The sequence below is a fragment of the Bombina bombina genome, chromosome 8 (genome assembly GCF_027579735.1).
Source record: "Bombina bombina isolate aBomBom1 chromosome 8, aBomBom1.pri, whole genome shotgun sequence".
Classification (NCBI taxonomy): Eukaryota; Metazoa; Chordata; class Amphibia; order Anura; family Bombinatoridae; genus Bombina; species Bombina bombina.
Window position 1 is genome coordinate 57221264 of NC_069506.1, and position 72089 is coordinate 57293352.

The 72089-nt window shown below is 37.1% G+C and overlaps 3 protein-coding genes and 1 long non-coding RNA gene across 4 annotated transcripts in view; 2 read left to right on the forward strand and 2 right to left on the reverse strand.

The window, feature by feature from the left end:
• The first annotated feature begins 12807 nt into the window (after window positions 1-12807).
• Window positions 12808-14017, forward strand: LOC128637985 (transcription factor HES-5-like). The gene is made up of 3 exons (XM_053689869.1): window positions 12808-12922; window positions 13179-13353; window positions 13464-14017. The coding sequence occupies exons 1-3, from the start codon at window positions 12860-12862 to the stop codon at window positions 13697-13699; spliced, it is 474 nt and encodes a 157-aa protein (XP_053545844.1). The 5' UTR covers window positions 12808-12859; the 3' UTR covers window positions 13700-14017.
• A 6321-nt stretch (window positions 14018-20338) lies between these two features.
• LOC128637986 (uncharacterized) lies at window positions 20339-25853 on the forward strand. Its single transcript, XR_008399024.1, has 3 exons — window positions 20339-20407; window positions 20499-20648; window positions 25725-25853. It is a non-coding gene; the product is annotated as an uncharacterized LOC128637986 (long non-coding RNA).
• Window positions 25854-38609: 12756 nt separating this feature from the next.
• LOC128638806 (transcription factor HES-5-like) lies at window positions 38610-39384 on the reverse strand. The gene is made up of 3 exons (XM_053690946.1): window positions 39292-39384; window positions 38942-39116; window positions 38610-38842 (listed from the first exon to the last, which is right to left on the reverse strand). Exons 1-3 carry the CDS (start codon window positions 39355-39357, stop codon window positions 38610-38612), a joined length of 474 nt encoding a protein of 157 aa, XP_053546921.1. The 5' UTR covers window positions 39358-39384.
• Window positions 39385-52335: 12951 nt separating this feature from the next.
• Window positions 52336-72089, reverse strand: part of LOC128638807 (transcription factor HES-5-like) — a 20350-nt gene continuing 596 nt past the window's right edge. Inside the window, exons 2-3 of the mRNA XM_053690947.1 lie at window positions 52614-52788; window positions 52336-52502 (exon numbers count right to left, since the gene is read on the reverse strand). Coding sequence (XP_053546922.1) covers window positions 52336-52502; window positions 52614-52788 — 342 coding nt within the window. The remainder of the gene's footprint in view (window positions 52503-52613; window positions 52789-72089) is intronic.

Consider the following 72089-nt stretch of genomic DNA (forward strand, 5'->3'; position numbering starts at 1 on the left):
CAAAGGAAATCTCCCACTGATCCGATACATCCTGTCGCTTTTTATTCAAGACTGATGACTCCTCCTGAACGTAACTATCCCATTGGGGAGAAAGAGCTTCTCGTTATAAAGGCATCTTTAGAACACTGGAGACACCTACTTGAGGGAGCTTCGTTTCCAATTCTCATATATACGGATCACCGTAATCTCGAATATCTCCAATCAAGCAAAGCCCTCTCGGCACGTCAAGTCCGTTGGAGTCTGTTCTTCACAAGATTCCAATTTCATATCACATACAGACCGGGTGCAAAAAACGGTAAGGCAGACTCATTGTCCAGACAGTTCCCTCGTCCAACCCAATCTTCACCGGTACAACCCATACTCTCGCCCCAACAATTCATTGGTGTAGTTGAGGATTCCACCCAAACCTTGAAGACACATCAAAGGAATGATACAACTCTCCCAAAGCATAACCAACAAGTGGATTCCAGGGGTATAGCTCATGTACAAGGAAGGATTTACATACCCCCGGCATTAAGGGATGACATACTCCACGATCATCATGATTCTCCTCTGGCGGGACATCCTGGGATCAATAAAACAACTGAACTAGTCAAGAGGAACTATTGGTGGCCTAACATTCAACAATCTGTTGACCAATTCATCAAGAGTTGTCATGTATGTGCTGTGTCAAAATCCGAAAAGGCTAAACCTTATGGTATGTTAAAACCTCTTCCTATCCCAGACAGACCCTGGCATACTGTAGGGATGGACTTCATAGTTGATTTACCTTCATCCAATCAATCAACTACGATCATGGTGGTTGTGGACATCTTAACCAAAATGGCACACTTTCTACCCTACAAGAAACTACCCACCGCTGCAGAAACCTCCAATTTGTTCCTCTCACACATAGTCCGCATACATGGCTTGCCGTCCATTATTGTATCCGATAGGGGTTCACAGTTTACCTCAAGGTTCTGGAGGCAATTCTGTAAAGTTCTCAAAATTGACCATCGCTACAGTACGGCATTCCATCCCCAAACAAATGGTCAGACGGAACGCGTCAACCAGTGGATTGAACAATACATTAGATGTTATTGTTCCCACCAACAGGATCAGTGGCTGTATAACTTACCTATGGCAGAGTTTGCCTACAATAACACACTCAACAGCTCTACTAAGAATACTCCGTTCTTCGCCAACTATGGGTATCATCCAACCTTTCATCTCCACCCTCATCTCAACACTACATCACCTGTAATAGATGACACGACTAACACGCTTCTTGAAGTGTTCACCTTCCTAAAGGAGAATGTTAGGGCAGCCCAGCAGAGACAAAAACATTACTTTGATATGAAGAGACGTCCTCCACCCAGATATCAAGAAGGTGATATGGTTTGGCTGTCAACTCGACATATGAAGCTGAGAACTCCTAGTCGGAAGTTTTCTCATCTTTTTATTGGACCTTACAAAATCATCAAGGTCGTTAATGTAAACGCTGTGACCCTCGAACTACCACCTGAAATTCCTGTTCATCCCACATTCCACGTTTCCTTGCTGAAACCTTATGTACCTACTCGTCAACAGGTTGCTTCTTCCAGCTCCCCACCTGTGATACAGGAGGAAACAGTTTACGAAGTGTCTGACATTCTCGACTCAAGACTTTCCCGTGGGGTGTTACAGTACCTCATTCGTTGGAAAGGATACTCCCAAGATGAGGACTCTTGGGAGCCCTCCTCCAACATCAATGCCTCTCGTTTGGTTAGGCGTTTCCACATGCTTCATCCAGATAAACCTGCTCTCTCTGCTGCGGTGCAGCACCTTTGACGGGGGGACCTGTCAGGGTTGGCTCCTGTACCTTTAAGTCAAACTTATTTATTCCTACTCCTCCCCCTTCCACCTGCCGATTAATGTTTAGTCTACCTGAATCTCATGTGAGAGGAAGCATACTCTGAACGTCCTGGCTATTTCTACAAAGATATCTAAAGTACTGACTTATTTTCCTTCTACTAAGGACCTAAGGATTTATCCTTTCAAGATCTGTTTACAGTTTAAAGCAAAGTCGACTCGTCTCTAAAACCAAAAGTTCTCCGCACTCTAACTGCAAACTGAAACCATTTCCACCTGTGGGTTAGTTTCCATACAAAAGACTCACCGCTACCATATTCCCACTATAGTAGGATTACAACTCCTGTTCACGGGTGATACCCGCTCACGATAAACTCCGTGCTTGCTTTAGCACCGTTCTGCCTGCCAGCAATTCCTGAACTGTGATTGGAGTTCAGCAACACACCTCCCGGTCTGTACACGCATGCTTCCACATAGACCCGGTCGAGGCAACTTCCACGCTGACTGCTTGCCAGCTAATCCTGCACTGTGATTGGAGGAAGAACACACAGGTACAAGACTCGCGCTGCAGCTGCAGCACGGACACCTCTCCCATTTACAAGGCATACAAGGTACGCTCACACTACGAAGTTGAACTGTTTGCTTGTCACTACTGGTGGATATAACTTATATATATATAACAAGGTTAAGCATTGATAAGAACTCCTAAAGACTGTACCACTTACTAAGGATTATTTGTCAACCCTGACATATGGGTATTAAACAGATATTTATTCTGTAATACAGGAAGTTTCCAGATTACTCCTGTAACAAAGAAATACGTATCACTTCTAAAGTCTGACACTAACACTTTATAGAGCTAGTCTGCAGTTGAGATCCTTCAACGTTGTATTAGGGGTTACTGCACCCTGACAGTATGTGTATGTGAGTGTGTGTGTATGTGTGTGTGTGTGTCTGTGTGTGTGTGTTTGTGTGTCTGTGTGTGTATGTGTCTGTGTGTGTGTATGTGTCTTTGTGTGTTTCTGTCTGTCTGTGTGTGTCTGTGTCTGTGTATGGTTGTATGTGTCTGTGTGTGTGTGTCTGTGTGTGTATGTGTGTATGTATGTGTCTATGTATGTGTCTGTGTGTGTGTATGTATGTGTATGTATGTGTCTGTGTGTGTGTGTGTGTGTGTGTGTGTGTGTCTGTGTGTGTATGTGTGTCTGTGTGTCTGTGTGTTTGTCTGTGTATGTGTGTGTGTGTCTCTGTGTGTGTGTTGTAGGGGGGGTTAAAAAATAAAAATTTTCTCTGTAAAAACATTGTTTGTTTGGTTAAACTCAGCCATGTCTAGTTGGCTATAGGTCCAGCTATTCACATACATTTTAACCATTCAAACTTGAAATGCTCTTTAAAATGGGCTATATTTACCTGACTTCTAATTGAATTTTAAATATTTGATATCAAATTACCTTTAATTTATAATTGAATATAAATAAATTGTAAATGTAATATTATTATTGTATTTTTGAATAAACTAGTATTGTGTACTGAGGCCCTTCCAATCTAATGAAATGACACAGAGAACTGTACTGAACAAGATGGCTGCCTGTGGATTGATTTATGGCACCCCAGGAAAGTAATACAGGAGGAACTAGCTCACTGAAGACTGAACAACCCATGGAGAAGTGATTGACAGCTCATAATCATTCCAGTGTTCTGCCCATGGGAAGTCTATTGGTGTTGTAAACTGTAGGAACTGGTGGTGACATAGAACATCTCCATAGACTTTAAAAGAACATAAAGTCAACTTTCATGATTCAGACAGAGAATGGGATTTTTAACAGCTTTCTAATTTACTTATATTATTTAATTTAATCCATTCACTTTGTATCCATTGTTGAAATGCATACCTAAATAAGATCAGGAGCAGCAATGCATTACTGGGAGCTAGCTGCTTTGGCTTACTTGATGTGTTCAGCTAGCTCCCAGTAATGCATTGCTGCTCCTTCAACTAAGGAAAACAAAGCAAATTTTATAACAGAAGTAAATTGGAAATTATTTAAAATTGTATGCTCCATTTGAATTATGAAAGAAAAAAAAATTGTGTTTCATGTCCCTTTAACAGAGACACTTACCACTGTTTTACACAGTTTAGAGCAATAATGGAAACCAGACCTTTGAGAAAGTTAAAGGGATATTACACACTAGATGTTTCTTTGCATAAATGTTTTCTAAATGATCCATTTATATTGCCCATCTGGGGGTGTTTTTATAACAATGTAAAGTTTTTCTTATTTTTAATTAACATTGTGCTGCTTTCAGACTCCTAACCAAGCCCCAAAGAGTCAGATGTATACATGCGTTTACAGACTCCTGGGGCTCCATTACATATGCGGCGTCGCCCGCAAAAGCCGGCGACACCGGTTTTTACTCGGTTTTGGTATCCAATATACAGCGCCGCATATAAATGCGGCACATATATTTCACCCGTTGCCCCCAATTTTTACTCCCATAAGCTACCGCGTCTCAAATCGGTATCACATATCCAGCGCAAGGACTTACCTGGCGAAAATGGAGAAATTTTACTCCATTTTCACCTCACCACACAAAGGCAGCCGCAGCAAGCCTTGTGCTGAGTATGTGAGCACCGTAACTCCCGTAACTGCCTGAAAATATAAACTAACACCTAACGCATGCGCAATATCTATCTACCTGTCAACCACAATACCCCACCGCAATCACTAATAAAGTTTATTAACCCCTATATCCGCCATCAAACCCACATCACAACTAATAATTAAAGTATCAACCCCTAAATCTGCCCACCCAAACATTGCAAACTACCTAATAAAACTATTAACCCCTAATCCGCCATTAACCCACAACTCAATACACCTATTAAAGTATTAACCCCTAACCCGCCAAACCCACACAACGCAATGCTAATAAATCTATTAACCTCCTAAACCACCAAAGCCCACAACGCAATGCTAATAATTATATTAACCCCTAAACCGCCAAAGCCCACAACGTAAATAAATAATTAAATTACTAAGCCCCCTAATCTAACACCCCCTAAATTAACCCAAGTTACTATTAAAATAAAAAACCTAACATTACTTTAAAAATAAAAATACTACGTTTAAATTAAGATACAATTACAGAAAATAAAAAAATCTAATATTACAGAAAATAATAAACAAATTATAAAAAGTAAAAAATTAAACTTAATCCCTATGAAAATACCCACCCCCCATATAAACACCCCCTTATCTAATGCTAAACTACCAATAGCCCTTAAAAGAGCTTTTTGCAGGGCATTGCCCCAAGTTAAACAGCTCTTTTACATTAAAAATAAGTCTCCCCCTAACAGTAAAACCCCCCACTCACCAAACCCTCCAAAATAAAAAACCTAACACTAAAAACCTAACCTACCCATTGCCCTGAAAAGGTCATTTGTATGGGCATTGCCCTTAAAAAGGCATTTAGCTCTTTTGCTGCCCTTAAAAGGGTATTTAGCTCTTTTAAGACGTGCTCATCCCTAATTTAAATATAACAACCCCCCCAAAAAGTAAAAATAAATCTAAGTCTAACCACCAGGTTGGTACTCACGGCTGCTGAAGTCCGGTAGAAAAGGTCCTGTTCCAGGTGGTGAAGTCTTCTTCCAAGCAGAGACCTCTTCTTTCTTCTTCCAGGAACAAGCTGGTGTGGAGCGGAGCTGAAGACCGATGACCGATGACCGCGGAGCTGAAGGCCGGCGACCCTGAAAATGAAGACCGGCGGTCCTAGAACTGAAGACCGGCGACCCTGGAACTGAACGCCGGCTACCGGGGAGCCATGGAGCGTGGAGGATCCTCTTCGTACGATCTCCGCCGTACACTGAATAGTGAATTCAAGGTGCGCGATTAAAGATGGCGTCCCTATTGGCTGATTTGATTCTTCAAATTCAAATCAGCCAATAGGATGAGAGCTACTGAAATCCTATTGACTGTTCAAATCAGTGTTTATTTTTAATGTAAAAGAGCTGTTTAACTTAGGGCAATGCCCTGCAAAAGGACCTTTTAAGGGATATTGGTAGTTTAACATTAGATTAGGGGTGTTTTTATTTTCATTGGGATTAGGTTTAATTTTTTAATTTTTGATAATTTATTATTTTCTGTAATATTATATTTTTTATTTTCTGTAATTGTAGCTTAATTTAAACTTAGTTTTTTATTTTTAAAGTAATGTTAGGTTTTTTATTTTAATAGTTAGTAACTTTAGTATTTTTTATTTTAGGTAATTTGGGTTAATTTAGGGGGTGTTAGGTTAGGGGGTGTTATCTTAGGAGGCTTAGTAATTTAATTATGTATTTGCATTGTGGGGGATGGCGGTTTAGGGGTTAATAGTTTTAATAGGGACTTTGCGATGTGGGTTAATGGCGGATTAGGGATTAATACATTAGGTAGTTTGTGATGTTGGGGTTGGCGGATTTAGGGGTTAATACTTTTGTTAGGTAGATCGCGATGTGGGTGAATTGTGGATTAGGGGTTAATAGTTTAATCAGGCTTATTGCGTTGTGGGGTTGTCGGTTTAGGGGTTAATATATTTATTATTAGTTCCGATGTGGTTTTGATGGTGGATATAGGGGTTTTCATGTGTCGGGTTGATTTTTGGAAGGCAGGTTAGACTTTTACAGGAGATTTTTTTTATTATTATTTTCTTAGACGCTGGCAGTTTCTAAAGTGCCGTAAGTCACTAGCGACTACAGAAATTTGTATTTACTCTCACTTTGGGACATCGCTAGTTTATCCGATTTACGGCACTTTATGAACTGCTGGCACGGTATATGTAATACCCCAATGTGCGAGGGGAAATTACGTGTGGCGCGGGCTTCAGCTCTTGCGCTGAAACCTGCGCCGTATATGTAATCTCGCCCCTGATGTGTTCTGTTTAGGTTATCTGTCTTTTCATGTGCAGGGAAAGGGGAGCTAAGATAAGCTCAAAATCTCATTTTCATCAGATCCTATTATCATATAAAAAAAAGAGATAATAATCGTTTAGGGGCTTAAATAAAATCTTCACATATTATTATAGATGCTTTGGTGGTGTATTTAGGTTGGTGCTGTGTTGGGCCTCACCCACACTTAACAATTTTAGATAGTAGAATATCACATACACACTGCATTTAAATTTAGAATGAATTGAAAATAAATGTAAGCTTATTCCTCATACCACTCATCACAGCTTTATTGTAGTTGCATGAAAAAATCTCCCCCCCCTATACAAGTGAAAGCAAGGATGGCTTTCAATCACTCATTAGAAGCGTTATATGGATTGGAGTGTACAATATATATAATTATCACTCATAATCAGACAAGCCTCTGATACACTGTAGCAGGTGTCACAAACAGAACCCTCATTTTACTAACATTCTGCACATAGTGATAACATAGTGATGTAGCTGTCAGTGTCACTGATATCCCATGTGATATACAGCCTGTGCTTATCTCACACTGCAGGATGCTGGTACCATAATAAATAACAGAAATCTCAGTGATGGTGAATGACAATAATTTGTGATCATTCAATGCTTTCTGAACAGGGTCAACTACATATCAAGTAAATGAGCTCAGGTGCAATCATTGCTTAGATAGGGTCAAATCTTGCATACAATTAACAAACAAACAAAACCTTCTAATCCTGGGAATAAAAAGCTTCTAATGACACTTATATCCCCCATGTATTTACCTGGGAATAAAAAGCTTCTAATGACACTTATATCCCCCATGTATTTACCTGGGAATAAAAAGCTTCTACTGACACTTATATCCCCCATGTATTTACCTGGGAATAAAAAGCTTCTAATGACACTTATATCCACCATGTATTTACCTGGGAATAAAAAGCTTCTAATGACACTTATATCCCCCATGTATTTACCTGGGAATAAAAAGCTTCTAATGACACTTATATCCCCCATGTATTTACCTGGGAATAAAAAGCTTCTAATGACACTTATATCCACCATGTATTTACCTGGGAATAAAAAGCTTCTACTGACACTTATATCCCCCATGTATTTACCTGGGAATAAAAAGCTTCTAATGACACTTATATCCCCCATGTATTTACCTGGGAATAAAAAGCTTCTAATGACACTTATATCCCCCATGTATTTACCTGGGAATAAAAAGCTTCTAATGACACTTATATCCCCCATGTATTTACCTGGGAATAAAAAGCTTCTACTGACACTTATATCCCCCATGTATTTACCTGGGAATAAAAAGCTTCTAATGACACTTATATCCCCCATGTATTTACCTGGGAATAAAAAGCTTCTAATGACACTTATATCCCCCATGTATTTACCTGGGAATAAAAAGCTTCTACTGACACTTATATCCCCCATGTATTTACCTGGGAATAAAAAGCTTCTAATGACACTTATATCCACCATGTATTTACCTGGGAATAAAAAGCTTCTAATGACACTTATATCCCCCATGTATTTACCTGGGAATAAAAAGCTTCTAATGACACTTATATCCCCCATGTATTTACCTGGGAATAAAAAGCTTCTAATGACACTTATATCCACCATGTATTTACCTGGGAATAAAAAGCTTCTACTGACACTTATATCCCCCATGTATTTACCTGGGAATAAAAAGCTTCTAATGACACTTATATCCCCCATGTATTTACCTGGGAATAAAAAGCTTCTAATGACACTTATATCCCCCATGTATTTACCTGGGAATAAAAAGCTTCTAATGACACTTATATCCCCCATGTATTTACCTGGGAATAAAAAGCTTCTACTGACACTTATATCCCCCATGTATTTACCTGGGAATAAAAAGCTTCTAATGACACTTATATCCCCCATGTATTTACCTGGGAATAAAAAGCTTCTAATGACACTTATATCCCCCATGTATTTACCTGGGAATAAAAAGCTTCTACTGACACTTATATCCCCCATGTATTTACCTGGGAATAAAAAGCTTCTAATGACACTTATATCCCCCATGTATTTACCTGGGAATAAAAAGCTTCTACTGACACTTATATCCCCCATGTATTTACCTGGGAATAAAAAGCTTCTAATGACACTTATATCCCCCATGTATTTACAGCATCGTCCTAGCAGCATGTGGTAATATCTACTTAACTTGCTGTTTAATATTTGTTACATATAATGTCAGGTCTGTCTGTCTTTCTCTGTCACTTTCTTTCTCTTGTCTATAATCACATTATATAATGTTTATCCAAAAGTATTCAAGGGCTCGTTATTTAAAGGTAAATAAGAGGTAGTTTGTACCCAGAACCGAAATGAGAGCCCTTTCTTATACGTGACAGTAAAAAACAATATATAATACATCTATAATATGATACAGACTGAATCCAAAAGTAATTGTAACGTCGGACACAACACACAGTATACTAAAGTATTTGTATCTATCTATCTATCTATCTATCTATCATCTATCTATCATCTATCTATCTATCTATCTATCTATCTATCTAATCTATCTATCTATCTATCTATCTATCTATCTATCATCTATCTATCTATCTATCATCTATCTATCTATCTATCCTGTCTGTCTAGCCATTTATGTATCTCTCTGCCTTTCTGCCTGCCTCTCTGTCTATCATCTATCTATATATTCTATATGTCTACCTGTTTGTGAATCTATCTATCTATCTATCTATTTATCTATCTCTATATATATATCCATATATCTATGTACCTATCAATTATATATCTGTCTGTTTTGCTTTCCTCTGTGTGTCATCTGTCTATATCTCCCCTCTAGCTGTCTGCTTGTCTATCTATCTATCTATCTATCTATCTATCTATCTATCTGTCTGTCTGTCTAGCCATTTATGTATCTATCTGCCTTTCTGCCTGTCTCTCTGTCTATCATATATCTATATATTCTATCTGTCTACCTGTTTGTGTATCTATCTATCTATCTATCTATCTATCTATCTATGTACCTATCAATTATATATCTGTCTGTCTGTTTTGCTTTCCTCTCTCTGTCATCTATCTATATCTCCCCTCTAGCTGTCTGCTTGCCTGCTTGTCTATCTATCTATCTATCTATCTATCTATCTATCTATCGATTGATCTATCTATAATCTATCTATCTATCTATCTATCTATCTATCATCTATCTATCTCTATCTATCTATCTATCTCTATCTATCTATCTATCTATCGATTGATCTATCTATCTATCATCTATCTATCATCAATCTAAGTATCTATCTATCATCTATCTAGTATTTATCTATCTATCTCTATCTATCTATCTATCTATCATCTATCTATCTATCTATCATCTATCTATCTATCTATCTATCTATCTATGTATCTATCTACCATCTATCTATTTATCTATCTATCTATCAATCATCTATCTATTTATCTATCTATCTCTATCTATCTATCTATCGATTGATCTATCATCTATCTATCTATCTATCTATATCTATCTATCATCTATCTATCATCTATCTATCTATCACCTATCTATCTATCATCTATTTATCTATCTATCTCTATCTATATATCATCTATCTATCATCTATCTATCATCTATTTATCTATCTATCTCTATCTATATATATCATCTATCTATCATCTATCTATCTATCTATCTATCTATCTATCTATATATCTATCTATCATCTATCATCTATCATCTATCATCTATCTATCTATCTATCTATCTATCTATCTATCTATCTATCTATCTATATCTATCAATCCATCTACCTATCTATATTCTATATATCTGTAACTCTGCAAATCTATAATCTGTCTGTCATATAGTTGTCTGTCTGTACATCTATAAATATATATAAATGGGATTCTGTTCTTTCAGGCATGTTTACTCTGGTGGCAGCTATGGATTGAGTGGTTTCTGTGTGTAGTGGATATAAAGGTGTAAGTATTATCAGCTTGTGTTTCCCCTCTTTAGGTCTTGTATAACATCTCACAGCCTTGTGTGGGACACACTTCCAGTAACAGGTAGAAGTGTCTACAGAGCAATAAAGATAATTGCTGGGTTGTCTTCTGCAAGGCTGTGATCAAAAGGAAAGCAAAACCCCAGTGCAGTAGGTGTGAAAGTGTGCTCCTCAATTAGGCGTCTGCTTATCAAAGACAGGAGACCAAAACAGGCCCTCTTTGTTTGACAACCTATAATAAAGCTCTTAGCTACAGGCTTACTGCGGCATGTTTGATCACCATCTACTGATATTATTTGTCATATACAGAGAGCCATTTGAAATTCTGCTGTACTATATATAAGGAATGTGTCCTCTGCCAATCCACAAATTGGTCTGCAATAAACATGATGAGATATAACTTACAAATGTAAGATCTCTAATAATTTAGGTTTGTTACAAAAAAAGTTACAAACTTGTGCTCACTGGGTTATTTTAAACACATTATTATGTGGTGGTTTCTTGAATAATTATCTGAACTGATGACTTAGATACCCTATCTGGGTATTCTTTACATAGTGTATGTAATTATATGCAAGTTGCCCCCTGATTAAATGTTATATTTAGATTCTGTTTTGTATTTATATATGAGTGGAGTAGATATTACCAAACACAGGAATCAACAGGAGAAAAGAAATATGAAAAACAATTTTTTTCCCCTTAAAAAATAACTGTAATGACTTTAAGCAATTTGCAGTCTTCCATCATCCATGTTCCTTCTTATATCAAAGAAACATTAGTATCTGTTCATTTTTGTAGGTATTATGTATATATTGCTTTATTCATGGGTTTCTGATTTCATTAAAGGGACACAACCCATTTTTTTCTTTCGAGATTCAGATAGAGCATGCAATTTTAAACAACTTTCTAATTTACTCCTATTATCAATTTTTATTAATTCTTTTTGTATCTTTATTTGAAAAGCAAGAATGTAAGTTTAGAAGCCTGCCCATTTGTGGTGAGCAGCCTGGATTGTTTTTGCTGATTGGTGGCTAAATTCACCCATCAATAAACAAGTGCTTTCCAGTTCTGAACCAAAAATTGGCTCCTTAGCTTAGATGCCTTCTTTTTCAAATAAAGATAGCAAGAGAACGAAGAAAAAATGATAATAGAAGTAAATTAGAAAGTTGCTTAACATTGCATGAGCTATCTGAAGCATGAAAGAAAAAAAATTGTGTTCAGTATCCCTCTAAATCTGGAGCACACAAGACAAGAATTGAGCAAAATATTTCAATAATGATTGTATAAAATCTCTAAAATGTATTTGAGGTAAGTAGATAAAAGCATATATATTAGAGAACATATATATTAGACTATATTATTATATATTAGAGATTGTGGGTTCGCAGATAAATCATTTACTAAGCTTTTTCCAAAGGTTTCTAATCGACTCATTTGTGCTAGATACACGAATAACAAAGATGAATTCACTAAAAAGTAACTTTTGTATAGGTAACTTTTAAAAATGTGCAATAATCTCTAGTATTACACATATACATATCATTTTATATTTTATATTGCAATATATGTCCAATAAAAATGAATATAAATTTCAATTAACATGTGTAGTTCTATCTAATTATTTGTTATATTGCATTTTAATAATTTTGTTTTTCATTCTTAAATGTCAAATAAAATATGTCTCTTTTCTATATTAATGTGTTTTAGGATATTGTTGTGCCTTTCCAGATTTACTGACAGATAAAGTTTTGATAGGGACTCCTGCCATGGGATGTTGCAACCAGCAGATGCACTAAGCCCTTTTTTATGGTGTATATCTTTCCCACACTTTCAAGTCTTTTATCACAATACCAGCTCCAGATGCTAGGCTGGTCTGTCACAGCTCAATGTGACACACGTTATTGGTCCCTGGCCCTCTGTGATTGGCTGCTGAGTGTGGGAAACTGTCCTGAGCTAGGGACTCACACATTATTATGCACAAGGAGGAGTATAAAGCTTTGAGACTGCTGGTTGTGAGTCAGACAGCAATCTGACCTCCACTGGAGTAATACTATCTCTCAAATACTGACTGCAAGATACAGAAATGGCACCTTGCAATACTCAAATTCAAATTGGAGAAGAAAATTCTTGCAAGCAAACCAGAAAGGTAAATTTCTCTTCATATAATGCACTTCACTTTTTCCAGATCATCTCTTACACCTCAACCTAAGTATATTTTTCTGCATCACTCTTTATTTCTTTTTCCATAACTAAAATAATTCTCTTAAATCACAATTCTCTACTCTGTTTTTCTTTTTTTCCATCATTCATGATCTAAAATACTTTATGTTTCTCATATATATTTATCAATTTTGAATTAAATTGCAATAAACTAATAATTATTTATATTTTTGTTTTTCCAGCTAAGGAAGCCAGTGATTGAGAAGATGAGGAGAGATCGTATTAACAGCAGCATTGAGCAACTCAGGATATTGCTGGAGAAAGAGTTTCAGAAACAGCAACTTCCATCCAAACCAGAGAAGGCTGATATCCTGGAGATGACAGTGAGCTTCCTGCAACAGCATCTGGCTGCTAAATGTAAGTATCTAAATCTATATAAAATGATTCAGTTAACTGTTTGCTGAAAAAACAGACGATAATTTTGAGCAAAATATCAGCAACTTATTTCTAATGTGTTTTATTTACAGATATGTCAACAGCCAACCAAACCCATAAAGAAGGATTCTCAAAATGCCTGAAAGAGTCTGAAAATTTCTTAGCAGCCCATGAAGACACTAAGAACCACCAGTGGAATCTTCTGAGACATTTCCACACCCAGCACATTACATCAAATGAAGTTATCCACACAGCAGTGACCAATCCACAGATAATAACTGGTCTTCCAACAAGGGACACCAGCAAATCCCTTTGGAGACCTTGGTAAATGCCAGTTTGGACAATCAGAAATATTCACTTTCTCATCCACTCAACTTAGTAAGTCCTATGTGACTGAATATGTGTAATGTGTATTATTTACACATAATTATTATGGATTTTGCATTCAGAGTACAATCTGAAGTCTTGTGGTTCTTTCTTTGGGATTATTATATTTGTTTTCCCTAATAGGGAATTACAGTAGTTTGTCTTTTAAAGATACATGCATGTTGTTAAATGATATGTGGTTATACCACAGTGAAGATGTCTAATATATTTAAGTTTGCAATATTTGCACAATGATAATTAAGGTACAGCACTAGCTGATTACATGACCCAATTGTGTGCCAAATGCATCAGGCAGAACTAGGGTTAAACTATAATGTGTTTATTATTACATGTAATAATTATGTGTATTTCAAATAGAAATTACATTTCAATGACCTTTATCCAGTCAGTTATATATGATTGTATGATACATAACATATTACTGAGAGAAAGGTAGCCTCAACTGAGGAGTTCTATAAAGTATTTTTCTAAAAGAAAAAACAAAACAATGAGTTTATTTCTGTGAAATAATTTGTGCATTGCAGGTATGGTATTGTTAGGTATCATGCCAGTGAAGTGATATATTTATTGTATGTACTATAGGTATATTTTGTTGTGATTTTAAGTGCAGCTCACAATGTGAGAAATGTTCTCTTTATTACTTAAAGGATCGTATACATGGTAGATTTATATTTAATCTACTTATTATTATACATAAGTGTTTTATGTATGTATTATGTGCTATTATGTAACATTTGTTTTAAATGTTAATATTTGTATGCATTCTGTTCACAAGTGCATTATCTGTAACGTTCATACAGACAAATAAATTCAAAACGGATGAAAAGACGACATTGTGTTGTTTTAATATCACCAAAATGTTTAAATGTCTGTTAATTAATCTAACTATGTATCTATTATATATCAATCAATCTATCTATGCATCTATTATATATCAATCAATCAATCAATCAATCAATCTATCTATCTATCTATCTATCTATCTATCTATCTATCTATCTATCTATCTATCTATCTATCTATCATCTATTATATATTAATCAATATATTTACCAATGTATCTATTATATATCAATCTATCTGTATCTATTACATATCAATCAATATATCTATCATTTATCTATCTATCTATCTATCTATCTATCTATCTATCTATCTCCTTCTGTCTAATAAATCTATCTATATATATATATATATATATATATATATATATATATCTACCATCTCCTTCTATCTATCTATCTATCTATCTATCTATCTACTATCTATCTACCACCTCCTTCTGTCAAATCTATATATCTATCTACAATCTCCTTCTGTCAAATCTATATAATCTATCATCTATCTATCTATCTATCTATCTATCTATCTATCTATCTATCTATCTATCTGTCTGTCTGTCTGTCTGTCTGTCTGTCTGTCTATCCATCTATATCTATCATCTATCTATCTATCTATCTATCTATCTATCTGTCTATCTATCTATCTATATATCTATATATCTACCATCTCCTTCTATCTGTCTATCTATCTATCTATCTATCTATCATATAATTATTATTAGTATGAGTATTATTACAATATATTAAGTTAGCAAAAGCTGCAACACTAAAACAAAAAAATAAATAAACATTTGTTACGATGAAACACATAAGTAAAAAAGTGACATACTCATACGCATATCTGTAGACAGGCTGGCATTCTGCTTTGTGCATATAATAACTATCCTGTTAACCTCATGTGCCGTCACAACCAATCAACAAACATGTCACCAGGCCTACTGCAGTATGCTGATTTCCATCTCTCAACGTGCAAGGACCCAATGTCAAAACTACAGGTTTTATTTTGCTAAAATGATACAAGCTATGGTGTGTTTAGACGTGCAGACTGATTACATATATTTATTTATGTTTGGGAAGCTTTATCTGACATATTACATTACTGCACACTACCTGGGCACCTTTCCAAATGTCATAGTTTCTCAATGGTACACTTTATATGTCTGTCATCTGTCATATCCCAAACGTTAATGCCTTAATGGTTTTGTATTTATTTATTTATTTATTTAAGAAAAGAACAACCCCCCAATACCACTTTCATATTATTATTAATATTATTATTATGACTACTACTATGACAATATTTATGTATTTGGAAAGAGACGACAGAAAACAGAGAATGCAGTCTGGGGTATAAGGATGATATTCCCTAGAGAGTTTCCTGTATTGACCATAGGTGTGTTCAAACAACTGGTGAGCTAGGAAGGAATGTAAAAAAAACAACAACCCCCCCCCCAAAAAAAAAACAACCATTTTTATTTGCATAATTTAATATCAAAGAAAGCCACTTTATTCCCATGTAAATAACAATAAATAATTCATGTATTTAGTCAGCTATGCAGAAAGATACTCTAGGCTGGCAATCTTTATATATTTAAAATAGTGTTATTACCTGAAAAAAAAATGTGCTCTATTCTTGTTTCATTTTAGGAAAGAGGTTAAACTCAACTCAAGATCCCAGTAAATGTATCACCATATATCTTGTTTGCACAAGCAACCATAATAATTACAGAGCAGTGTTTTGCAACATTATCTGTAGATTTGTTATACAATGTTGCAAAACACTGCTGCCATAGAGTACTATTGACACATGCACACTCCTGAGCTGCCTAGTTTTACTCTTCAATTAAAGATACCAAGAGAACAAAGCAAATTTGATAACTGAAGTAAATTGAAAAGTTGTTTAAAATGGCATGCTCTATCTAAATAAGAAAAGTTTATTTTTGTCTTTACTGTCCCTTTAACTCACAGCCTAATAATCCACATAAGCAGTTAACTTTAAAAGGTTGAGTCATAGATACAAAGTTCTACAATACTTTAATGTATATATAGTGTCTCTGCAATTATAAAAGTAGTGTCCAGTTAAAAATAATAATAAAATAATATATATATCCAGGGGTTTATATCCCTATGCATTTACACGATTAATTATTAAAATAATAATTATAGGCATTTGTTTTATATTTTAGTTCCAAATAAATATGAGTGTAAAATCTGTCCTTTAACTCAAATGTCCATAAAATGATTCAGTCCTCCCTATCAATGTTATTAGGTTCTCATAGTTACCAGTTCATTTGCATTGCCATCTATACCTGTGAACGTGTGCTGCATAACACTTGTCACATGCCAGTATATCCTGGTGTGATAAATGTCACCTTCCTTTCCTGCCTTTCATGTATGCATGTGTCAGACACACTTTCACACCTTCCTAGCAGGATCCAAACCTAGTTGTAGCTGTATAATTGTTATTGCCCTCCCTTGTAGTGCAGAAAGTATCAACATTAGTTTCCGCATTGTAGCTTCTTAAATAAATCAAATTCTTTTTGAAATGTTGCCATAACTGGAGAATTTGTATTTATCCCAAATTACTTTGCAAACAGTATATTATACTAACTAGTAAACGGCAATATACTCTAGCTTTATTTTTATATTTTATTTTGCCCTTTTGTTTAAAAAGGTATAAAGTGATCATGGGAAAAATATTGTGAACCTGTGATTGGAGTTATAGTGCTGCTCTTTTGAATATGACAAATAATATGGCGTTCTTACTATAATAGCTAATACTTTCAATAAGACTATACAAGAGGTATACCACTAATATATATTTTGTTCATATTATTATTGGGGGGAGTAGGGTCTGGTTGGCAATAATATGTATGTGGGGGGGGGGGGGGGTGTAAAGGCTATGAGAGGATAAATATCTAGTAAATAAATATGTATTAATGGTTGTATTCAAAGTTAGATGTAAAATGTCTGTTTCACCTATTTTGTCCCATAAAACGCTGTTTTAGTAGTATTGGTATATTTTCTAGACTACATATTCAGTGTATATTTACAAATAATCTTTATCTTTTTATATGTAATCATATACCCCACCCATAACATTTATATAATGCATAATACATATTTGTATATCTGCTCACTATTTTACTGTGTAATTAACTAGGTCTATTGCAAGGATACAATTAAAGGGACATGAAACCCAAAATTTTTCTTTCATGATTTAGAAAGAGTGTGCAATTTTAAACAACTTTCTAATGTACTTCTATTATCTAATTTGTTTCATTCTCTTGATATTCTTTGCTGAAAAGCATATCTAGATAGGTTCAGTAGCTGCTGATTGGTGGGTGCATAAAGATGCCTCGTGTGATTGGCTCACCCATATGCATTACTATTTCTTCAACAAAGGATATCTAAAAAATAAAACAAATTAGATAATAGAAGTAAATTTGAATATTCATGGTTATGCATCTTTGGTATAAATTTGTTGCTTGTACTTTTTTTTGTGCTAATTTTATAGTGTATTACCCTATACAGAAATCTACATCTGTTTGTATTATGGAAGACTTATGTATTTTTTATTTATTTTAATTTAGCCAAATCAGATATTGAAGTTTTAATGAAATCCAGTTTGGATATTTTTTATGTTTGTATTAAGAATTAAGATCCTGAAATAATCTTTAATAAATTGAAGTCACTGGTAATTCAACACATTTAATTTCAGCAGATGTCTGGGAGATGATTTTTTAGTGTCTTCTTCCATGTCAGACTGTTCCCACAGTATCTCTCATCATTCACAGCGTCTGCATTATATTATATGACCATCTTCAGATGTCTTCTGTTACATTTGAATGTGACACACGTCTATTGTCTGTGACATCCAGCTAATGACCCTGCTGAGTGTGGGAAAGGCTGGCATCCTGAATTTCACACAGAGATACTACCTAGGTTATCCTGAAGATCTGCTAATTTATGCATGACCTGGGGAGGGGGTACTTAAATATGTAATGTGTGACTGACAGCCAACAATCTTCTAGAATTACAACATTTTTCAATTGCTTTAGACACAAGCTGTTTCCGACCCAATCCCTAAAAAAATTATGTAAATTTAATATATTATTAGAGTTTTAAAATTGCTGACATGGAATATGTATAATAGTATTGTGTATTAAAATAAGTTACTTATGTGTAAGGATTGAAGAGAAATAATATGAAACTCAAATATTTTTTGATAATTATAAATGTTTTCTATCAATAAAAATACAAATATTTCATATCAAAATCTTAAATAATTCTAGGGCAATTTTGAGCTAAATTATTTAGGTTTAAGCAACTATTTAAAAACATTTGTTGAAACCAATTATATAGAATTTGATGTAACAATACATTCTTAAAACCAATGGCTTGCAATACAAACACATTAAAATAATTCATGTTGAAAACAATTTGTAAGGAACTATAAAATCCAGAAATTATGTTGGTGAAATTAATCTGAGCCAGCAGGTTAATTGGTTTAATTTAAAGAAATATGTATAACATTGTAAAATGTGTACGATAGATTGAGTGAATATATTAATTAATTTGTTAAATTGTTTAATAATTGTGTTTATATTTGATATAACTGTTCTAAATTTATCAATGACATTATCCATACCTATGATCGTTATTCTGCATCAAGAAGCTACAACTCTTGTACCTACAGCAAATGCAATAACTTATCTGGATCCATTGCCATTACCTACAGCTTGGTCTGGAGCATATTGCTGTATATCTACATCACCTGCACACTCTCCCAGACACTTATATTACTCTTCTTTGATATGAAGGTGCCACTTGTCACACACTTAAAGACACACACTTTCACACACTAGTGCTAAATTTACTTATGACCAGTGTCTGTGACAGTTTTTGTGATAGTGTCACATGCTCCAAAGTAGAAACTAAAATAGTTGTATCCTGTAATTAAAGGGACAGTGTACAGTAAAATTGTTACACCAGCTGCAGAATATAAAATGTATCGGAAATTGCTCCTTTAGGTATATGTTTATATTTAAATAGCTTTTTCTGTCAGCTGAAACAATATCCTAAACAAACAGCCTAAGCCTACCCCAGACGGTCCGTATTAGCTTATCTCTCTAAATTTATACAAACCCCCCTTATCTCTCAGTACCTCTCTGCCCCACCCCCTCTGGGGCTTGATTTACTTATACAACTTCTTGTTTACATAAGTACTGAAATTGTCAGTATAGAGCTGGATACAACAGGCAAAAGTAGTTATCTTCAATTACACAATAAATGTAAAGGAACTATATGTAAACAAATGGGTCTTTCTTCATAAACATGTTTATAGCTATTATTACTTATATAACATATCATTTTGCAAGATGGGTGACACTCTTATATTTGTTTTATTTTAAAGGGGGTTAAGAAGCACACACATATAATGCATGTGTGATTTTAATCTTATGGACTTCCCAACACTATATATATAGATCTTTTTGTAATTTATGTGTAATAAAGTAATATTATTTTGAATAATAGTCTTGATTACTGGCCCCAGATGCTGCTCTTGTCTGTTCTGATTTAATGAGGACACACTTGCATTGTCCTTGTCGTCAATGTGATTGGACACTGGGTGTGGGAACCTTACTCAGACCATAGCTCCCACACATCATTATGCAGAATAACAAGTATATATAGGGGGGATTCTATTCTGTGAGATATAAACAACTCCAGCACTACATGAGAGAATAGAAGATTACCATTGCTAGATATGGATATTGTTCCCAAAATGGCACATGAAATAAGAGGTATTTTTCTGGGATATTTTAAAATACATGTCAGTCTGCAGAAGATATAAGATTATTTATTCATTTTATTCTTCATTTTTTTCTTCTACAGTTAGAGAAGCCACGTTCTATATCGAGAAATGCAGATCATTTACAGTCTCCAAAGCTAAGAGTTACTGGAAGATGATTCAGCAGAGATTTCCTTACATTCAGGGCTACAGGCAATTCAGATGAACAAGGAAAAACAGCTGACAGGATACAGGTAAGTCCCTCTGCTGAACTATTATTTATGCAATGATTTTAATGTTATTATTTTACTAACATATTTTAATAAATATACTATTAGTTTAATATAGTAAGCTGATGTTTGTTTCTTTAAGGAAACACTCAGTGTAGATGTCATAGATGTTTCTATGGGTGCTTATTGTGGCATTAACTGCAGTCCTGAAGTTACTAAGCAGTTTGTTTTTTACACTTGCAGTGTTTAGTTAAAGGGACAGTTCACCCAAAAACTTTCTCCCTTTTAAATTATTCCCAATGATCCTTTTAACCTGCTAGAATGTATTAAATTGGTTGCAAGTAGCTCCTTTACTCATATTTCAGCATTTGAAATAGCTGATTTAGCTTGTGGTTTCCCAACCTATACTGAAAGTTTTGATACTGGCGTATACACTATTGACAAGCCAGCAGAAGAAGTTACACTCTCAGTGGGGGGCATGATAATTAAGTAATAAAATGATAATTTTCCATTGTTCTCTCTATGTATTGAGCTTTGGTGTTCCAGACAAATATAAGATAAGGAAGAAAGTCTGTGTACATGAAAGTGATAACATAATGAGATCTGATATTACCTGAAGCTCAACCCATTGTAATAGGCTGTGGTTTCAAAGCACAAAACCAGCTACTTCAGATACACAAATAAACCTGAAAATGCAATTTCTCAAATATTTTATACTCTGCAGTTGGTATAACAAGTCATTTAAAATACATTTATGGGAAAACAATTTTACAGTGTACTGTCCCTTTAAGGAGAAGAGAGATACATATCAAATAAAAAGCAAGGAATTGGTAATATATTGCACTCTTTGTAGTCAATTTAGCACCCCCAAATATGATGGTCTAGAAACGACATTGGTTGACTATACGGATAATATGCAAATGTCAGAAGAATTAGATAAATTAGTACTGTTATCCCCAGGATTCTTTAGAGACAATGAAATAAAGAAAGCACCTAGAGACCACGTGGGTCCTTTGCTTGTAAATAATCCTTTACAGACATGCAATGCAATATACTTGGTCACCACTAGGAGGCAGTTTATTTCTTTTTTGGACCTTTCATACATTTAAAAAAAAAAAATAAAAAATATTTCCCCAACATCTAATTATGCAATTCAAATAGAGTCTGGAAATATGGTGAGATTATTCACCATGTAGTTCCATAACGTCTCACTAAAAACCTTTCAAGCGTAAGAATTTATAGCCAAGGAGAGATACCAAAAAAATCGTATACATTAACATACGTTACATGTGTAAACTTAATCTAATCTTGTCTGTCTATCATCTATCTATCTATCTATCTATCTATCTATCTATCTATCTATCTATCTATCTATCTATCTATATCTATCTATCTATCTATCTATCTATCTATCTATCTATCTATCTATCTATATCTATCTATATCATCTGTCTGTCAGTCTGTATCTATCTATCTATCTATCTATCTATCTATCATCTATCTATCTATCTATCTATCTATCTATCTATATCATCTATCTGTCTGTCAGTCTGTATCTATCTATCTATCTATCTATCTATCTATCTATCTATCTATCTATCTATCTATCTCTTGCTCTCACTCTCTCTTTCTCTCTCTCTCTTCACCAATCAATCAATCAATCAATCAATCAATCAATCAATCAATCAATCAATCATTCATTCATTCATTCATTCATTCAATCAATCAATAAATCTCTCTCTCTATCATCTCTCTCTCTCTCTCTCTCTCTCTCTCTTCATCAATCAATCAATCAATCAATCAATCAATCAATCAATCAATCATTCTTTCTATCTATCTATCATCTATCTATTATCTATCTATCTATCTATCTATCTATCTATCAATCTATATATCTATCTCTTCATCTATCTATCTATCTATCTATCTATCTATCTATTTATCTATCTATCATCTATCTATCTATCTATCTATCTATCTATCTATCTATCTATCTATCTATCTATCTATCTATCTCTTCATCAATCTATCATCTCTCTCTCTCTCTCTCTCTCTCTCTCTCTCTCCTCAAATTCTTCTCCATTATTTCTTCTACAATAAATAATTTATTGTATCCTTGACATGAATTCCATGTTTTTTTTCCTTTCATGATTGATAGATAAGGAATACTGTTTTGCTAAAAAATGGAGATAAACGTTACAATTTAATTCTGTTAACAGATTTATTTAGTTCTCATGGGATTCTTTGGTGAAGTGAATATCTAGGTATGCAGCGTGCATGTGTCTAGTTAATTACATGAATAGTACTTTTGAGAACTAGATGACAGCAGGGTTTGTACATTGTATAACATTGTTAAAGGGACAGTAAAGTCAATTTTTTTTTTTTTTTTTATTATTATTCAGATAGAGCATGTAATGTTAAACAACTTTCCAATTTACTTAAATGACCTAATTTGCTTTGTTTACTTGGTATCCTTATTTGAAAAGCATACCTAGGTAGGCTCAAGAGTAGCAATGCTAGGAGCTAGATGCCGATTGGTGGCTCCACATATATGCCTTATGTCATTGGCTCACCTGATGTGTTCAGCTATCTCACAGTAGTGCATTGCTGCTCTTTCAACAAAGGATACCTTTGATAAATTTGATAACTGAAGAAAACTGGAAATTTGTTTAAACATGTATACTCTGTCTGAATCATCAAATAAATATTTTGGGTTTCATGTCCTATTAAAATAATTCTTAAAAATTGCTGTCATATATATTCTTTCTATCTGCTTTTCAACAAAGGATACCAAGGGAACTAAATGCATTTGATAATGGAAGTAAATTTGATGTTTTATGTTTATTTAATTATTTCTGGAATTTGTTTAGCTTTGCTTTAAGCCTTCTGTGCATAGCAATAATAAAACAAATCTTTATTAGAAGCTAGCAGACAAGGGCTGCACAACTTTCAGCTAAGGACCAAAATGCACCTCTGGTCATTGACTTCCTCTACCCATGAATACACATGGTTATTCTATTGGTTATTGGTTATGGTTATTCTATTGGTTATAGGTTATGGTTATTCTATTGGTTATTGGTTATGGTTATTCTATTGGTTATAGGTTATGGTTATTCTATTGGTTATTGGTTATGGTTATTCTATTGGTTATAGGTTATGGTTATTCTATTGGTTATAGGTTATGGTTATTCTATTGGTTATTGGTTATGGTTATTCTATTGGTTATAGGTTATGGTTATTCTATTGGTTATTGATTATGGTTATTCTATTGGTTATTGGTTATGGTTATTCTATTGGTTATTGGTTATTCTATTGGTTATTGGTTATGGTTATTCTATTGGTTATTGGTTATTCTATTGGTTATTGGTTATTCTATTGGTTATTGGTTATGGTTATTCTATTGGTTATTGGTTATGGTTATTCTATTGGTTATTGGTTATGGTTATTCTATTGGTTATAGGTTATGGTTATTCTATTGGTTATTGGTTATGGTTATTCTATTGGTTATTGGTTATGGTTATTCTATTGGTTATAGGTTATGGTTATTCTATTGGTTATTGGTTATGGTTATTCTATTGGTTATAGGTTATGGTTATTCTATTGGTTATTGGTTATGGTTATTCTATTGGTTATTGGTTATGGTTATTCACATTTCACCCATGTGCAAGTCCACATTTTTAATTTGATTAATTAAGTTTTGTAAGTATTTTCCCCAGCCTGGAAAAAAATAAAAAATAAAAAAAATAAAAATAGATACATTCTAAGGTGGTTCCTTATTTAAAAAATATATATATTTTTAATGTTATTAAAAAAACCAGGAAAATATTATAAGCTTTCCCCTTATTTAAAAAACAAACAAAACTAAATCCTTTGGCAACATTAGTAAAAATACTTCTAGTAAAAGTTAATACTGTTTCAGTAGCATACACACATATGCTACTTGTAACTAGATGATCTGGATTCAAACACTAAGCCTGCTCAGAGAACTTGCGGTGTCGTGTATAGTGTCAGTGAACTTAAACTTCAGATAGCGCACCACAATTTTAAACAACTTTCAAATTTACTTCCATTAACAAAATGTGCACAGTCTTTATATATTTACACTTTGTGAGTCGCCTGCCTCTACTGTGCAAGATTTCTCAGACTATATGTATATGCATTTGTGATTGGCTAATGGCTGTCACATAAAATTTACATAACTTTGAAATTTGACAGAAAAAAAAATCTACTACTCATTTGAAGTTCAAAATAAGTGCTATTGCATTGTCTTGTTATCATGCATGTGTTCATTATGCAAATCTACTGTATTTACTGGTTCTTTAAAGGGATACTAAACCCAAACTTTTTCTTTCATTATTTAGATAGAGCATGCAATTTTTAGAAACTTTCTAATTTACTCATATTATCAAATTTTCTTTGTTCTCTTGCTATCTTTATTTAAAAAGCACAAATGTAAAGCTTAGGAGATGGCCCATTTTAGGTTTAGCAGCCTGGATAGGGCTTGCTTATTAGTGGCTACATTTAGCTACCAATAAGCCAGCCTAACTCAGGTTATGAACCATAAATGGGTCGGCTCCTAAACTTTACATTCCTGCTTTTTAAATAAAAATAGCAAGAATACAAAGAAAAAATTGATAATAGAAGTAAATTAGAAGTTTCTTAAAATTACATGCTCTATCTGAATCATGAAAGTTTAATTTTGACTTTACTGTCCCTTTAATTTGTGTCATACAAACTACTGATATCTCTCTGAGAAGGTTTGGTGTTTGAACACTGGTGCACAGGACAATTATTATTAATATTATCATTATGTGTTTAGCACTGAAAACTTCCATAGCTCTCACAGATCATGTGCTTATATTGCTAAAAAAACAGTAATACATTTTACTAGAAGCATTTCTACTTATGGAAATGCACTGCAATAATCCTTGTATATAAAATGTAAATGTACCCATGCAGATTTCAGTTTTGACATTTCTGTCCCTATAAAGACACACATCTGTACCTATATGAGTTACAGGGGGAATAATTGCACACACAGTTAAATGTAAAAGCATTGTTATTTTTTTTTTTTTTTTAATTTGTTAAATTCTTTTTTAGGTGTTGCAAGACTACAACATGCAGAAGAATTGCACCAAGGAGCAACTCTGGTGCAACTGGCAATTTCAGAATATATAATGTTCCTTACAGTAGATACCAAGCTATGAATGCCTTACATCTAATTGCTTGACCATGGAGGGTGAAGACTATGGGATCACAGCAAGAATATACTAAATCTGTCTCTATAGATCATGTGCTCACTGAAAAGTGACACATTTGTAACAGAACAATATTGTTGTATTTTTGTTTCACTGAAGTTGAAGCAACTAAGAACATGTCTCTCTCGATATTGCATCTAATTGGTACTTGAGTTCCCCCTGGTTACCAGAATTATAGATCTATTTTTGGCTTGTATTTAAAATAGCAAGTTTTCTAGTTTTTGGCATTGAAAATGACAAATCTAAGAATCTTACTTGTAATGCAGCAGCACAATCGTGCACTGCCTAATGTATTTAGTTTCACAATGGGGGTTTGGCAGTTTCACTTGATTGAAACTAATACAAAGTGTGCACTTGCTGCACTTCCAGATGGGTTGTACATAGTTAAACAATATTGTAAACTTTGATATTTAAAACTTTAAAAATATACATCAGATTACATTTGTGAGTATATGTACTTGTATTGCTGTTTTCCCATCTTAAATGGATATAAAGGGAGGAATGAAAACATTTCTAATGTGATAGTGTATTTTATTATTGTACAGAACTACCTAGTTGCTGGTTGGTGGCTACGCACATATGTCTCGTATCTTTGTCTCACCAGCTGTGTTTGGCTAGTTCTTAGTATTGCTCGGGAGCTGACTCTATCTATGTGTTTTACCCAGGCCTTGCTTTAAGGGCCCCGTACTGTCAGGGGTGAGGGTATGAGAAGGTGCAATGTACATAATGTTTTTAGTTTATGAAGAAGTGTTTATGGTATTAGCAGGTGTAATATATAATGTTATTCTTTTTATAGAAGATACTGAATGCTGAGACAGGGGGCAAATTTGCCCTGCCCAGGGCCTGCAAATGCTAAGGTTTGCCCTGATTTTAATCATTTTCAGGGGTTAAAGAGACATGAAACCCCAAATATTTATTTCATGATTCAGATACACCATACAATTTTAAACCATTTTCCATTTTACCTCTATTATCTAATTTGCTTCATTCTCTTGGTATCCTTTGTTGAAGAAGCAGCAATGCACTGCTGAGAGCTAGCTGACAGCATTGGATGAGCCAATAACGTGAGGCATATAGATGCAACCACATTCAACAGCCCCTGACCCTAGGTATGCTTTTCAACAAAGGATACAAAGATAACAAAACAAATTAGATAATAGAAGTAAATTGGAAAGTTGTTTATAATTGCATGCTCTATCTTAATCATGAAAGGAAAAAAAGGGGGTTTATGTCCCTTTAAGCACATAGTTATATGCAATTAATAGTACAATAATAAAATTATCTAACACATTATAGAATTTCCCTTTTTTAAACTGTTATGCCCCTTAAACTATATTTTCTGTTATATCATTGTTATATAATTCAAAAATTTCTTTAGTTCAATTCTTTTTTTTTTCTGTTCAAAATCAAACATTTCTGAAGAGGTGCCTAAATTACTTAAAGGGACAGTATACACCAATTTTCATATAACTGCATGTAATAGACACTACTATAAAGAATAATATGCACAGATACCATCAAAAATCCAATATAAAACAGTTTAAAAACTTACTTAGAAGCTTCCAGTTTAGCTCTGTTTTAAAGGTTACTGGAACACCCACTGCAAGTGGGCAATAGCAGACATTCCTCCCCTCTCCCTTCCTTTGCATATGAAAAGACCCTTTACACAAACAGGAGCAAGCTGGAGTAGGCATACGTCGGTATTCTCCCAAAACTTTGGGGCTTGGTTAGGAGTCTGAAAAATAAGAGCAATATTATTTAAAAATAAGCAAAACTATACATTTTTAAAAACAAAACAAAACTATATGGGCTATATAAAAAGATCATCTACAAAACATGTATGCAAATAAAAATCTAGTGTATAATATCCCTTTAAATAATAAAAAGAAACAAAGTAATAACTTGAATTGGTAAATAAACATACAAAATGTTTGCTGCCATAATATTTTGGCATAAACACAATTTTGATGTTAGTATTTTAATGATCAATAAACATATCATAGCAATATGCTTGTTTTTTAAATGCAGATGGAATTATAAATGATATGAGTGCAATATAATAGAATACATTATTATCAAAATGCCATTTTCCTTACAGATAAAATATTTTATCGGATTGTCTTTATTGTAAGCCACAAGTGTGTGTGATTGTAAGGTTAATTTATTCACTTTGCATTCACGCAGAAATATTCTAGAAAGAAAATAATCCAATATCCTTAAACAGTTATGAAGCAAATATTACGTTTTCTTGTGGTTTCTTTATTTATGGCTACTTTATTCAAGGACTTTCTGCAAACTTAACCACATTTGCACAATTTTGCATTCATCACTATTGTTTAACCCAACAAAAACAATATTTACTTAAAGGGACAGTCTAGTCAAAATTAAACTTTCATGATTCAGACATGTGGGCATTCCATTTGAATCAACTTTCCAATTTACTTTTATAATCAAATGTTGTTTTGTTCTCTTGGTATTCTTTGTTGAAAGCTAAACCTTGGTTAGCTCATATGATAATTTGTAAGTCGTTGAAGCCGCCTCTTATCTCAGGGTATTTTGACAGTTTTTAACAGTTAGACAGTGCTAGTTTATGTATGTCATATAGATAACATTGTGCTCACTCTTGTGGAGTCAACACTGATTGGCTAAAATTCAAGTCTGTCAAAAGAACTGAAATAAGGGGGCAGTCTGCAAAGTTTTAGATACAAGGTAATCACAGAGGTAAAAAGTATATTAATATAACTGTTGTTTATGCAAAACTGGGGAATGGGTAATAAAGGGATTATCTATATTTTTAAGCAATAAAAAAATCTGCAGTAGACTGTCCCATTAATGACATGAAAAGGGGCAAAATAAACAATGAGAGTATATCGCAAAGTTATCGTGCAAACTACATTTTTTTTATATTAAAATATCAATGCCTTCATTGTCTTTTTAAATGTTTATTGTTTTTATTGTTTTAAATCAGGTATTGGCAGCCATAGATGCCTTAAAATTCAACAATAAATTGTTAAAAGTAGACACTCATTTGAAAAAATGTATGGCTTATTAAAACTGAAAAAAGTAATGTACTAAATAACTTCCATTTGCAAAAATTGTGTTTAGTTATATTGCTGACTTTATTTAGACACAATTAAATAAATAAATCATTTTGATCAGTTTTGTGTTTCATTGGAAAGATACACTTTGAGATTATTTTCACAGAAAAATAATAAGTCAAATTCTTATATATTTTATGAACCATAATTTTCAAATGTTGTAAAAATGTTAGGCACTTTGATAAAAAAAACAGCAGTTATATATTTGATAAGTAATCTAATATGAAATGAAAAGAAAAAAAAAAAGAAAAGAAAAATGATGAAATCTAAAAGATGTGTTTTTTGGGTTTTTCTTGGTGTTCTTGTACTGAATACAGTACAGTATATCTACAGTAGGTACTAGTTGTAAACTAATATACATTTCTTTCATGTTTCAGATGAGTTTAAACATCTTTTCCTTTGTTATGCAAAATGTTGTGTTTTATATGGATGAAGTGTTTGCATTAATCTTCCTTTAATTATTTCACAAAAAAATACAGTTTGAGTTCAAAAACATTTGAATCATATTTTGGAAAACCTTGTAAATTAATATGTAAATCAATGTTCTATTCAAATAAATTAGGCTTACACAAAATATACATGGTTGTGATTTATTTTGCAGATCACTGGAAATCAGATGAGAACATTAAAAAAAAATCTGTCATAAATCTCTGAAAAGTAATAGCAAAATTCAGAGCCAGATTTATCATCCATGGATGTACAGGGGCATACATATTCGTCCCTGGCTGTCCGGCTTCTTCTCTGGGGGGCAGCAGATTGCACACACACACAGACACACAAACACACTCACCATACACACACCACACACAGAGACACACAAACACTCACACACGGGCACACACACATACACACAAACACACTCACCACACACACACTGATACACACAGTTACACACCACACACACACACAGGCACATACACACACATACTGATACACACAAACACACACACACAGAGACACAAACACACACACACTTACACACACATGGGTGCACACACAGACACACAGATACACACAGACACACACACACACACACACAGATACACACAGACACACACACACCCTACACACACACACACACACACACACACACACACAGACACACAAACACACTCACCACACACAGAGACACACAAACACTCACACACGGGCACACACACATACACACAAACACACTCACCACACACAGACACACTGATACACACAGTTACACACACACACCACACACACGCAGGCACATACACACACTGATACACACAGACACACACACACACAGAGACACACAAACACACACACAGTCACACACATATGGGCACACAGACACACAGATACACACAGACACACACACAGATACACACAGACACACACACACCATACACACACACACACACACACACACACACACAAAGACACACACAGACACACATACAGGCATATACACCAAACACACACAGAGAAACAGACACACCACACACACAGACACAGACACACCACACACACAAACACACACACACACATGACACACTCACAGACACAAACAAGGCCTTAGTCTAGACAGCCATGCACTATAGAAAATAGAAGTCATATAAAATCATTTCTATACTATTTGTATTGACGTTTAAGTCATCAGTTAGATTACTTACCTGAATATATGAAAACAACCACTATTTATAGAATCTCAATAGTGTATGCAATAAAAAGCACAGCTCCAAATAATATCTAATATTTGTCTTCTGACCTAATTAGGTGCTTAGTTGTGTGTAACTTTTTACAAAGTCTAAGTGAATATATTTAAATAATATTAATAATAAAAAATATATATAATTGAAAGTATTTTTTTTATTTATAACAGAAGTACATCATGACACAAGTATCAGATCTCATATATATATATATATATATATAAAGCAGTAAATATTTTTTTTTTAACTACACCTCAAAAGTCTTTACTTGCAGTGTCCTGCAGATAGGGCAGTCATTGTTCAATCTTCCCACCGAATCATCCTATTGTATTTCTAAGCCCGTTCTGTGACTACTGTCACTGTTTAGAATATCTCTTATATTATTCAACAAATGTCTACGATCTGATTCTAAGCGTGAGAAAGCGTGAGAAGCTTTTCATATGTTAATGTTGTGTTCTTAAAGATGGAATTCTATTTTGCTCCATAAAGGGACATTATACACTCGTTTTTTCTTTTCAGAAATGTTTTGTAGATGATCTATTTATATAGCCCATAAAGTTTTTTTTTATTTTTAAATGGATAGTTTTGCTTAATTTAAATAACATTGCTCTGATTTTCAGACTCCTAACCAAGCCCCAAAGTTTTAGGGGAATACCGACATATACCTACTCCAGCTTGCTTCTGTTTGTGAAAAGGGTCTTTTCATATGCAAAGCAAGGGGGGGGGGGGGGGGTCTGATATTTCCCATTTGCAGTGGGCTTTCCAGCTACCTTTTGAACAGAGCTAATTTGGAAGCTTTTTATATAAAACAATTTTATACTGGATGTTTATATCAGTATCTGTGCATACTATTCTTTATAGTTGTGTCTATTACATGCAGTTATATGAAAATTGGTGTATACTATCCCTTTAATAGAGAACTTATGAAATATACACAATGCAGGGCTCAACTTGACTAAGAACCTACAGTTTCAGAGCAGCCCTGCTACCTGCATGTTCATAAGTATTTTTCAAGTGTAAATTCGGGTCTGCAAACAGGCAAGGATTTAAATAGATCTTTATCTGGACAAAACCACATTATTGCACTTGGGCTCAAGCAGGCTGATTCATAAATCTTGGCCTGTTTATGATCCTCAAGAATTTGAACTAATCAAAACAGTTTAAAAGTAACACATTTAGAGCTAGATTACAAATGGAGCACTAATTTATTGTGTGCCCGTAAACGATTACAAGCGCTTGCTGTAGCAATTAGCGCCCTGAAAATTAACCAGAGATCAGCTCTCTGGTTAATTTTCCAAAAGTGCCTCGATTGGCCCCAAAATAAACTAGATTTTAGTTTTGTATTAAAAAAAAAAAAATATCAGCATGAAGCAGTTTTTAGGTGTTAAAGTTGGCAGGCGTGGGGTGTTAGAAAAAGAACAGCACTGAAAAGTGCCTTTACATTGGGGTCTATGGGGAACTGTGTGTTCCCTGTAAATATATATGTATATGCTTATATACATATATATTTATGTGTTTATATCTGTATATGCACGTATAATTACAAATATATAGGTATATATTCATATACATATATATTTAACATTTGCTGCCCATCGTTTTGTGACTTACCCCTGTAAGAATATATAACTAAGCTGCCTCCATCCTTCAATGTGCCAGGTTCTGATGGCATGAAAATGATGCTCCCATTGGAGCCTACGGAAGTACGCTCTTGTGAGAGCAAAGGTTCCATGCAATGCGAACGGGAGGTCGCTTTCGCATTGCGGCTAACTTGTAATACCAGTGCACAGTGATATTTTGGGCTCCACTTGTAATATAGCTCTTAATGTTTACAACAATACCTTGCAGTTTTTATTTACAGCTACATGTAAATATGTAATTGATTTGCAATAATATTTGAGGCTGATGATCGGTATTGACATTTATAAGTAAGCAAAAGATCTGGGTTAGTACGTTTTTTAAACAAAATAAAGCAAAATCAAACATATATACTAATTAAAATTAAATGGAGATTAATTGATGTTTTACATCCAGTTTTGAAATTTAGAAAGTTTTATATATATTCCAGTAGTTTTGGATGTTTTTTTTTTTTTTGCACTTATCTGTGAGAAAAGTCAACAAATAAAATAGTTCTTAAACAGCATCTTAATATAAAATAAATTATAGGAAATACTAGGACAGTGGAATGCGAGTATCGCTTTAAAATTGCTTTGCATTGATTTGAAAAGTAATATAAATCCAGCATCTTGTTTATGATCTGCATATGGGTGCATATATATATATATACAGTATATATATATATATATATATATATATATATATATATATATATATTCTCCAAAAAATAAAACACTCTCAGGAATTTTTCAAAAGCAAGGTCAGCTTTATTAGATGACGTTTCAAGAAACTCCAGTCCCTTTCTTCAGATCAAAAAAAGGTTCCCTTTTTTTGATCTGAAGAAAGGGACTTGAGTTCTCTGAAACGTCACGTAATAAAGATGACCTTGCTTTGGAAAAATTCCTGAGAGTGCATTATGTTTTAGAGAATATCATCTGCTTTAGTTGCACAGGTGGCTGTAGTTGGTGGGAGGATTAGTTTTTTTCTCTGTATATATATATATATATATATATATATATATATATATATATATATATATATATACTGTAGACAAATGATGAGATCATAACATTAACAGATTCTTGCTTTCATGTTCATATTAAACTGTGATATTCAATATCATTAGTGAGATCACTTATACAATATTATTACTAGACAACTCTAAATATATTCATTCTTTATTCTGTAGTTTATCAATACAAGAATATGTAAAAATATTCTTAAATCTCTTAACCAACTGTAACCATTCAGATTGTGTTCTGGTTACTTGACTGCATAGTACAGCCACTGACAAACTATACCACTAAATGTGTAGGCACTTGTAAGCAGATATGTGGTTTTGAAGAAAGTGTTGAAAATGGCGGCGCTGTGTCACCATCAGGGAACCAAGCTGCCCACGTCCTCAGTCAACCTTGTTGCTTTCACCTCCAAAATAAAAGACAATAGTGTTGCAGATTTCAGACAAATGTGTCTTCAAGTGCAGCTTCAGGTTTAATTTAAAATAGAGCTGTATTTTAAATAAAACCAACAAGGGGTTGACTTAGAGGACGTGGGCAACTTGGTTCCCTGGAGTTGAAACAGCGCCGCCACTTTCAACACTTTTTGCTTCTATACACGGTTTGGGAGAACCGGGGTTGGCAGCGAACACCTGAAGGGAAGTGCTAACATTGCTTCATACTTTATCCTTTCTAATAAGATCTGTGTTTTTGGGCTGTGAAATAAAAGTTATACATTATCTTATTGATAGCAGTAGTTGTAAAATGCTGCTATGGGGTTGACTTGAACTATGTGTTTAACATATTTGTGGGGTTAAACATGCAGTTATATGCAAGGAACTGTGCAATAATATAATTTTCTAGCAGTATTTTCTTCTATGTCACTCTAAAAGTAACTAATTCTGTATGTAATTGTTAAAGGGACATTTTTTTTTTCTTGATTCAGGTATAGCATGCAATTTTAAACAACTATTCAATCTACTTCTATTATCAAATTTGCTTCCCTCGTTAGCCTTAGTTTAAAGGGACAGTCAACACCAGAATTTTTGTTGTTTAACCCCTTAGTGACCAGAGCACTTTTCCATTTTCTGTCCGTTTGGGACCAAGGCTATTTTTACATTTCTGCAGTGTTTGTGTTTAGCTGAAATTTTCCTCTTACTCATTTACTGTACCCACACATATTATATACCGTTTTTCTCGCCATTAAATGGACTTTCTAAAAATACCATTATTTTCATCATATCTTATCATTTACTATAAAAACAATTATAAAATATGAGGAAAAATGGAAAAAAACACACTTTTTCTAACTTTGAACCCCAAAATCTGTTACATATCTACAACCACCAAAAAACACCCATGCTAAATAGTTTCTAAATTTTGTCCTGAGTTTAGAAATACCCAATGTTTACATCTTCTTTGCTTTTTTTGTAACTTATAGGGCCATAAATACAAGTAGCACTTTGCTATTTTCAAAACATTTTTTTTTTCAAAATTAGCGCTAGTTACATTGGGACACTGATATCTTTCAGGAATCCCTGAATATCCATTGACATATATATATATTTTTTAGAAGACATCCCAAAGTATTGATCTAGGCCCATTTTGGTATATTTCATGCCACCATTTCACCGCCAAATGCGATCAAATACAAAAAATTGTTCACTTTTTCACAAATTTTTTCACAAACTTTCAGTTTCTCACTGAAATTATTTACAAACTGCTTGTGCAATTATGGCATAAATGGTTGTAAATTCTTCTCTGGGATCCCCTTTGTTCAGAAATAGCAGACATATATGGCTTTGGCATTGCTTTTTGGTAATTAGAAGGCCGCTAAATGCCACTGCGCACCACACGTGTATTATGCCCAGCAGTGAAGGGGTTAATTAGGGAGCATGTAAGGAGCTTTTTGGGGTATTTTTAGCTTTAGTGTAGTGTAGTAGACAACCCCAAGTATTGATCTAGGCCCATTTTGGTATATTTCATGCCACCATTTCACCGCCAAATGCGATCAAATTAAAAAAAACATTACATTTTTCACAATTTTAGGTTTGTCACTGAAATCATTTACAAACAGCTTGTGCAATTATGGCACAAATGGTTGTAAATGCTTCTCTGGGATCCCCTTTGTTCAGAAATAGCAGACATATATGACTTTGGCGTTGCTTTTTGGTAATTAGAATGCTGCTAAATGGCGCTGCGCATCACACGTGTATTATGGCTAGCAGTGAAGGGGTTAATTATGTAGCTTGTAGGGAGCTTGCAGGGTTAATTTTAGCTTTAGTGTAGAGATCAGCCTCCCACCTGAAACATCAGACCCCCTGATCCCTCCCAAACATCTCTCTTCCCTCCCCTACCCCACAAATGTCCCCGCCATCTTAAGTACTGGCAGAAACTCTGCCAGTACTAAAATAAAAGGAAAATTTGTGCATTTTTGTGCATTTTGTTTTAGCATATTTACATATGCTTCTGTGTAGGATCCCCCTTAGCCCCCAACCTCACTGATCCCCCACCCAACAGCTCTCTAACCCTCCCCCTCTGACTTAATGTGCGCCATCTTGGGTACTGGCAGCTGTCTGCCAGTACCCATTTTAGTGAAAATATGTTTTTTTATTAAAAAAATTCCCTTTTCTGTAGTGTAGCTTCCCCCCCCAATACCAACCCCCCACCCCTTCCAGATCGCTTAAATGCTTTTTTAAAAAAATGTTTATTTCATTTTTTAATACACTTTACTCTTTACTTTTTTTCTGTAGTGTAGCGGTTCCCACCCGCTCCCGCCCCGTGCACGCGCCCGCCCGCCACCCACCGTGCACGCGCACGCGCCCGTGCGCGCCCCTGAAGGCTCCGCCCCCGATCCCGCCCCCCTCCACCTTCCAGATCTCACCGATGGCCGCCCACCCGCCTCCCAAGTCGGCTCCCACCCACCAACGATACCGGCCATCGATGTCCGGTGAAGAGAGGGCCACAGAGTGGCTCTCTCTGCATCGGATGGCCAGAAAGTGTTATTGCAGGATGCCTCGATGTCGAGGCATCACTGCAATAACCGGAAAGCAGCTGGAAGCGAGCAGGATCGCTTCCAGCTGCTTTCCAGACTGAGGACGTGCAGGGTACGTCCTTGGTCGTTAACTGACATTTTTTAGAGGACGTACCCTGCACGTCCTCGGTCGTTAAGGGGTTAAAAAGATAGATAATCTCTTTATTACCCATTCCCCAGTTTTGCATAAACCAACACAGTTATATTAATACACTTTTTACTTCTGTGACTAACTGGTATCTAAGCATCTTCTGACCGCCCCCAATCACATGACTTTTAGTTATTATCTATTGACTTGCATTTTAGCCAATTAGTGCAGTGTCTGCCACTAGCCACAGACGTGATTACAACGTTATCTATATGGCTGACATGAACTAGCTTTCCCCTGCTGTGAAAAGCTAATAAAAAAGAGGCAGCCTTCAAGGGCTTAAAAATTATCATATGAGCCTTCCTAGGTTTGCTTTCAACTAAGAATACCAAAAGAACAAAGCAAAATTGTTGATAAAAGTAAATTGGAAAGTTGTTTAAAATTACATGCCCTATTTGAAAAAATGAAAGTTTTTTTTGGACTTGACTGTCCCTTTAAAGAGCAATAATACACTACTGGGAACTAGCTGAACACATCAAGTTAACCAATGAGAGTAATTGTATATATCTGCAGCCACCAATCAGCAGCTAGCTCCGAGTAGCGCATTGCTGAGTGACTACTCAGTAGTGGCCCCAATTAATGATTTAGCTGATAAACAAATGAGGGCCAGATGAAACTATCTTGAGAGTCGCATATGGCCCCAGGGCCGGTACTTTGAGGACAAATGTGATTATAATCTAATTTTATTTTGATGCCTTCCTTATGTGGTATAATGTCATGTGGCCCTTGGTCAATTCCACTACTAGTGACTGATTTTATGTTAGTGATGATTTATTGGATAGATGACAGTGTTGACAATACATTTTCCTATAATGTGACATTTTTATGTGATGTGACATACTGCTTTTTATATTTAACTTTGTTTTAGATGTAAAATTGTTTAATGGTGTCATTTTGCAACTTACTGAAAGAGATGGAAGCTAAATGAGAGGAGATCAAATATTTAACTGATGTGATTTGTTTTTATCAACCAACAATATATCAATGTTTAAACCAAAGTACATTCAAATGTAAAACAAAGTTGCACAGGACATTTTGTGTAAAATAAATAGATTTTATTTAGTTTCATATTTTTTTTTTTTCAGTAATAGAAATAAACTGTATCTTTTATTATAATATTGCATTTTGCAACAACAAAACAATATATTTTTAAATAGAAAAATACTAAATTTGTAGACATAACACAGATTTCTGTGTCCACAGTCTAACATGGAAATAAATTAGATTTTTAAAAAAATAAAAAAAATCTTTAAAATGAAAAGTAGCTTTATAATAAGTTTTACATTTAAGTGAAAATTTCTCAGAACATTTGAAGCACAAATATTGTGCAGTCTAACTGAGAACATTATTTCCCTTTCACTATATCTTTAATAGGTGTCCCATGTACCGGAACATACAAAATTCATAACATATGATGCTGATATTACAGCTAAACATACATTTTCACTGATCACTTCTATGAGGCAAATGACTCTCTATACTATAACAATCTATATGATATACTTATAGAGTTATACATAATAACAATATTAATAGTTTGCTTTGCAAGACTGAGATATCTAACAATATGTTTCAATACAACACTTTTCTATGGATACCATAGGTAATACTCCATACTCCATGGAGCAATCTATTTAACCCCCTCATTTCCATAAACACCTGCAGCTCCTTATGTTTTGCAAAGAAAGAGTTAAATGCAATTTTTCTAGTGTATTAAATACACCAAATCTAATGGACTAATTTCTATTTCTATAAAATACTTTATAATGAGAGCATCCCCCTACTCATATAAAGGCTGAAACATCAGCACATATCCTTCACAGAAGGTAGCAGGTATTGCAATAATACACCAGTTTATTACCTGGTGATATGCCCATTGAATAGCATAGCTACACATTGTAATCATACTGAACTACACACACTATAATCAGGTGAACAAAATTTAAAAAATATTCTTTGTTGATGTGGATTGCATATACATAAGCTCTAGACATACAGAGCAATCTCTGCCAACCATATTTTATCTCACAATTGCAAAAATCGAATAGAGTCCTTAATTTGTTTAGAGCCAGTTAATTCTTTTGATGACAATATTTAGAAGTAAATAGTTCCCAAGCTCCATGACAAATCTTCTCCCTTCTAAAATCTCTGCATTACCAAGGTCTCCATAGAGCTGTGATGTCCTTCAGAGATGTCTGATTGATGTGAGAGTCATAAGGGGACTGCACTTGTAGATGTGCAACTTCTGGGGTGCATTGGGGTCCCTGGATATGATGCAGCAGGTTCACCTGAGCTTCTGACTGTGGCTGCAGGGAGAGGAAGTGCAGAGAGTCCTGGAGACATCTAGAGTGACCTTCTCTGTAGGACAGGCTGGGTGATGTTGCTGCTATAAATGAAAAACAAATTGATTAGCACTCAGCAATATAATCTGACTTTTGACAAAGAGCAGTTTTCTGTTTAAGAAACAAACAAAAAAGATACTTACATTTAGCAGCCAGGTGCTGTTGCAGGAAGCTCACTGTCATCTCCAGGATATCAGCCTTCTCTGGTTTGGATGGAAGTTGCTGTTTCTGAAACTCTTTCTCCAGCAATATCCTGAGCTGCTCAATGCTGCTGTTAATACGATCTCTCCTCATCTTCTCAATCACTGGCTTCCTTAGCTGGAGAGAAAACATACAAGAATGTGTGAATATGACAACTTAAATAAATACATTCCACTGAGACAGATTCAAAAGAGGTGGTCTGTTGTAGTGTTTTTCAAGTTTCTATATGTATTGAGTATATGGTGTAGCAGAAGCTTGTTACATTATTTACTAAATAACAAACAATATTTACCTTTCTGAGACCCTTTTCCTCGCAATTGTTATGAGCACTTTCCATAGTGATGATACAGGGAGCCATCCTGTTCAGTTAATGTTCAAGTTGCCTGTTATCAGATTCAAGAGAAAACTAGATTGAGCAGCAAACGCTCCCTCTATATAGTGCTCTCTTTGCATAATAATGTGTGAGTAGCTGGCTGTGCAGAGGTTCCCACACTCAGCAGCCAATCACAGCCCAGCAGGGACAATAGAAGTGTGTCCCATTATATGGTGACAGGAGACAGGGACATCTGGAGCCTGATGTGCAAGACAATAATACAAAGGATAGAGGGAAGATTGGTGAGTGTGGGAAGATATCTGTTAGTCTAAGACAAGCAATATACCTGCTTTGTATGGTATGAGAAGTATTATTTGGGATGTAAACCTAAAACAGCAATATAACTATATAAAATATAGTTGTATCCTGGATTCTTCATGTTTTTGGGCTGGGTTACTTGTGGATTTTGTTTACCCTAATCCAAGTCAATAAAACAGAGTTTTAAAACATGTATTGAGTACACTTGTATGTAGTACAGACATAATAATGCAAATATAATGAGAGAATCTAAAAACATGTTTAGTCAGAATTATTATATTACTAACAGAGATGTAATCAAATAAATGTATTTATTTATAGGGCATTTAGCTTCCTTTAAATCAATGTTTTCCTATAAACACATACATTATTATCATCATTCAGGAGAGACAGTAATTTTTGTATTCTAAGAAATACTTATTGTAATAATAATAATGACAATAATAATCTTCCCAGCACAAGAAGATAGAGAAATAAATTAAACTGATCCATAGCACTGCAATACTAATATTGTGTATGTTAATAATAATAAAAAAAAATTCATATGTAACAATATATAATGGTACAGGAGGAAAATAGTCTTTTTTTTTTTAGAAGGGCTCATAATATCCATTCATTAAATTCCATAAAGGTATATCCTGTCCTATATTAGATGCTGATTAATCAAGTTGATAACACACATATATATATATATATATATATATATATATATATATATATATATATATATATATATATATATATATATATAGGTATATATAGTTGTTCTCTAAAATGTAATAATTTATTCTCCCAATGATACAGTAATTAATTGGTCTAATGATTAATGAATGCTCTATCAGTAAAGTATAAAATGATTACATTTGTCACACATCTGTGCAATCAGACACTGCAACATGTTTTTAATTAGTCTAAAAACTTCAGCTTACAAATACTTATGTAATTTGTGAAATGGAAAAAGACAAGTTGTGGGAAATACACTATAAACAAGGATCATAATGTATTTAAATTGCACAATGATTCAGATACTGGTTCCTTTATGACGCATTTCAAACAGGCCCTTGAAAAATGGTTGAAACAAGAGAGAACGGTGTGAAAGTGTGCTTGCCACTGTACTGTTAGTTTAGCTGTATCATCAAAGAGCAGGAGATATGCATGAGATGTCTGACAAAGCAACTAACTTGTGTTAGCTAAATGATGTTAATGCACCAGCTACAGTATAGTTGTAAACTACAAGTGTGTTAGTTATGTATTACTCTGACATATAAAATAACTAGAAGTTAAACAAAAGTTGCAGTAATTATTAATTTCCTTAAGGGAATTGATTAAAGGGACAGTCAAGTCCCAAAAAAACTTTCATGATTCAGATAGGGCATGCAATTTTAAACAACTTTCCAATTTACTTTTATCAACAATTTTGCTTTGTTATCTTGGTATTCTTAGTTGAAAACTAAGTCTAGGAAGGCTATGATAATTTGTAAGTCCTTAAAGGGACATTAAACCCACATTTTTTCTTTCGTGATTTAGAAAGAGCATGCCATTTTAAACAACTTTCTAATTTACTTCTATTGTCTAATTTGCTCCATTCTCTTGATATACTTTTCTGAAAAGCATATCTAGATAGGCTCAGTAGCTGCTGATTGGTTGCTGCACATAGATGCCTCATCTGATGGCTCACCCATGTGCATTGCTATTTCTTCAACAAAGGATATCTAAAGAATTAAGCAAATTAGATAATAGAAGTAAATTGGAAAATTGTTTAAAATTGTATTCTCTATCTGAATCATGAAAGAACATTTTGGGGTTTAGTATCCCTTTAAAGGCCGCCTCTTGTCACATGCTTTTTTTATTTTATTTTCACAACAGGGGATAGCTAGTTCATGTGAGCCATATAGATAACATTGTGATCACGCCCGTGGCTTGTGGCAGACACTGCACTAATTCAATTGGCTAAAATGAAAGTCAATAGATAATAAATAAAATGTCATGTGATCAGGGGGCTGTCAGAAGATGCTTAGATACAAGGTAATCACAGAGCTAAAAAGTTTATTAATATAACGGTGTTGGTTATGCAAAACTGGGGAATGGGTAATAAAGGGATTAGCTATCTTTTTAAACAACAACAATTCTGGTGTTGACTGTCCCTTTAATTAAGCTCATACTAAAAAGCTCTGGGTCTTTTAGTGAAAACCTCCCAAAAACTATATAAATAATATATTGTTTGCATACATCTTTTATTTAGTAAACATACATTTAAATACGTGCTTTGTACAGTAAGTTTGTAATCAGGGGTATGAGTAGATACCTGGAATAGCATCTCAGCTGAAGTGGTAGCTGGTTGTTGTACATCCAAACATCAAGCAAACATTATTATATGGGCTTAATTAAAGGAACATGAAACCCATTTTTTTTTCCTTTCATGATTCATATAAAACATATAATTTTAAACAACTTTCCGATTTACTTCTATTATCAATGTTGCTTCATTCTCTTGGTATCCTTTATGAAGGAGCAGCAATGCACTACTGGGAGCTAGCTGAACTCATTGGTAAACCAATGACAAGAGCCATTTATGTAAATCCACCAATCAGCAGCTACCTGCCAGCTCCTGAGCCTATCTCTAGGTATCTTTATCAACAAAGGATACCAAGAGAACAAAGCAAATTAGATAATAGAATTAAATTGGAAAGTTGTTTAAAATTGTATTGTGCCTCTGAATCATGAAATAATGTTTTGGGGTTTTATGTCTCTTTTTAACTCTCTCTCCAGTCTCACGTATATACGTATCACGTATCGTATGAAAAACTGTTAGTGAATCTAGCCCTCTGTTAATTTACCCACAACAACCTTTTGAAGTAAAATAATTTGAATAAAATACATCTATTACTGTAAGGGTAATGAACCACTAATAACCACATTGATATTGTCTAAATGAAAGATCCATTTTGCTCATTCTTTGCTCATAGACGTGTGTGTTGTGTGTTAGTCTGGTTCCCACATATAGGAAGGAAGTAGGACAATTGAAGTGTGTGTGACTGGACTGTGTGATAGAACCAAAGAACAGCTGGAGAAAGTGTTTTACAATATTTGTCAGGAGGCCAAATGTGACAAGATCTTCACACTAGCAGTAAATGGAACTGCTAACTTAAAGGGACGCTTAAACTTTTATGATTCAGATAGAACATGCAGTTTAATCTACTTTCCAATTTACTTGCATTTTCAAATTTTCTATGCACACTTTCTGAGGCACCAGCTACAAAGATTTTACCTAAATGAGCCTGTGTTCAGTGGCAATAGGTAAATAAAGAGGGAACTGGCTTTTTTTCTGCTAGCTGACAACCAGCTAGGTGGCATGGACAGGGGCGTTTAGCTTCATCCCTGTCGGCCCGGCTTTGTGTGTAGCAAGCAGAAATACATTACCCGCATTTACCATTGCACACTACGGTTAGTGGGCAATGCCGTCTCCTGTTTGCATGCAGTCAATCACGCACAAGCATGGGCAATCAATCTCCTCGGTCAGAAAAGTTCAGGGGGATTGACTTCTCCACATCACAGGTTGAGAAGTGGTTTAAATCTTATGCGAACCTGCAGCTGACTGCGCTCCAACCTCTTGATAAACAGAGCTCATTGTGGTTTACAGGCCTGGAAAAACAGAATTATTTTACTAGATGTCTAAATCAGATCAAATACAATTAATCAGAATGTCTCTGTGTTAAATGTGAAATGTAGCATATTTAGATATTATATGACTTTAAATGGTTTTGTTTGAAACATTAATTCTAGGTAGAGATTTGAAAAAATATTTTTTTCTCTGATTATCTGAACTCCTAGTTTGCTATAAATGATTAAAAAAACTAAAAAAAACTTAGAAACACAAAATCATAGACTTTTACTGTATGTATGAATCCGAAAGCCCATAAAGTTTGTCTGTATTTCATGTGAAGTGTAAGCTTATTAATAGGAAGCCTTATGTATATCTAAAGCATTCTTGGTCATTACCCTTACCTATGTAGGACTTCTTTTGCATGAATCAATCACAGTAAAGCTGACACCATATAATAATAATTATACCTAAAAATGTTAAACAATTTTTATATAGACAATTTGTCTATAGTCTTGGTTCAAACAATTTGCCATCACTATTGAGGTCATACTGGCAAATGGAACAATTTTTCTCATAATAGGACATATTTATCAATGTGCGAGCGGACATGATACGAAGTAGCGTATCATGCCTGCCGCACATCGATACGCTGTCGGCATTTATCATTGCACCAGCAATTCTTGTGAACTGCTGGTACAATGCCGCCCCCTGCAGATTCGCGGCCAATCAGCCACTAGCAGGGGTGTCAATCAACCCGATCGTATATTCGATCAGGTTGATTTCGGTCCGCGGCCTCAGAGCAGTCGGACAAGTTATAGAGCAGCGGTTTTTAGACCGCTACTTTATAACTTCTGTTTCTGGCGAAGCTGAAGACTCCATACGGAGCTTGATAAATATGCCCCAGAGTATTTTTATTTAGAGAATAATTTTAGCACTTACTGCAAGCAGGGTAACAATGGGGACATGGGCATGTGCAACCAGCTTGACATTTTAGAAAGAAAGTCATTTTTCAGCATTAGTGTGAAGAAAAAACAAACCTCCCCAGTTGTGCTCAAAAAGCTGTTTTTGGGGTTTAAGTTGAAAAAGTGGTTGTTTCCTTACTTTTTGGCTTCCGTGGTGCTAGAAGTTTCAGAGTAAGCCTGAACCTTGACATTTTAGAAAGAAAGTAATTTTTCATCATTAGATTGGAAAAAAAGCAAACCTCCCCAGTTGTTCTCAAAAAGCTGTTTTGGGGGGTTAAGTTGAAAAAATGGTTGTTTCCTAAATTTTTGGCTTCTGTGGTGCTAGAAGTTTCAGAGTAAACCTGAACCTTGACATTTTAGAAAGAAAGTAATTTTTCATCATTAGTGTGAAGAAAAAGAAAACCTCCCCAGTTGTGCTCAAAAAGCTGTTTTGGGGGATTTAAGTTGAAAACGTGGTTGTTTCCTAACTTTTTGGCTTCCGTGGTGCTAGAAGTTTCAGAGTAAGCCTGTACCTTGACATTTTAGAAAGAAAGTCATTTTTCATCATTCGGCTGAAAAAAAGCAAACCTTCCCAGTTTCCCCAAAGTAATCAGCTCTTTTACCTGAAAAAAAAGACAATACCCCCCCAACATTACAACCCACCACCCACACACCCAACCCTACTCTAAAACCCACCCAATCCCCCCTTAAAAAAACCTAACACTAACCCCTTGAAGATCACCCTACCTTGAGCCGTCTTCACCCAGCCGGGCACATGTGGACCTCCAGAGGGGCAAAAGTCTTCATCCGATCCAGGCAGAAGAGGTCCTCCAAGCGGCAGAAGTCTTCATCCAGACGGCATCTTCTATCTTCATCCATCTGGAGCGGAGTGGGTCCATCTTCAATCCAGCCAACGCGGAGCCATCCTCTTCAAACGAAGTCCAAGCGAAGATTGAAGGTTCCTTTAAATGACGTCATCCAAGATGGCATCCCTTGAATTCCGATTGGCTGATAGGATTCTATAAGCCAATCGGTATTAAGGTAGGAAAAATCCTATTGGCTGATTCAAGCAGCCAATAGGATTGAGCTCGCATTCTATTGGCTGATTGGAACAGCCAATAGAATGCGAGCTCAATTCTATTGGCTGATTGGATCAGCCAATAGGATTGAACTTGAATCCTATTGGCTGATTGGACCAGCCAATAGGATTTTTCCTACCTTAATTCCGATTGGCTGATAGAATCCTATCAGCCAATCGGAATTCAAGGGACGCCATCTTGGATGACGTCATTTAAAGGAACCTTCATTCTTCGCTTGGACTTCGTTTGAAGAGGATGGCTCCGCATCGGCTGGATTGAAGATGGACCCGCTAAACTCCGGATGGATGAAGATAGAAGATTCCATCTGGATGAAGACTTCTGCCGCTTGGAGGACCTCTTCTGCCCGGATCGGATGAAGACTTCTGCCCCTCTGGAGGTCCACTTGTGCCCGGCTGGGTGAAGACGGCTCAAGGTAGGGTGATCTTCAAGGGGTTAGTGTTAGGTTTTTTTAAGGGGGGATAGGGTGGGTTTTAGAGTAGGGTTGGGTGTGTGGGTGGTGGGTTGTAATGTTGGGGGGGGTATTGTCTTTTTTTTTCAGGTGAAAGAGCTAATTACTTTGGGGAAATGCCCCGCAAAAGGCCCTTTTAAGGGCTATTTGTAATTTAGTATAGGGTAGGGAATTTTATTATTTTGGGGGGCTTTTTTATTTTATTAGGGGGATTAGAGTAGGTGTAATTAGTTTAAAAAAATTGTAATTCTTTTTTTATTTTCTGTAATTTAGTGTAATTTACTTTGATTTATTTAATTTAATTGTAATTAATTGTAGGTAGTTTAGGTAATTTATTTAATGATAGTGTAGTGTTAGGTGTAATTGTAACTTAGGTTAGGATTTATTTTACAGGTATATTTGTCTTTATTTTAACTAGGAAGTTATTAAATAGTTAATAACTATTTAATAACTATTGTACCTAGTTAAAATAAATACAAAGTTGCCTGTAAAATAAATATAAACCCTAAGCTAGCTACAATGTAACTATTAGTTATATTGTAGCTAGTTTAGGGTTTATTTTACAGGTAAGTATTTAGTTTTAAATAGGATTAATTTATTTAATTGTAGTAATTTTATTTAGATTATTTTAAATTATATTTAAATTAGGGGGGTTAGGGTTAGGTTTAGACTTAGGTTTAGGGCTTAATACCTTTAATATAGTAGCGGCAACGTTGGGGGTGGCAGATTAGGGGTTAATAAATGTAGGTAGGTGTTGCGATGTTAGGGACGGCAGATTAGAGGTTAATAATATTTAACTAGTGTTTGCGAGGCGGGAGTGCGGCGGTTTAGGGGTTAATACATTTATTAAAGTGGCGGCGATGTCCGGTCGGCAGATTAGGGGTTAATATATTTATTAAAGTGTTTCAGATGTGGGGGGGGGGCTCAGTTTAGGGGTTAATAGGTAGTTTATGGGTGTTAGTGTACTTTTTAGCACTTTAGTTAAGAGTTTTATGTTACAGCGTTAGCCCATAAAACTCTTAACTACTGACTTTTAAATGCGGTAGAAGTTTTGACAGGAGAGGGTCTGCCGCTCACTTCTTCCAAGACTCGTAATATCAGCGTTAGGCATTTAGGCAATTCCCATTAAAATGATAGGATACGCAATTGACGTAAAGGGATTTGCGGTATGCTCGAGTCGCGGAATAAAAGTGAGCGGTACACCTGTACCTGCCAGACTCGTAATACCAGCGGGTGTTAAAAAGCAGCGTTGGAACCTCTCAATACTGCTTTTTAAGGCTAACGCAAGACTCGTAATCTCGCCGTAGACGTGCACAGCGGAAAAATGTGTTTTGGTTCGTTTTGGACCGATTCTGATTTTTTCTAATTTCGTTTTGGATCAATTCGAATTCGAATACATTTGAATGTATTCGTTTCGGATTCATTCAGATTTGAATACATTTGGATGTATTCGTTTTGGATTCGTAAATTTGGAAGTTCGATATGTGTTATGTTGATTCAGATGGTTCCTAGTTACACAAACGGAATTATTTCACTGTTCTATCTCACTAAATCTCACTAAATTAAATTTTTATACTGAATTGTGATTAGTCCATGGCCATTCAAATGTAACGAATAAATCCAAACTAATTTGGATTTATTTGTTACAAATGCATTCGGATTAGTTTAGTTTCGTTGCTAGGGTAATTCAGAAATTCAAATCGATTTGAATCTTCGAATTTGGCCAATTCGTCCCAATTTCATTTTGAAACGAAATGCACATGTCTATTGCAAACAAATATTGTTATTATGTATAACATTTATTAATTATATCAAATATAATTTTATAGTGTAGAGAGACATTTGCCTCAAATAGGTGATCAGTAAAAATGAACATGTAGCTGTAATATCAGCATCATATGTTATATTTTTTATGTAGTTCCAGTGACTTACAGGACACATTGAAGATGTAATGAAAGGGAAGTCATGTTCCCAGTTTATTTGTGCTTAACTAGTTGTTAAAAAGTTGCTGTAGCGAGTTACCAGTATTTATGAACGTGATTTAATTTCAATGATTTATTGGATAGATAAACATCTAATTTTTTTGTTATTTATTTATTTTATTAAAGGGACATTCGGGTCAAAATGTAAATGCACATAGATTAATTACATCTTTCAATAGAAAGATATTTGCAATATACAGGTATTGGCAAAAATGCTTCTAGTAAAAGTTAGCACTGTTTTAGTGTTAACATTTTTCTCTGCACGTGCATGTGAAGCATAGATAGATAATCTCAGTGCACCAGCATTTAACATACTGCAGCTGCTCAGAGCACCAGTGGGGCTTGTATCATGCCAGCAATTAACAAATTAATTAATTACCAGATGGCACAAGCACCATAGTCTCTCTGAGCAAGTGCTGTATTTAAAATGCTGGTGCACGGTGCATACTTAAATACACTTTTGAAACAGCTATAGCTTTTATTAGAAGCAATTTTGCTAATACGTGTACATTACAAAAATGCTTCTTTTAAAAACTGAAATGCATCCAGCGGGTGTTAAAAAGCAGCGTTGGAACCTCTCAATACTGCTTTTTAAGGCTGGTATTACGAGTCTGGCAGGTACAGGTGTACCGCTCACATTTATTCCGCGACTTGAGCATACCGCAAATCCCTTTACGTCAATTGCGTATCCTATCATTTTAATGGGAATTGCCTAACTGCCTAACGCTGGTATTACGAGTCTTGGAAGAAGTGAACGGCAGACCCTCTCCTGTCAAGACTTCTACCGCATTTAAAAAGTCAGTATTTAAGAGTTTTATGGGCTAACGCTGTAACATAAAAACTCTTAACTAAAGTGCTAAAAAGTACACTAACACCCATAAACTACCTATTAACCCCTAAACCGAGCCCCCCCCCCACATCGGAAACACTTTAATAAATATATTAACCCCTAATCTGCCGACCGGACATCGCCGCCACTTTAATAAATGTATTAACCCCTAAACCGCCGCACTCCCGCCTCGCAAACACTAGTTAAATATTATTAACCCCTAATCTGCCGTCCCTAACATCGTGACACCTACCTACATTTATTAACCCCTAATCTGCCACCCCCAACGTTGCCGCTACTATATTAAAGGTATTAAGCCCTAAACCTAAGTCTAAACCTAACCCTAACCCCCCCAATTTAAATTTAATTTAAAATAATCTAAATAAAATTACTACAATTAAATAAATTAATCCTATTTAAAACTAAATACTTACCTGTAAAATAAACCCTAAACTAGCTACAATATAACTAATAGTTACATTGTAGCTAGTTTAGGGTTTATATTTATTTTACAGGCAACTTTGTATTTATTTTAACTAGGTACAATAGTTATTAAATAGTTATTAACTATTTAATAACTTCCTAGTTAAAATAAAGACAAATATACCTGTAAAATAAATCCTAACCTAAGTTACAATTACACCTAACACTACACTATCATTAAATAAATTACCTAAACTACCTACAATTAATTACAATTAAATTAAATAAACTAAAGTACGAAACCCCCCCACTAAATTACAGAAAATAAAAAAAGAATTACAATTTTTTTAAACTAATTACACCTACTCTAATCCCCCTAATAAAATAAAAAAGCCCCCCAAAATAATAAAATTCCCTACCCTATACTAAATTACAAATAGCCCTTAAAAGGGCCTTTTGCGGGGCATTTCCCCAAAGTAATTAGCTCTTTCACCTGAAAAAAAAAAAGACAATACCCCCCCAACATTACAACCCACCACCCACACACCCAACCCTACTCTAAAACCCACCCAATCCCCCCTTAAAAAAACCTAACACTAACCCCTTGAAGATCACCCTACCTTGAGCCGTCTTCACCCAGCCGGGCACAAGTGGACCTCCAGAGGGGCAGAAGTCTTCATCCGATCAGAAGAGGTCCTCCAAGCGGCAGAAGTCTTCATCCAGACGGAATCTTCTATCTTCATCCATCCGGAGTTTAGCGGGTCCATCTTCAATCCAGCCGATGTGGAGCCATCCTCTTCAAACGAAGTCCAAGCGAAGAATGAAGGTTCCTTTAAATGACGTCATCCAAGATGGCGTCCCTTGAATTCCGATTGGCTGATAGGATTCTATCAGCCAATCGGAATTAAGGTAGGAAAAATCCTATTGGCTGGTCCAATCAGCCAATAGGATTCAAGTTCAATCCTATTGGCTGATCCAATCAGCCAATAGAATTGAGCTCGCATTCTATTGGCTGTTCCAATCAGCCAATAGAATGCGAGCTCAATCCTATTGGCTGATTGAATCAGCCAATAGGATTTTTCCTACCTTAATTCCGATTGGCTTATAGAATCCTATCAGAAAATCGGAATTCAAGGGACGCCATCTTGGATGACGTCATTTAAAGGAACCTTCAATCTTCGCTTGGACTTCGTTTGAAGAGGATGGCTCTGCGTTGGCTGGATTGAAGATGGACCCACTCCGCTCCAGATGGATGAAGATAGAAGATGCCGTCTGGATGAAGACTTCTGCCGCTTGGAGGACCTCTTCTGCCTGGATCGGATGAAGACTTCTGCCCCTCTGGAGGTCCACATGTGCCCGGCTGGGTGAAGACGGCTCAAGGTAGGGTGATCTTCAAGGGGTTAGTGTTAGTTTTTTTTAAGGGGGGATTGGGTGGGTTTTAGAGTAGGGTTGGGTGTGTGGGTGGTGGGTTGTAATGTTGGGGGGGTATTGTCTTTTTTTCAGGTAAAAGAGCTGATTACTTTGGGGCAATGCCCCGCAAAAGGCCCTTTTAAGGGCTATTTGTAATTTAGTATAGGGTAGGGAATTTTATTATTTTGGGGGGCTTTTTTATTTTATTAGGGGGATTAGATTAGGTGTAATTAGTTTAAAATTCTTGTAATTCTTTTTTTTTTTCCTGTAATTTAGTGGTTTTTTTTCCCGTAATTTAGTTTAATTTAATTGTAATTAATTGTAGGTAGTTTAGGTAATTAGTTTAATTATAGTGTAGTGTTAGGTGTAATTGTAACTTAGGTTAGGGTTTATTTTACAGGTACTTTTGTACTTATTTTAGCTAGGTAATTATTAAATAGTTAATAACTATTTAATAACTATTGTACCTAGTTAAAATAAATACAAAGTTGCCTGTAAAATAAATTTAAATCCTAAACTAGAGACAATGTAACTATTAGTTATATTGTAGCTAGCTTGGGGTTTATTTTATCGGTAAGTATTTAGTTTTAAATATGATTAATTTATTTAATTATGGTAAATTTATTTCGTTTTATTTAAATTATATTTAAGTTAGGGGGGTTAGGGTAAGACTTAGGTTTAGGGGTTAATACATTTAGAATAGTGGTGGCAACGTTGGTGGCGGCAGATTAGGGGTTAATAAATTTAATATAGTTGCTGCGACATTGGGGGGGCAGATTAGGGGTTAATAAATATAATGTAGGTGTCGGCGATGTTGGGGGCAGTAGATTAGGGATTCATAAGTATAATGTAGGTGGCGGCGGTGTCCGGAGCGGCAGATTAGGGATTAATAATATAATGTAGGTGTCAGCAATAGCGGGGGCGGCAGGTTAGGGGTTAATAAGTGTAAGATTAGGGGTGTTTAGACTCGGGGGTTAATGTTAGGGTGTTGCGTTATGAGCTGATCGCTGCTTTTTTGCAGGTGTTAGTTTTTTTTCAGCCAGCTCAGCCCCATTGTTTCCTATGGGGAAATCGTGCACAAGCACGTTCAGCCAGCTCACTGCTGACTTAAGCAACGCTGGTATTGAGGTGAGATGAGGAGCTAAATTTTGCTCTACGCTCACCTTTTTGCGCATAACGCCAGGTTTAAAAAAACCTGTAATACCAGTGTTGTCTTAAGGGAGCGGTGGGAAAAAAAAGGCTCGTTAGCAACACACCCCTGTTACCGCAAAACTCGTAATCTCGCCGCTAGTTTGCAAGACTGAGATATCTTAACAATACAAGTAAATACCACACTGCTAATGTATTTCATAGGTAATTCACTACACTCCCTAGAGGTATCAATTTAACCTCCTCACTACCAGAACATTCTGCAGCTCCTTATGGTTTGAAACTTAGAAACTTAAAGGGACTGTAAAGTCCAAATTAAACTTTCATGATTCAGATAGGGCATGTCATTTAAACAACTTTCCAGTTTTCTTTTATAATCAAATTTGCTGTTTTTCTCTTGGTATTTTTTGTTAAAGGCTAAACCTAGGTAGGCTTATAGGCTGATTTCTAAGACTGCAGTCCACCTCTTATCTCATAGTATTATGGCTGTGAATAACTAATAACATGTACTGTTTGTTCATGTGTGCCATACAGATAACATTGTGCTTACCCCAGTGGAGTTATTTAAGAGTCTGCACTTAAAGCTTGAAATGCAAGTCTGCTAAAAGATCTGAGATAAGGAGGCAGTTAGCAGAAGCTTAGATACAAGGTAATCATAGAGGTAAATAGTATATTTCTATAACAGTGTTGGTTATGCAAAACTGGGGAATGGTAAATAAATGATCTATCTTTTTTAATCAATAACATTGATGGTTTCTGTATTACCAAGGTCTCCATAGAACTTTGGTGTCCCACAGAGTTGTTTGGTTGATATAAGCATCATAAGGAGACTGCCCTTGTAGATGTGCAAGCACAGTGAGGTCCCTGGATATGATGCAGCAGGTTCACCCGAGCTTCTGACTGTGGCTGTAGGGAGAGGAAGTGCAGAGATTCCTGGAGACATCTAGAGTGACCTTCTCTGTAGGACAGGCTGGGTGATGGTGCTGCTATAAATGAAAACAAATTGATTAATACTCAGCAATATAATTTGACTTTTGATAAAGAGCACATTTCTGTTTTAGAAACAAACAAAAAACAAAACTAAACACTATACTTACATTTAGCAGCCAGATGCTGTTGCAGGAAGCTCACAGTCATCTCCAGGATATCAGCCTTCTCTGGTTTGGATGGAAGTTGCTGTTTCTGAAACTCTTTCTCCAGCAATATCCTGAGCTGCTCAATGCTGCTGTTAATACGATCTCTCCTCATCTTCTCAATTACTGGCTTCCTTAGCTGGATTTAACCCCCCACAAATTTATAAGTATGATAATTTGAAAAAAGGATTCCATAGAAACAGGTTAGGTCTGCGTTCATGTTTTAACAAAAGATTAACTAGAGCAACAAACGCTCCCTCTATATTGTGCTCTCTTTGCATAATTAGATGTGAGGTGCTGGCTGTGCAGAGCAGTCAATCACACTCAGCAGTCAATCACACTCAGCAGTCAATCGCAACCCAGAAGTGTGTCCTATTAAATAGTAACAGGAGACCAGGGCATCTGGAGCTTGCTATATAGGTGAGGTAAGATTGGTGAGTGTAGGAACTCTTGTTAGTCTACAATAAGCAATATACCTGCTTTGTATGGTATGGTATCACAGAGGAGCATTATTTGGAATGTAAACCTAAAACAGCAAATTAAATACATAAAATATATTTGTATTCTGAATTATTCATGTTTTTTAGAGCTGGGTAACACATGGTTTGTGTCCTCCCTAATCTAAATCAATAAAACAGAATGTCAAAACATATATTGATACAAACATAATTATACAAACATAATTACAGAACTGTGTAACTTGTTCAGCCAGGATTATTATGTTATTGATTAACAGAGATGTATTCAAATAAAGACATTTATAGGGTATTAAGCTTCTATTAAATGTAAGTTTTCATATAATTATAGACATTATTTCTTGTCTTTCAGGAGAGACAATAGTTTTTTATTTTTATTTTAATTCTAAGGAATATGAAGTATTAAATCTAATAATAATAAGAATTACTGGAATATACTGCCCAGAAGAATATGGAGCAATAAATACAACTTATCAATATCACTGCAATACCAATGTGTATGTTAATAATATACAAAACATTTATATGTAACAATATACAGGCATACCTCAAAGATATTGCGGGTTCAGTTCCAGACCACCGCAATTAAGTGAATATAGCAATAAATTGAGTCAAACTATTTTTCATTGTTTTCCAGTGCATATAAAAGTTATATTTACACTATACGATGGTCTATTAAGTATACATTAGCATTATGACAAAAAAACCTATGTAAATACATTAATTAAAAAATAATCTTTTTTGCTGGTGGGCTGTATCTGTGTATTTATGTGTTTATATGTGTAATCATGTGTATTTATGTGTTTGTATGTGTATATATGTGTATTCATGTGTATTTTTGTGTTTATTGGTGTATATATGTGTATTCATGTGTATTCATGTGTTTGTATGTGTATATATGTGTATTCATGTGTATTTATGTGTTTGTATGTGTATATATCTATATTTGTGTGTATTTATGTGTTTATATGTGTATATATGTGTAATCATGTGTATTTATGTGTTTATATGTGTATATATGTGTAAACGTGTATTTATGTGTTTGTATGTGTATATATGTGTATTCATGTGTATTTATGGGTTTTTATGTGTATACATGTGTATTCATGTGTTTGTAGGTGTATATATGTTTATTCATGTGTATTTATGTGTTTATATGTGTATACATGTGTATTCATGATTATTTATGTGTTTATATGTGTATATATGTGTAATCATGTGTATTTATGTGTTTGTATGTGTATATATTTGTATTCATGTTTATTTATGTGTTTATAGGTGTATACATGTGTATTCGTGATTATTTATGTGTTTATATGTGTATATATGTGTAATCATGTGTAATCATGTGTATTTATGTGTCTTTATGTGTATATATGTGTAATCATGTGTATTTATGTGTTTGTGTATATATGTGTATTCGTGTGTATTTTTGTGTTTATATGTGTATACATGTGTATTCATGTGTATTTATGTGTTTATATGTGTATATATGTGTAATCATGTGTATTTATATCTTTGTATGTGTATATATGTGTATTCATGTGTATTTATGTGTTTATATGTGTATACATGTGTATTCATTATTGTTAATGTGTTTATATGTGTATATATGTTGGGAAAATGTCACTGCTAGACCTACTTGACACAGGGTTGCCAAAAACATTTAATTTGTAAAAAGAGCAATATCTGCAAAGCGCAATAAAGTGAAGCACAATAAAACGAGGTATGTCTGTATAATGGTTCATAAAGAAAATAGTCTTTCTAGGAAAGGGCTTATAATAAACATTCATTTTTCTTAAAAGTGTATCCTGTCTTATAAAATGATGTATAAAATAGATGATGAATGATTAAGTGGTCAAGTGATATCTTGGTTACTGGCTCCCATTCGTCTGAGTGTTGCGCATACTTGTATCTATCATCTATCTCTTTTTTTTAAATATTTTTATTTATAAACCAATTCAAGATACATTCCGACAATAGGATGGCCACAAAAAAAGAAAAACAGAAAACCAGCAAAACAGCATGTTATCTTTAGATACATATCGATCATAATAAAACAAGAAGAGTACAATTCTGATAACCTGTTATGATTTAGTAGTGCCATCTTTACTTTCGTCATACCTTGCGAACACTTTTGCGTACTTGAATTGGGAAGTTTCGTATCATTTAACAACAATAATATATATAGCTATATATATATGTATATATACAACAGAGGTGTGTGCGCTATAGCGCACAGGTACACAAAAATGGCAAGGTAATGAAAAATGGAACCTTACATCAGGAGTAGGCGTTTTGTCCCTCTACGCCAAAAAAACCCACCGTCAGACCCAGTGTTCTCCTCCAACCCACAGGTATGTATAGGCAGTGGTATAGATAAGAAAATAGAATGAACTCAAATAAAAGGTACAATCAATATTTGCAGAAAAATACCATGCACAACCAGGCAGCCTTAATGTGAAAGGTAAAAGGTAAAACATTTATTGGTATGCATTTAAAAGAACAACTCATGGAGTAGCGGTAAAGCTGATGACGTCATACTTTACCACTACTCCGTGAGTTGTTCTTTTAAATGCATACCAATAAATGTTTGACCTTTTATCTTTCACATTAAGGCTGTGCTAAGTATTGTTCTGCAAATATAGATTGTACCTTTTATTGGAGTTCATTCTATTTTCATATATATATATCTATAAAGAAAGAAAAAACGGGGCAAAAAAAAAAGCAACACTAACCCCCTACTCACCCGTGCCCTTCCGCACTTGCTATTCTGGAAATTCTTAGTTAGCAATGGCCAACTCGAGAAACACGTGCCCCTAAAAGGTGCAATTAACTGCAGTTGAATTTCTTTAGTGTAGTTTATGATTACATTCTTCCATTTATAAAAAAACAAAACATTTAATTTGTGCTTCTGAATTTATCGAGGTATCCATTTGCTCCATAATCAACCGGCTTTTAAGTTTATGATGGAATTCTGTCAAGCTAGGGGCTTTGTTAGATTTTCAATATTTCAAGATCAATAATCTACCCACCATGATTTTAGCATTTAGTTGGTGAACATTTTTGCAGGCAATTTCTTTTTGTCCATCTATAAAAAAGAATACATGGTTATCCATTATTTGAATTTGATTTTGATTGATTTTATTTATCCAGTAATTCATTTTATGCCAACATTTTTTTGACTTTAGGGCAGTTCCAAAAACAATGATAGATATCTGCTTTAAATGTCTTGCATTTGTGACAGGAAGCTCCTGAGTTATCCCATCTAGCCTTAATCAGGACCGTCTTTAACACAGGGCAAAAGGGGCAGCTGCCCTGGGCCCAGTCTCTGTTGAAGGGCCCAAGAGTCCTAAAAAAAATAAAAAAAAAAAAAAAAAAAAATTTTCTTTTTTTTTATGGTTCATACCAGACTGCTGATGTGACATGGGGAACACACACATTCAGTCCTAATACTGTCACAGTCAAAAGTACTCTGCTTATATTTTTTTTAAAAAAAACTGTGCCAGACCGTGCCGGTGTCAGGTGACATGCCAAGCTAGTGCCATGTGCTGTTTTAGATGTGCACTGTGCAGCACTGAATGCAAAGCTCTAACTCGGCATCCAGCCATTTCCCACTGCATCAGAAAAGGTCCTACTGGGGTTACCACTGTTACCAGGTAACTGCTCTGGTGGTGGGGATTGTTTCTGGGTAGGGCTGACTGTAGGCGCATGCAGCAGAAAGCTGGAGCGGCAGGCACATGAGGATTTGAGCATCTGTGCAGCTGCATACACTGCTCTCTTCAGTCTTGAGGCTGTGTGACTCATCTCACACTGTATCCATGCAGCCTTGGACAGACAGCATCATGTCTACTGGTCCCCTTAGCCCTGCTCTTTCTGCTGTGGCCCTAAGATCAACTAACTGAAGTTTGTTAGAGGAATAGTGCTTTGTAGAAAGGTGTCAGTGGGAAGAATAAGTGAGTGCACACACGCCCCTCCCCATGCAGCATTGTCTAGTTCAGGGTGAGAGGGAACTTGTTCCTAGCAAAGAAGCTACATGTGCTGGTGTGGCTGATGTATAGCGTCATGCTGATACTTCACCCATTAATGTAAGGTTTATTTTTATAGTTTTTATTTTCTCTCTGTCTCCGATTTTACAGCTTCTCATAGTAGTTCTGCTGTTCCAGTCAGTAAACTTATATTTGTCTGCACCTCCATGCTTCCTCCTTTACCTTGCTTTGCTCCTGTTGGCTGCCCTAAATCTCTTTAACCAGCTAACCTCACACCAGAATCACATTCAAAAGAATATTAAATGAATCCACAGTGGAGGAATTTATATATTTATTTACTTATTAGTTCTGCTTAGGTCCAGTTTCACATATTGCAATTTTTTTTAATTTTTTTTTTAAATGATTAGCCCAGCAGTGGATGATCCACCGCTGGGCTAATAATAAAAAAAAATTGATTTAGTTGTTTTTTTGGGATGTTGGGGTGGAGAGTGAAATTGCATGGGGTGGGGGGCCCAAGAAAATTTTTGCCCAGGGTCCAATCAATATTAAAGACGGCCCTGGCCTTAATACTTGGTGTAATATATATTCTGTTTATAAGTTTAGTATGCGATTCTCTCCATGAAGTGGAGAGTATAGCGGTGTCTGCCAGTTTGAAACTTTTATGTATGGTCTCCACTGGAACCTGCCATGCTTCTGCTATTTTTTGCACATTGACTTGTTTGGGTGGACTCATAATTATTTTATAAAGCATTGAGATAGAGTATTTACCTGCTTTAAATAAATGTAATACTGGGTCTAAAGCATGCCAAGCTTTCTCCTATGAAATATTATATGGAAGTGCCTGAACAAAATGTCGGGCCTGAAAGAAGGCAAAAAACTCTTTATTCGATATACCAAATTCTTCTGTTAAGTCAGAGAGTGTCCTGCATCTCCCTGACCCTGTTTCTCTTAGCTGGCGTAGAAACAATAGCCCCTTTGAAGCCCAATCTTTACATTTTTTGGAATTTAAGGCTGGCGTATCTATCATCTATCTATCTATCTATCTATCTATCTATCTATCTATCTATCTATCTATCCATATGGAAATTTATATTTGTCATACATTTGTTCTGCCAGAAACATGATGTTTTTAAATACTTGAGATATTTGTGAAACGTACAAAGAAGATTGGATGAAATACAAGGATCATACTGTATAAATAGCACAATGATTTGGATGCAAATAGTTGGTTCCTTTATGACACATTTCAAACAGCCACTTGAAAATAGTGAAAATTAGAGAGGAGGTGTGAAAGTGTGCTTGTCACATTAGTGTTAGGTTAACTATATCATCAAAGAGCAGGAGATCTGTGTGGGTGTGGGTGCAAGATATGCCTGACAAACTAACTAACGTCTATTAGTTAAATGCATTGAAATGTGGTTAAAGCAAAAGCTACAGTCCATATTCAATTAATATACCCACTAGAGGCCCAATTCTAAAATGCTCTCTGTGCTGGTGAGATTCTATAAGAATGTTCAGCAGTCTGTCTCTTTCCACAAAAAAAGAATTACTCTGAAAGGAAAACCTATGTATATGAAAATATCAGTGTAATTTGATTTGTATTAGGCGTAATATTAAAGTTTAACCATATGCTGGGGTCTCCCTCTGTAATTCTTCCTCCATTGCCAACATTAAAGGGACAGTCAAGTCCAAAAAAACTTTCATTTTTCAAATAGGGCATGTCATTTTAAACAACTTTCCAATTTACTTTTATCAACAATTTTGCTTTGTTCTCTTGGTATTCTAGTTGAAAGCAAACCTAGGAAAGCACATATGATAATTTCTAAGCCCTTGAAGGCCGCCTCTATTTTATTTACTTTTCACAGCAGGGGAGAGCAAGCTCATGTCAGCCATATAGATAGCATTGTGATCACGCCCGTGGCTAGTGGCAGACACTGCACTAATTGGCTAAAATGCAAGTCAATAGATAATAACTAAAAGTCATGTGATTAGGGGCGGTCAGAAGATGCTTAGATACAAGTTAGTCACAGAAGTAAAAAGTGTATTATTATAACTGTGTTGGTTTTGCAAAACTGGGGAATGGGTAATAAAGGGATAATCTATCTTTTTAAACAACAAACATTCTGGTGTTGACTGTCCCTTTTAGGAAAATATCTTGCCACTTGGAGGGACAGCACTTTTTTTTATAGAATTCAATGAGGGCTGCCCCTGTGAGTGGAAAAACACATCTAGACCGGTGTAGTGTCGAAATCAGCGAACCGACGGAATTTGCGACCGTGACGTCACCACAATCCTGAGCGCACGTGACTGGTTGCAAAACCAGACGGAACAGCTGCCTGTCATCTGATTTTGTAACCAAAATTGGCGCATGCGACCAAGGGTCACAGATTTCAACACTACACCGGTGTGGATATAAAATATAAATGTAGCCATTTACTCGGATATTTAAACGAATGGATGCAGCAGTGGCGATGGGGCCCCTTAAGTGCCATGCCCGACTGGTCAGCCAGACCCTAAACCAGCTGTATTGATAGCGGGAGGCTAAAAAACAATTGTAGTGTATGTTGTGCTAGGGAGCGTCTCACAACCTGATGGAGGTTAGGGCCACCAGATTTTGAGACCAGGCTATAGAGCAATGCGTTAGATGAGCACCTATTAGGGTACATTATTTAAAACTAAAGAGAAGAGGAAGGGGTTAATAGCACTCAAACCTACCTATATAAAGATAATATAAAAAATACATTTTATTATAAACTTAATTAAAATGCAGTAAAAGTATACTGCTATTCACACTACATCCCCACAAAATCCTATAGTGATTTTAAAATACCGTGTGTCACTCCCCTCTTTCCTGACCGATATCTGGAAGCGTCGGCTTCAGGTGACAGGAGTGACAACAACGGCAAGACCAGTTACTAAAATGAGCAACAGACGCGTTTCTGCCGTTAACCGGCCTTCCTCTTCTCTTTAGTGTTAAATAATGTATTCTCTATAGGGGTAGCACCAGTCCTATTAGACCTTCCGTCCTTATCAATACACGTAGTGCCAACGACTACAACTTTTTCCTACACCTATTAGGGTACTAATAATGAGCTGAACATGCACGATAGTCTGCAAGCAAAATCCGATGGGCAAAACCTCCATCGGATTCTGAGACCCCCTAGCCCCACTTGGCGGTTGCAAATTCCAATTGGCCACTCTCATGCTTACACTTACACCAGTCCGCCAATCACCTGCTACAGAGCAGACACCTCCTTTCCAGGTTATGCTCTGCACCTCCTCCCAGGGACCAACCCACTCCCAGGAACGCTGAGTGCTCAGGGGGAGGCTTGACACGCATCAGAATATGGTGCATAAATCCTAAACCTTGACTAACATTAACAAATAAAAGATGTTTCATGATGCCTATTAGACAAAGTAATATGGTGCAAACATTGTTTAAAATCAGTATAACTAGTGACTTAACCCCTTGATTGTTACAGGCCATTGTCTATTACTTAACCTCTTGTTTACCCTAGATAAAGAGAGCACGGGGTTAAATATATGGATTTCTTTTCCAGGACCCACTATATGGGGATTTTCCTTAATCTCACCCTATCTCCCCCTCTAATAAACACACACAGTCCCTTGCTCACCCTATCTCCCCCTCTCACACACACGCAGTCCCTTGCTCACCCTATCTCCCCCTCTCACACATACATGCAGTCCCTTGCTCACCCTATCTCCCCCTCTCTCACACACGCAGTCCCTTGCTCACCCTATCTCCCCCTCTCACACACACACAGTCCCTTGCTCACCCTATCCCCCCCTCTCTCACACACACAGTCCCTTGCTCACCCTATCTCCCCCTCTCACACACACACAGTCCTTTGCTCACCCTATCTCCCCCTCTCACACACACACAGTCCCTTGCTCACCCTATCTCCCCCTCTCACACACACACAGTCCCTTGCTCACGCTATCTCCCCCTCTCTCACACACACAGTCCCTTGCTCACCCTATCTCCCCCTCTCTCACACACAGTCCCTTGCTCACTCTATCTCCCCGTCTCTCACACACACAGTCCCTTGCTCACCCTATCTCCCCCTCTCACACACACACAGTCCCTTGCTCACTCTATCTCCCCCTCTCTCACACACACAGTCCCTTGCTCACCCTATCTCCCCCTCTCACACACACACAGTCCCTTGCTCACCCTATCTCCCCCTCTCACGCACATGCAGTTCCTTGCTCACCCTATCTCCCCCTCTCACGCACATGCAGTCCCTTGCCCACCCTAGCTCCCCATCTCACGCACACGCAGTCCCTTGCTGACTCTATCTCCCCCTCTCACACACACAGTCCCTTGCTCACCCTATCTCCCCCTCACACACACACACGCAGTCCCTTGCTCACCCTATCTCCCCCTATCACACACACGCAGTCCCTTGATCACCCTATCTCCCCCTCTCTCACACACACAGTCCCTTGCTCACACTATCTCCCCATCTCACGCACACGCAGTCCCTTGCTCACTCTATCTTCCCCTCTCACACACGCAGTCCCTTGCTCACCCTATCTCCCCCTCTCACACACACGCAGTCCCTTGCTCACCCTATATCTCTCCCTCTCACACACACGCAGTCCCCTTGCTCACCCTATCTCCCCTTCTCTCACACACACAGTCCCTTGCTCACCCTATCTCCCCCTCTCTCACACACACAGTCCCTTGCTCACCCTATCTCCCCCTCTCTCACACACACAGTCCCTTGCTCACCCTATATACCCCTCTCTCACACACACAGTCCCTTGCTCACCCTATCTCCCCCTCTCTCACACACGCAGTCCCTTGCTCACCCTATCTCCCCCTCTCTCACACACGCAGTCCTTTGCTCACCCTATCCCCCCTCTCATGCACACACAGTCCCTTGCTCACCCTATCCCCCCCTCTCTCACACACACACACACAGTCCCTTGCTCACCCTATTTCCCCCTCTCTCACACACACAGTCCCTTGCACACCGTATCTCCCCCTCTCTCACACACACAGTCCCTTGCTCACCCTATCTCTCCCTCTCACACACACACAGTCCCCTGCTCACCCTATCTCCCCATCTCACGCACACGCAGTCCCTTGCTTACCCTATCTCTCCCTCTCTCACACACACAGTCCCTTGCTCACCCTATCTCCCCCTCTCACACACACGTAGTCCCTTGCTCACCCTATCTCCCCCTCTCACACACACGCAGTCCCTTGCTCACCCTATCTCCCCCTCTCTCACACACACAGTCCATTGCTCACCCTATCTCCCCCTCTCACGCACACACAGTCCCTTGCTCACCCTATCTCCCCCCATCACACACACGTAGTCCCTTGTTCACGCTATCTCCCCCTCTCACACACACGTAGTCCCTTGCTCACCCTATCTCCCCCTCTCACACACACGCAGTCCCTTGCTCACCCTATCTCCCCCTCTCACACACACACAGTCCATTGCTCACCCTATCTCCCCCTCTTACGCACACACAGTCCCTTGCTCACCCTATCTCCCCCCTCACACACACGCAGTCCCTTGCTCACCCTATCTCCCCCTCTCACACACACATAGTCCCTTGCTCAACCTATATCTCCCCCTCTCTCGCACACACAGTCCCTTGCTCACCCTATCTCCCCCTCTCACACACATGTAGTCCCTTGCTCACCCTATATCTCCCCCTCTCACACACACACAGTCCCTTGCTCACCCTATATCTAGGCTGACCATATTTCCTTGAGACAAAAACGGGACATTGAGTGGTCAAAAACGGGACAGGGTTATATTCTATATTTATATGAAAAAAGTAAGATTTTAACAAAAGTTAACTTTTATGACATGAATTTAAACTATTGAGCCAACAATTATCCTTCAGTGACAAAATAACTCATACAAAAATTTTTAGGTAGACGTAGAGCTAGAGGGGTACTGTATTTCATCATGATTGTACCATGAATATTTGTCTGATGAAACAAATTTACACAGCAAATTTCGGTCTTTCAACACCATATAATAAAACTTCTCACACTCCATGGGCTGATGTATCATGTATATGAAATTATTTTTACTTTTAATTTGATGCACACAGAAAATTGGCAAATCTATATAAAAATAAAGCACAAATGTTCTGACTTATAAAGACACCCTATAAAATGCTTTTTATTATAACTGTTGTTAAGGGAAATAAAATTACTTATCCAATAACTATTCTAAAGACGAAGGTTCCCTCCATTAGATCACATCCATCATGCCCCCCCAACACAATATTCATTAATATTAATATATATTATGGAACTTGTCTCAGACTCATTGTCACTTTTAAACAGATGGATACCCAAGCCAAATTTGTTGTTTAAACAAAGAAAATCAAATAGAACATGCTTATATAATAAGAAGAGCTGATTCTGAAGCTTGTGATCAAAAGTATTACAATTTAATTTATCATACAAACAACAAACATGCTTTAAAAAAGTGAGATTATCCTATGTTGTCAAGGCAAATTCCCCCATATTAACTGATTTTAAAGGGTAAAAGCCTCTGAACTTGCGTTTGGTTTGAATATCTGGATAGTAGTCGTAGATTTGTTTTAGCTGAGTTGCCCAAAATTATTGTTACACATGTAAATGGTGGAAGAACTGATAAAAATGTGGAACTACATAGTTACTTGATAATAACCGTTATTTTATAACGTCTGTACTACAACCAGCACTGCAGCAGCATAATAATAATAAGCATATGATATAATAAATGACAACTAATTTAATTTAATTGATTGCCAGGCACAGACACTGGTCTTACCTTGGCCGTGCACAATTCTTGCAGGCACCTATCAATGACACACCTCTAATTTTGAAGAGCGCGGGCGGCATAGACTGCATGCTGTGGAACATGTGGGCACGGCCACCCAACCCGGCTGCAGTTAAAAAAAAAAAAAGTTTTTTAAAAAACTGCCCTCCCCGCCGGCGGGGAGTTTAAAAAAAATTGAAGTGGTGTATGTGCAATAAAAAATTACACTTGCGCTGCCCGCACGGTCTGATAACCCTCAAAACGGGACAAAATGACTATTAATAAAGAAACGACGGGACAGGGGAAAAAACATAAAATAAGGGTACTGTCCCTTTCAAAACGGGACGTATGGTCAGCCTACCTATATCTCCCCCTCTCACACACACACAATCCCTTGCTCACCCTATCTCCCCCTCTCACACACATGCAGTCCCTTGCTCACCCTATCTCCCCCTCTCTCGCACACACAGTCCCTTGCTCACCCTATCTCCCCCTCTCACACACACACGTAGTCCCTTGCTCACCCTATATCTCCCTCTCTCACACTCACGCAGTCCCTTGCTCACCCTATATCTCCCCCTCTCACACACACGCAGTCCCTTGCTCACTTTATCTCCCCCTCACACACACACACACACAGTCCCTTGCTCACCCTATCTCCCCCTCTCACACACACGCAGTCCCTTGCTCACCCTATCTCTCCCTCTCACACACACGCAGTCCCTTGCTCACCCTATCTCTCCCTCTCTCACACACACAGTCCCCTGCTCACCCTATCTCCCCCTCTCTCACACACACAGTCCCTTGCTCACCCTATCTCCCCCTCTCTCACTCACACGTAGTCCCTTGCTCACCCTATCTCCCCCTCTCTCACACACACAGTCCCTTGCTCACCCTATCTCCCCCTCTCACGCACATGCAGTCCCTTGCTCACCCTATCTCCCCCTCTCACGCACATATAGTCCCTTGCCCACCCTATCTCCCCATCTCATGCACACGCAGTCCCTTGCTGACTCTATCTCCCCCTCTCACACACGCAGTCCCTTGCTCACCCTATCTCCCCCTCTCACACACACGCAGACCCTTGCTCACCCTATCTCCCCCTATCACACACATGCAGTCCCTTGATCACCCTATCTCCCCCTCTCTCACACACACAGTCCCTTGCTCACACTATCTCCCCATCTCACGCACACGCAGTCCCTTGCTCACTCTATCTCCCCCTCTCACACACGCAGTCCCTTGCTCACCCTATCTCCCCCTCTCACACACACGCAGTCCCTTGCTCACCCTATCTCCCCATCTCACGCACACGCAGTCCCTTGATCACCCTATCTCCCCTTCTCTCACACACACAGTCCTTTGCTCACCCTATCTCCCCCTCTCTCACACACACAGTCCCTTGCTCACCCTATCTCCCCCTCTCTCACACACACAGTCCCTTGCTCACCCTATATACCCCTCTCTCACACACACAGTCCCTTGCTCACCCTATCTCCCCCTCTCTCACACACGCAGTCCCTTGCTCACCCTATGTCCACCTCTCTCACACACGCAGTCCCTTGCTCACCCTATCTCCCCCTCCCACACACACGCAGTCCTTTGCTCACCCTATCCCCCCCTCTCATGCACACACAGTCCCTTGCTCACCCTATCCCCCCCTCTCTCACACACACACAGTCCCTTGCTCACCCTATCTCCCCCTCTGTCACACACACAGTCCCTTGCCCACCGTATCTCCCCCTCTCTCACACACACAGTCCCTTGCTCACCCTATCTCCCCCTATCTCACCCTATCTACCCCTCTCACACACGCAGTCCCTTGCTCACCCTATCCCCCCCTCTCACACACACATCCCCCAGATCAGTGTATCTCCCCCTCTCACACACACGCAGTCCTTTGCTCACCCTATCCCCCCCTCTCATGCAAACACAGTCCCTTGCTCACCCTATCCCCCCTCTCACACACACACACAGTCCCTTGCTCACCCTATCTCCCCCTCTCTCACACACACAGTCCCTTGCTCACCATATCTCCCCCTCTCTCACACACACAGTCCCTTGCTCACCCTATCTCCCCCTCTCTCACACACACAGTCCCTTGCTCACCGTATCTCCCCCTCTCTCACACACACAGTCCCTTGCTCACCCTATCTCTCCCTCTCACACACACACAGTCCCTTGCTCACCCTATCTCCCCCTATCTCACCCTATCTACCCCTCTCACACACACGCAGTCCCTTGCTCACCCTATCTCCCCCTCTGTCACACACACAGTCCCTTGCCCACCGTATCTCCCCCTCTCTCACACACACAGTCCCTTGCTCACCCTATCTCCCCCTATCTCACCCTATCTACCCCTCTCACACACGCAGTCCCTTGCTCACCCTATCCCCCCCTCTCACACACACATCCCCCAGATCAGTGTATCTCCCCCTCTCACACACACGCAGTCCTTTGCTCACCCTATCCCCCCCTCTCATGCACACACAGTCCCTTGCTCACCCTATCCCCCCTCTCACACACACACACAGTCCCTTGCTCACCCTATCTCCCCCTCTCTCACACACACAGTCCCTTGCTCACCATATCTCCCCCTCTCTCACACACACAGTCCCTTGCTCACCCTATCTCCCCCTCTCTCACACACACAGTCCCTTGCTCACCGTATCTCCCCCTCTCTCACACACACAGTCCCTTGCTCACCCTATCTCTCCCTCTCACACACACACAGTCCCTTGCTCACCCTATCTCCCCCTATCTCACCCTATCTACCCCTCTCACACACACGCAGTCCCTTGCTCACCCTATCTCCCCCTCTGTCACACACACAGTCCCTTGCCCACCGTATCTCCCCCTCTCTCACACACACAGTCCCTTGCTCACCCTATCTCCCCCTATCTCACCCTATCTACCCCTCTCACACACGCAGTCCCTTGCTCACCCTATCCCCCCCTCTCACACACACATCCCCCAGATCAGTGTATCTTCCCCTCTCACACACACGCAGTCCTTTGCTCACCCTATCCCCCCCTCTCATGCACACACAGTCCCTTGCTCACCCTATCCCCCCTCTCACACACACACACAGTCCCTTGCTCACCCTATCTCCCCCTCTCTCACACACACAGTCCCTTGCTCACCATATCTCCCCCTCTCTCACACACACAGTCCCTTGCTCACCCTATCTCCCCCTCTCTCACACACACAGTCCCTTGCTCACCGTATCTCCCCCTCTCTCACACACACAGTCCCTTGCTCACCCTATCTCTCCCTCTCACACACACACAGTCCCTTGCTCACCCTATCTCCCCCTATCTCACCCTATCTACCCCTCTCACACACACGCAGTCCCTTGCTCACCCTATCTCCCCCTCTCTCACACACACATCCCCCAGATCAGTGTATCTCCCCCTCTCACACAAACAGTAAGTTTTGTGAGTTACTGTCAGTTACTTACCTGCATTAGGGTGCCCAGTAGGTCATGTAATGACACTTAGGTGTATTATAGCAACCAGTATCAAATGTATGTAAGCCTTACCTGCATTATGTTAGTCAGGTGGTTATGTATGGCCAACTACCTTCATTATGATGGTCACTAACATTTATTATGGTACCTAATGTCAGGGATAAGTACTTACCTGCCTTAGGAAATTTGTCATATATTGCTTTTACCTATGGTAGGAAACTGACCATGTATGGCAATGTACCTGTATTATAGTAGATAATAGGCCATGCATGACAACTTACCTAAATGATGGTAACCAACATGTCATGCATAGTAGCATACCCACTTGATGGTAGCCAGTAGGTAATGTACGGCCACTTAATGTGCAAGTAACAGGTCACCAATAGTTACTTACCCCATTACAGTTTTGACCACCTACATTATGTTAGCCAGTAAGTCGTGTATGGCTTACTTACAGAATTGCAATAGCTAATAGTTCAGGCAAGGCCCTTTACATTCATTACGTAGCCTATATGTCTGGTCACTTACCTGCATTATAGTTGCAAAAAAGACAGGTAAGAACTCTTACCTTCACTAGAAGCTAATACGAAGAATGAAGGTTCCTTTAAGTGACGTCATCCAAGATCGGCCAATCAGAATTAAAGGTGAAAAAATCCTATTGGCTGATGCAATCGGCCAATAGGATTGAACTTCACTCCTATTGGCTGATACAATCAGCCAATAGGATTGAGCTTGCATTCTATTGGCTGTTCCAATCAGCCAATAGAATGCGAGCTCAATCCTATTAGCTGATTAGATCAGCCAATAGGATTAAAGCTCAATCCTATTGGCTGAGTGCATCAGCCAATAGGATTTTTTCACCTTTAATTCCGATTGGCTGATAGAATTCTATCAGCTAATCGGAATTGAAGGGACGGCATCTTGGATAACGTCACTTAAAGGAACCTTCATTCTTCGTTAGATGTCAAGAGAAGAGGATGCTCCGCGCCGGATGTCTTGAAGATGGACCCGCTCCGCGCTGGATGGATGAAGATAGACAATGCCGTCTGGATGAAGACTTCTGCCCGGTTGGATGAAGACTTCTGCCGCTTCGTTGAGGACTTCTGCCGGCTTCGTTGAGGATGGATGTCAGGTCTTCAAAAACTGTAAGTGGATCTTCAGGGGTTAGTGTTTATTAAGGGTTTATTGGGTGTGTTTTATTTTTAGATTAGGGCTTTTGGATGGAAAAAGAGCTAAAAGCCCTTTTAAGGGCAAAGCCCATCCAAATGCCCTTCTCAGGGAAATGGGGATATTAGGTTTTTTTAGTTAGGATTTTATTTGGGGGGTTGGTTGTGTGGGAGGTGGGTTTTACTGTTGGGGGTTGTTTGTATTTTTGTTTACAGGTAAAAGAGCTGATTTCTTTGGGGCAATGCCCCGCAAAAGGCCCTTTTAAGGGCTATTGGTAGTTTAGTTTAGGCTAGGTTTTTTTTTCATTTTGGGGGAGCTTTTTTATTTTGATAGGGCTATTAGATTAGGTGTAATTAGTTTAAATATCTGATAATTTCTTTTTTTATTTTGTGTAATTTAGTGGTTTTTTTTTGTAATTTAGGTAATTGTATTTAATTATTTTAATTTATTTAATTTTAGTGTAATGTTAGGTGTTAGTGTAACTCAGGTTAGGATTTATTTTACAGATAAATTTGTATTTATTTTAGCTCGGTAGTTAGTTAATAGTTAATAACTATTTACTAACTATTCTACCTAGTTAAAATGAATACAAACTTACCTGTAAAATAAAAATAAACCCTAAGCTAGCTACAATGTAACTATTAGTTATATTGTAGCTAGCATAGGGTTTATTTTACAGGTAAGTATTTAGTTTTAAATAGGAATTATTTAGTTAATGATAGTAATTTTTATTTAGATTTATTTTAATTATATTTAAGTTAGGGTGCATTAGGGTTAGGGTTAGACTTAGGTTTAGGGGTTAATAAATTCAGTATAGTGGCGGCGACGTTGGGTGCGGCAGATTTGGGGTTAATAAATGTAGGTAGGTGACGGCGATGTTAGGGGCGGCAGATTAGGGGTTAATAATATTTAACTAGTGTTTGTGATGCGGGAGTGCTGCGGTTTAGTTGTAATATGTTTATTATAGTGGCGGCGATGTCCGGAGCGGCAGATTAGGGGTTAATAAGTATAATGTAGGTGTCTGCGATGTCAGGGGCGGCAGATTAGGGGTTAATAAGTGTAAGATTAGGGGTGTTTAGACTCGGGGTTCATGTTAGGGTGTTAGGTGTAAACATTAATTTTGTTTCCCCATAGGAATCAATGGGGCTACGTTATGGAGCTTTACGCTGCTTTTTTGCAGGTGTTAGGCTTTTTTTCAGCCGACTCTCCCCATTGATGTCTATCGGGAAATCGTGCACGAGCACGTAAAACCAGCACACCGCAGCTTTCAGCAGCGCTGGTATTGGAATGCGGTATGGAGCTCAATTTTGCTTTACGCTGACTTCTTGCCTGTTAACGCCGGGTTTTTGTAAACCTGTAATACCAGCGCTGTAGGGAAGTGAGCGGTGACAATAACTTGCAAGTTAGCACCGCACCCCTCATAACGCAAAACTCGTAATCTAGCCGATTCTTTGCTAACATATGGCTAGATTATGAGTTTTGCATTAGAAACTATGCGGTGCTAACGAGCAGTTAATGCTCACCGCTCACTTACAAACAGCGCTGGTATTACGGGTTTTTACAAACCTGGCGTTAACCGCAAAAAAGTGATCGTAGAGCAAAACTTTGCTCCACATCTCACCTCAATACCAGCGCTGCTTACGTTAGCGGTGAGCTGGCTGAACGTGCTTGTGCACGATTTCCCCATAGGAATCAATGGGGGAGAGCCGGCTTAAAAAACAACAACTAACACCTGCAAAAAAGCAGCGTTTAGCTCCTAACGCAGCCCCATTGATTCCTATGGGGAAAATACATTTATGTCTACACCTAACACCCTAACATGAACCCCAAGTCTAAACACCCCAAATCTTACACTTATTAACCCCTAATCTGCCACCCCCAACATCGCCGACACCTGCATTATATTATTAACCCCTAATCTGCCGCTCCGGACACCGCCGCCACCTACATTATACTTATGAACCCCTAATCTGCTGCCCCCAACATCGCCGACACCTACATTATATTTATTAACCCCTAATCTGCCACCCCCAATGTCGCCGCAACCTACCTACACTTCTTAACCCCTAATCTGCCGCCCCCAACGTCGCCGCCACTATAATAAAAATATTAACCCCTAAACCTAAGTCTAACCCTAACCCTTCTAACTTAAATATAATTTAAATAAATCTAAATAAAATAACTATCATTACCTAAATAATTCCTATTTAAAACTAAATACTTACCTATAAAATAAACCCTGAGCTAGCTACAATATAACTAATAGTTACATTGTATCTAGCTTAGGGTTTATTTTTATTTTACAGGCAAGTTTGTATTTATTTTAACTAGGTACAATAGTTATTAAATAGTTATTAACTATTTAATAACTACCTAGCTAAAATAAAGACAAAAGTACCTGTAAAATAAAACCTAACCTAAGTTACAATTACACCTAACACTACACCATAATTAAATTAATTCCCTAAATTAAATAAAATTATCTAAAGTACAAAAACAAATAAACACTAAATTACAAAAAATAATAAAAAAAATTACAAGATTTTTAAACTAATTACACCTAATCTAATCCCCCTAACAAAATAAAAAAGCCCCCCAAAATAAAAAAAGCCCTACCCTACACTAAATTACAAATAGCCTTTTGCGGGGCATTGCCCCAAAGTAATCAGCTCTTTTACCTGTAAAAAAAATTACAAATCCCCCCCCAACATTAAAACCCACCACCCACACAACCAACACTACTTTAAAACCCACCCAATCCCCCCTTAAAAAAACCTAACACTAACCCCCTTGAAGATCACCTTACTGGGAGACGTCTTCATCCAACTGGGCAGAAGTGGTCCTCCAGATGGGCAGAAGTCTTCGTCCAACCGGCGCAGAGCGGGTCCATCTTCAAGACATCTGACGCGGAGCATCCTCTTCTTCCAACGGCTACGACTTAAATGACGTCATCCAAGATGGCGTCCCTTCAATTCCGATTGGCTGATAGAATTCTATCAGCTAATCGGAATTATTGTAAAAGAAATCCTATTGGCTGATGCAATCAGCCAATAGGATTGAGCTCGCATTATATTGGCTAATTGGAACAGCCAATAGAATGCCAGTTCAATCCTTTTGGCTGATTAGATCAGCCAATAGGATTTTTTTCTACCTTAATTCCGATTGGCTGATAGAATTCTATCAGCCAATCGGAATTGAAGGGACGCCATCTTGGATGACGTCATTTAAAGGAACCTTCATTCAGACGTAGCCGTCGGAAGAAGAGGATGCTCCACGTCGGATGTCTTGAAGATGGACCTGCTCCGCACCGGATGAATGAAGATAGAAGATGCCGTCTGGACGAAGACTTCTGCCCGTCTGGAGGACCACTTCTGCCGGTTGGATGAAGACGTCACCCGGTAAGGTGATCTTCAAGGAGTTAGTGTTAGGTTTTTTTAAGGGGGGATTGGGTGGATTTTAGAGTAGGGTTGGTTGTGTGGGTGGTGGGTTTTAATGTTGGGGGGATTTGTAATTTTTTTTACAGGTAAAAGAGCTGATTA

Bases quoted from the DNA above. Each gene is read 5' to 3' on its own strand.
- LOC128637985 (XM_053689869.1), top strand. From the start codon at position 12,860: ATGGCACCTTGCAATACTCAAATTCAAATTGGAGAAGAAAATTCTTGC. The intron at 12,923-13,178 runs GTAAATTTCTCT...TTGTTTTTCCAG, and splicing joins CTTGCAAGCAAACCAGAAAG to CTAAGGAAGCCAGTGATTGA. The intron at 13,354-13,463 runs GTAAGTATCTAA...TTTTATTTACAG, and splicing joins ACAGCATCTGGCTGCTAAAT to ATATGTCAACAGCCAACCAA.
- LOC128638806 (XM_053690946.1), bottom strand. From the start codon at position 39,357: ATGGCTCCCTGTATCATCACTATGGAAAGTGCTCATAACAATTGCGAG. The intron at 39,117-39,291 runs GTAAATATTGTT...TTTTCTCTCCAG, and splicing joins AGGAAAAGGGTCTCAGAAAG to CTAAGGAAGCCAGTGATTGA. The intron at 38,843-38,941 runs GTAAGTATCTTT...TTTCATTTATAG, and splicing joins ACAGCACCTGGCTGCTAAAT to CAGCAACATCACCCAGCCTG.